This window comes from Camelus bactrianus, chromosome 21, assembly GCF_048773025.1.
Source record: "Camelus bactrianus isolate YW-2024 breed Bactrian camel chromosome 21, ASM4877302v1, whole genome shotgun sequence".
NCBI classification, from domain to species: Eukaryota; Metazoa; Chordata; class Mammalia; order Artiodactyla; family Camelidae; genus Camelus; species Camelus bactrianus.
Window position 1 is genome coordinate 6426100 of NC_133559.1, and position 71017 is coordinate 6497116.

The window sequence follows — 71017 nt, forward strand, 5'->3', positions numbered from 1 at the left end:
ATACAAAGAAGAGGACTGAGGCAAATAAATTATAATTCAGAGAACACACTCCAAGCGTTTACGGGTCAAAAGGAATTCAGGATAGGGCCTTAAAAACTCTCCCATAAGTGAAAGAAAAGGCCAAAGTTTCTTCAAGCTAACTAAATGTGTAATTAGGGGACAGTCTCTGCGAGCATCATATATCCAACACACACATCCACTGCCAATATTTTATCAAATCACAGCCCCTGTTATTTCTCCAGCTTGTGATTCTCCTGGGCTATTTTTCCTCTCACTGCCCTCCTGCTTCCAGTTCCCTAAATCCCTGGGATGTCAAGGTAACCAGATAAGTCAGACCCATAACGAATCCAGACTTCTTGTTACTATTGCTTCCACTACCCCAGCCCTTTCTACCGAACACTTCCCTTACAAAATAGTCCACAGACTGAGGTATCAGAACCTCCTCTCCTACACCTGCCCCCCCTTTCGTGCCTCTGGGCTACAGAGGAGCCACTGAGAACCAGCAGAAGTACCTAAAAGAAGCCATAGGAAAACATAAGCTAAACATCTGGATTACCCCCAGCCTGTGCCACAGCCCCCGCCGAATGCAGAATCCGTTCCAGACTGAAGCTTTAGCAGAGCTTCCCCGCTTGGCTCATCTCTTCTTCCTCCATCCTACCTCTTTCATGCCTTTCAGCTATGCTCCATCCATCTGTTTATCCGTCACCAATCCATCTATTGCATCCATCAGTCCATCAGGGCATCGTTTGTTAGCACCTCCCCCGCCCATTTGCTTAGAATGCGTTGGATGCTGTGAAAACACAGACGCACACATGGGGCTCTGGGCCTCTTGGTTGAACAATCCCCACAAGAAGACCGAGCTGAGAGCCCCCAAGATAACAAAGAACAATTAGTGAGATGGCGTCTAATTAAAGGATGACTTGGGAACCATGGGTACCTCCTTCATGCTCTCAGAATTCAGAGGAGACAGACAGAGAGAGAACCATGAGGGCTGCTGAGGTGCTGGAGGAGAACTTGGCCACCTTTGTCATCACGGCAGCTGCTCTGGGGCTCCCCAAAAATGTCTGCTCCATGAGGAACACCTGGAGAAGATGGATTCCAAATAGAAGGACAGTGGGATTCGGGTAGGCAGGGATGACGACGTTCCAGGACTGGGTGCAGCCTGAGCCAGGGCTGTTCATGCCCGGCGGACCCAGGAGGGCCAGCCCTCCCGCGTCCCAGCCCCGGTCTGTAGTGGGGACAGTGAGGCCTCTGCAGCCACCCTCACCCACTGAAAACCGCAGAAAGCTGGAGGGTGGCTCCAGTCTTGTGATCTGTGTCTCATAAACACCTCCCCTGGAGTGTTGCATTCAACAGAAGCTCAGGTATGACATACAAGAAGCGTTGAGAAGCTGTATCAACCTTAACTGAACCCCCTGAAAACGAAGAGACCACGCCGAGCTTCCCGCACACTCAGAGGTCTCCTTCAGCCAAGTCTCTGAATGTCTCCTCTCTTGACTCCCATACGCTCTCTCCCCTCAGATCTCTCATTTGGGTTCTTACCCTCCCTCACTTAACCGCTTGACATGAGGTTTAATCCTACCTCTCTGGGCTTCATTTAATTTTCTCCTCCACTGATTATCATAATTAGCACGTATGCACATATGCTTGTGTGCAGACCAGCTTGCTGATTTTTCTTTTATTCCCGTCGCACTGGGTTTGGATCCTGGAACCACCCTGATGCTGCGGCGAATCACAAAACTTCCCCAGGTCTCACTTTTCTCATCTGTGGAGTGGGGAGAGTAATAGCTGGCTGCTGGGGCTGAAGGAGAGGGGTGCTCAACGAGACTGTAAATAAATAGAAGGCATCGCGTCACCCGTAGTAAGCGCTGAATGCTAGCTGCTGCTTTTACTCCGATTCTCCACTTTCTGCCAGAGCAGCAAGCTTAGAGGCAGGACCCACCGCTTATTCCTGCCAACTAGAGGACCTGAGCTTTAGGCCTTTAGTGAGACAAGGGCGTGAAGGACAGGACACACCTTGGGGACAAGAGCAAAGACCGACTGCGTAGAGTGAAGGGTCTGAGAGGGGTTCACGGGGGAAACGAGATCTTGTCTAGGGCATAATCACCCCATTTGGTGGTTGCCCTTTTCTTCCAGAATCTTCCCTTTTTTTAAACTGAAGTAGTTTACAATGTTGTGTCAATTTCTGGTGCACAGCATCGTATTTCAGTCTTACATATACACACACATATTCCTTTTCATATTCTTTTTCATTATAGGTTATAGTACAAGACATTAAATAAGGTTCCCTGTGCTGCACAGTAGAAAATTGTTGTTTATCTATTTTATGTACAGTAGTCAGTATCTGCAAATCTCCAGCTCCCAATTTAGCCCTTCCCACCTCCTTCCCCACCTAAGGTTATTTCTGTCTGTGAGTCTGTTTCTGTTTTATAAATAAGTTCATTTGTATTTTTTTTTTTTTAGATTCAACATATGAGTGATAGCATACAGTATTTTTCTTTCTCTTTCTGACTTACTTCACTTAGAATGATGATCTCTAGGTCCATCCATGTTGCTGCAAATAGCATCATTTTATTATTTTTTATAATTGAGTAGTATTCTATTGTGTAAATATACCACAGCTTCTTTATCCAGTCATCTGTCGATAGACATTTAGGTTGTTTCTATGTCTTGGCTGTTGTAAATAGTGCTGCTGTGAACATTACAAAAGATATAAATCTTTTTGAATTGGAGTTCCCTTCGGATTTATACTCAGGAGTGGGATTGATGGATCATATGGTAAGTCTATTTTCAGTCTTTTGAGGCATCTCCATACTGTTTTCCATAACGGCTGCACCAAACTACATTGCCACCAACACTGCAGGAGGGCTCCCTTTTCTCCACAGCCTCTCCAGCATTTATTGTTCATGGACTTTTTAGTGATGGCCTTTCTGCCCAGTGTGAGGGGATACCTCGTCGTAGTCTGACGGATCCTGCTCTGGCCCACAGTGACTTTTCCCTGTCAGGTTACACAGCCACCTGTGCCTCCCTCCGGGAGGAGTACGGGTATATATTCCAGTAAATTCCCTGGGAAGTGGTACGGTGCAGAAAAGGACACACTCACCCTGGGGCCTGACAGACCTGGACTCGAACCCTCTCTTCCCTTCTTTTTTATTGAGTAACCTTGGCCAGCCTCACCTTTCTAAGCTGTAAAATGAGACTAACTCAGACTTCCAGGCCTGCACTAGAAACTCAAAGGGAGTTGCTCACAGGTGGTAGTGGCCTGTCCTTCCCTCTGCCCTCCTCTACATGGCCCCTGGGAAAGTGAGGGCATCTCAGTTACCAGCTGCTGGGCACACACCCTGTGGGGCCCCAGGGGATCCCTGGCTGGCACTGGATTTCAGCAGAGAGGCTGCAGCTCTAGCCACCGGGCATCCTTTGTCGGGAGCCCTGTCTGTGGGTGCAGCCAGATGGGGTCCGCCCTGCCTTCCCCTGCATGGTCCCCGGCTGCCTGGTGCCCCTAGGAATTGCAGACTCCCGGCACTGAAGATGTAGCGGGCTTGGCCTGTCCCCAGGTCTGCTGAGACCTCCTGGGTCTCTGTGGTGCCTTTTGAATTCTGTGTGTGTGTGTGTGTGTGTGTGTGTGTGAGTTGTTGTCTCTTGTTGTCGGGGTGGTCCAGGGGCAGAGAATAGCCATTGTTGGCTCCTAGGATTCAGTCCTCTGCCTTCTGGAATTTGTACGCCAGTTATCAGATTTCAGATGACTGCTGCTTCCAGCTCACTCTCCAACAACATCAAAAGGAAGCCATTCCCCCTCTCTGTCCTCAGCTCTCCAGATGGTCAGCCCTCAGGCTTGAGTCTCCTCTGTCCCCAGGGTCTGATGGGACAGAGGTTCACTTCCACGGGAGCTGAGGAGGCACTAAATACAGCTCCCAATAAAGAGCACTGGACAGAGAGTCAGGAGACCTGAGCTGTCGCCGTGGCCCTGCCCCGGCAGCCTGTGTGATCCTGACGGCTCATCATCTCCTTTCCCCGCCTGGTTTCCTTGCCTGCACATGACGACGGCAGGCTCACCGGAGTCTTTCTCAGCTCCCTTCCCAAGCTGACTAAATGGACGGTGACTCCCTCTAATCTTTATTTAATCTCTTCTTCTCCTAAGTAGTCACAGTCACAGAAAACCCTTAAAGAAGTAAAGATGGGGTGGGGCCACCCAAGTGACACGGCATTCTGTATGGCTTCCTCCCAGAGGCCCAGAACAGGCTTAGCTAAAACCTGCATCCATCTTGGAAGATTCCTCAGCCTTGGGACTAACTTGCCTCCCTTCAGAGAACCAGCGCACACACAGTCTGGGGCCAGTTCCCGATTTATACACACATACATAAAAGCACCAAGTTACTGCTATAAGCAGGGCACTATACTAGGGTTTGAACACTCTTATCCTATATAATATTCATTACTACCATAAAGGATAAAATTTCTTATTTTGCAAATGAGGAAAATCAGACCCAAGGAGGTAACAAACTTTGCCCAGGACCACACAGCTAGCAGCTGAAGAACTGAGATTCAGACCTAAGTCTGTCCATAGAGAACAAACATGTGGTTACCAGGAGGTAAAGGGGCTGGGAGGGGATAAACTGGGAATCTGAACCCTGCACCTGTTGGGGAGTGATGGAAATGTTAGCTACCCTGATCGTGGTGGTGGTTCCATGGGTGGACACATCTATCAAAAGTCATCAAATTGTACCTCTGAAATATGTGCAGTTTACTGTGCAGGGATCACACCACAATGAAGGTATTTTTTTAAAAATCTAAGTCTTTCTTTCACGCAAGCTCATCCTTTAGACTAATTCTACTCTCTCCTGACGGGCAGGCTGAACTTTCCCAGTGGAAGTGTGGGCTGAGCTGTCCCCATTTTCATTTCACACAGTTCTTGGGAGAGAGAACGCTCTGGTTGATGGCTTAGACCTTCCTTTCTGGCCTCCATGGACCTGGCCAGGAGCCCTGTTTCTTGTTCATAAAGGCCTTAGGGAAACAGAGTGAATGGGAAGACAAATAAGCACCCGGCATTGCTGTTGGAACAGGTGACAGATTACCTTGTGGTTTCTGTTCAGGTCTTCACTGACTGTCCCTACTGCATTCTCTGCGCGCGAGTGGGTCAGCGTGGTGGCCTGTGCCTTGGCTCCCTGCAGACAAAGTGTGTGAGTGCGTGTGTGCACGTGTGTGTACATGCATGCGTGCTATTCTCTTTATGGATGCTCAGGAAAGTGCCACTAGCTACCATAGTGCCATAACTTTAGTAAAATTTTCAGCCGGTTTCCCATCATACCTGGTATTACAACTGGGCCCCTGTGGGGACAGTTGTAAATTCCGAATCCCAGTTCTAAAGAGGCTCACTTTGCTGCTTCTTAGAACAGACTTGGGGAAGTTAATAAAATGATGTTGGCTGCGCTACCCCAGGCAGCAGGTGACCTGGGGCTGCAGGGTGGATGCCGTGAAAAGAGGGAAAGCAGCAGAGCCAGGATAGACAGCGGGGACTGGCAACCCGGGAAAGAGGTGAGCGAGGCCAGGCGTGGGCTCCGGCTGCCCGCAGGTGCCAACAAAGGACCACACACAGCTCAAGCTGGGGCTGATCACAAGCTCCTTCTGCTCTATACTTGGCCAAGAGGGGCTGTCTGCCCCAGAGCTGGGAGCCAGAAGAAGTTTTTTTGCGGGAAGAAGAGTGGGAGCTGAGCAGTAATTAAAGCAGCCACTGTGAGAAATCTCATCACCTGAAATTAGAGCCGGTCCCTCTGAGACCACCCATGGGGACAACCCCTGAGACGGGATGTCTGGACCTTCAGCCCAATTCTCCCTCCTCAAGATTCACCTCCTAATTGGAGATCTCTTGCTAAATATGGCTTCCTCTTTTTAAGCCCTTGAATCAGAATTAAAATGAAGCCAGAGCAGCCTTTAAACAACAGTGTGCTAAAGGCCCAGTGACAACCAAGAGGGAGGGACACAAGTAACCAGACCATCTGGTCGATAAAGCTGCCTCACTCATCCCAGCGCGGCTCCGAGGCCAGGGTCCTTCCCAGCCCGCTCCCGTCCTGCCGTCATACGCAGAGGCCCCACGTCCTCCCGGTCCAGGGGCACGCCCAGCGCTTGGAGCTGGACCTGGGCTTCATAACGCCTTTCCTGCTCTCTCGGCAGCAGTGGTTTGTGAGAACAGTGATTCTTAAAGGGGAAAGATGGCAGGGTGATATCTACGCTCCGATATCACCTTGTCCAGAAGCCTTCCGTGACCCCCCAGGGGAGGTTTCAATGTCCCACGGCTTCCCTCATGTGTGCCCTTCGCTGGCCTGGAGATGATCACGCTGTCTTGTAATCACTCGGTCACTTGTCTTCCTAGTCCTCTCACTGCCTGTCCGTTCACCAAACACAAGACTTGGCACAGACAGCTCCTCCTCGGTAAACGGTAAACCCATGGCTGGATCGCGGAAGGTCCTGCTGGGGGATATGAGGCAGTGCTTTCATGCTCTGCTGGGCCCCCTCTAGTCGAGGCTTGCTCCCTGCACACACCACGTGTCTGCTCAGCAAGCCCTCACCTTGCAGTCGACTGACTCCCTGAAAGAACCACACCAAGTGACCTGGGCATCCTGAGCCCTGCCTGTCCACACGCCCTGTGGGGGAAGGCTGCCGTCAAGAGGCAGAGAGAGTGTAGTCTGGGGGTGAAGCAGCGTCATGCAGGGCAGGGTTCAGTCTTAGAACCAAACTGACATGGGCTTGAATTCTGGTCCAACCGTTTACCAACTGCATGACTCTGGACAAGTTACTTAACCTCTCCAGGTTTCAATTGCCTCGTTTGCTAAAAGGAGGTAGTGCTTCTCCTGCAGGGACCGAGAGCAACTGTGTAGAGAGACTAGAAGTCACTGCTCGGTAAGTGGAAGCCATTGCAAGGAAGCTGCTCTCACCTTCCGTCCACGTCGGCTTTCCTGAATTCCACCAAGTCCCTCCTCATTCCCCACCCTTGCCCTGACCCAAGCCAGCCTCCCTGCTTGGAACCCCACTGCCGTCTTTAACCAGCAAGGGGAACTTGGGAGGCACTGGCTCCAGTGGAGAAGTAGCTAGCCCTCCGTGTCAGGGCAGAGTGGCCCAGCTTGAGAGGCCATTGGAGAGGAGAGCACCGGCTGAGGTCCTCAGTTTCTCTGCCTGTAAAGTGAGGTGAAGTGATCACCAGAGTCTCCTCCCATCCGAGGCCTCTACCCTGTGGGTCTGAACCAGCCCCCTGAGGGAGGAGGCGCTCTGCTGAAATTGCGAAACAGTTGCACTGGCTTAGCAGGCCCAGCAGGTGGCACTCTGCCCTAACGGCCCAGGGCTGACAGAGGCTGTAGCTTGGCACAAGGTCCTGTGGCCAGAGTAGGAAGAAACAGATTTATTTAGCTTCGCAACTGCAGACAGAAAGTCATTTGTAGGAAGATATCTGTTTCCCGCAAGCTGGTTGTCCTCGCCGTGTACCGTGTAAGCCCAGGCCAGCTCCTCCATTCCCCTTCCCCCACCCCTACATCCCACCTCTGCGTGCAGTCACATATTCACACGCGTGTGCACACATATCCACACACACCACACACATGGCACGTGCACACACACCTGAGTATGCGCTGTACTTAAGAATGCACTTTCCCTTCAGGCAGAGTCCAGCAGAACTAGGAGAGCAATCTCCTCGGAAGGAAGGAGTTAACTCCGGCGTGTCTCAGTGTATCAGTCAGGATCGGCTAAGGCAAGCTGCGGTAACCAGTGAGCCCCGCATTCAGCGCCTTAAAACAACAAAGGCTTATTTCTTGCTCACCTTACGCATCCGCTGAGGGTCAGCTGCGGGCTTTCTACACAGTGACTTGACTTTGGGATGCAGGCTTACAGGGCAGCCTCAGTCTGGAACATGGTCAGTCCTCATGGCAGAGAGAAAAGAGGCTCTTTCTGAACCATGGCTCTTAAGGTTTACATTTTACGGCCAGCGCAGATCCCGTGGCCAGGGCTGCCACCTTCCGCGGGGCAGGGAAGGATACTCCCCCGGAGGAGGGATACAAGGAGCAAAACACTTATAAACACAGCACAGTCTACCTCGCCCATGTCAAGAGATTCCGGGATATCTGCCCTTTGGAATTATTGATACCATTGTTATCTTCTTTTGAACAGTGAGTATTGTCCTAGAAAACCCACCCAACATTTATTAAGGGTAGGGGGAGGCAGAGTGCATGCTTAGCCTGCACAGGGTCCTGGGTTCAAACCCCAATAGTGCCATTAAGATAAATAAATAAATAAATAAATAAATAAATAAATAAATAAATAAATAAATAAGCAAGCCTAATTACCTCCTCCCCCCAAAAAAATTTTTTTTAAATAAAATAAAATAATACTGTTAAAAAAAACATTTATTACATTCTCCTGGATGTAAAAGTCTGCTAAGGCCCTGAATAGGAAGCAGGGCCAAGCTCAAGAAAGATAGGTCCCTGCTCTTCACAGGCTCAAAATATCCAGCCAGGAAGGAAAGCACGGGCTGAACACGAAGGACGTGGATAGCATGCTTGACATGGGCCAGCCTAGAAAGACAAAAAGCACCAGGAAGGGAGAGCCCCAGGGATGGGGAGGACACGGGGCCCCGCTGCATCAGGCAGTGGACATACGTGTCCTCTTGCAGCCACACACTCTGGAATGACCGCACATCTGGTTTGTTTGGACACATGTTCATTGTGTGTCTATTCTGGATGAAGTACCACATAGGAGTCAAAGGAGAGCAGGGGATGTTTCTGTCCTCCAGGAGCTCACAGATAACAAAGGGACAGACCGGAACACAGTCTCTCCCAAAACAGCAGACTGGGCACTAGGACGGGTGCTTCCTGAGCGAACACAGGAATCAAATGTTGCCAGAGCAGCACGGAATGAGGGGAGTGAGGGAAGAGATGGACAAGTCCCTGGAGTTCTAAGGTGAGTCTGGCACAGACGAGGGACAGGTACTCCAGGCAAATGGACTGGCTTCCTGGCAGAAGGAGAATGAAAAAGACAGAAATTTATTTTTTAAAAACATCTGTAAATAAAACAGTAGAGTATTTGTGCAGAGAGAAAGAGGAAGGCGGGATGACTGGGGAGAGAGATTAGAAGCCTTCTCAGAGAGGGGTCAGAGCATGAAGGGACTTCTAACCCGTGTTGGCAACCGTAGACTTTATCCCGAGACCTGCAGGCAATGATGGAGGGTTTGGGCACCGAGGGGCGTGGTTACTATAGATACAAGGTATTGTCCTGCCCCTTCCCTTCTCATCCAGGTCAGGAGGGGTGGCTGTGGAAGGCTGGTGTATCTGCATGTCAGTCAGCTGAATGCCTGCAGGGCCGATCACAGCCCAGCACTGAGAGCCCTGAGCAGACCTGGGGCTTTCAGGCATCACCGGCGCTGTCTGAGGCTGAGTCTGGCCGCCCCTTTGCTCACTGCCTTCTGCAGTCACTTCCCAAGGAAAGTCTCCGTGGTCAGAGAGCAGGGCACTGACCGGACAGACTGGCCCATCTTGTGGTATCTGCTATTTTATCTGTTTGATTGGGTCCCTTATCTCAACCACCATCACACAGGCCCCTCTCTCTGACCTGAGGGACAATCTCAGCCCCAGGGCCCAAGGCTCAGGAACAGTCAGGCTCCCCAGTGGGCAAATGTCCTCTTGCCCCAAACATCTTCTTACAGGAAGAGAGCCACTGACCCACCATGGCTGCCTCTGGCTGGTCTTTGCTTAAAGTTACATCCACTAGCTCAGTTGACCAGGAACGGAAATCACATAGTACCAACAAGAAAAAGAAATAAAATTAAGAAATAGTTGTCCAGCTCACAAGATACACTCCTTAGGTGGGGGCTCCTGTAAAAGCATCCTCTTTTGTTTTGTGCTATTAGTCCCATGTTCCCAAAGGGGCTTCCTTTGCTCTGCTCTAACAGGATTTGTTTTTCAAATTTAGCCATCAACTTACAAACCAGCCAGCCAGTCAGCAAATCATTTGGTTGACCACTCAATCAGTCAGCTGATCAGTTGTTCAGTGAGCTAGGCAGTCAGCTAGTTTGTCAGCTCATTTCTTGTTTATACACTTACTTACTCACTTCCTCCCTCCGTCTTTCACTCACTCACTGACTCACTCACTCAACAGCATCCTTTAGTCATCGGGCCACCCACTCACCAACTAGCTAGTCTATCCAGGTACCAATTTTTACCGAGTGTAAGTTCTGTCCTAAACATCTTTCCTGCTTTTAGGAAGCTTGCAATTTGGTTGGATATAAAGAAACACACACACAAACATAAACATCCTGGCCTCTTATGGTGATGGATGATTTGAACATCGATCTTCAAGTCTGGGGGATATAAAGACAATGTGCGTGGCTGAGATAAACAGGGAGAGCAACTTAGAGAGGGCAAGCATCAACCAGAACCTGAAAAGCTGGATTAGTCCACAGAGCATCTTGGCACTTCACTGGTTCTGCCAACGAGTATGTCTAATGTTGTGTTTGCCATTCAGTTCATTTACTTATAAATCATTCACCTCTTCATTTATGAATTCATAGTTTTGTTTATATTTGTGGAGTGAATATAATAGGTGTTTAGCTAGTAAGAGGGGTAGAAGATAAACACATGAATATACGGTAAGGATGGGACAGCTCCTACCATCAAGGAACTTGTATTTGATGCCAAGGTAAATACACAGTGTTATAATTTATATGTATATCAAGTCAAAAATTAGATGAAAAGAGCTTTAAATAGGTATACATTTTTTAAAAATGATACAAATGAACTTATTTACAAAACAAAAAGAGACTCACAGACATAGAAAATAAACTTATGATTACCAAAGGGGAAAGGGTGGGGAGGGAAAAATTAGGAGTTTGGGATTAGCAGATACACATTACTGTATATAAAATAGATAAGCAATAAGGTCCTGCTGTATAGCACAGGGAACTATATTCAATATCTTGTAATAACATATAATGAAAAAGAACATATATCCATATATATGTATGTATAACTGAATCACCATGCTGTATACCAGAAACGAACGCAACATTGTAAATCAACTACACTTCAATTTTTTAAAAAGCTGTGGGAGTTGAGCAGAAGAGGAAAACACTTCTTTTGGGAGAGAATAAGGAAAGAGGTCACGGAGAAAGCGATGTTGCCGGCCAGAGCCAGAGCCGAACTCAAGATCAGCTGTTGATCGCTCGAAAGCAATGAGCTTTTTCATTGAGAGACAATGTTTGAGAGACAAGAGTTGGTGAAAAGAGAAAGATGCTTTCTTCAGGGAGCCCGAAACCTGAGAAGGTGATGGAGCAGCATCCCAAAGCCCATCTCTGAGTTGTTGATCAGAGCGCAAGAGGTTTTAAAGGAAAGCTTCACGGATGCACAGGGACGCGATGTGCAGAACAGCGCAGTCAGCTCCAACAGTCTTCTTGAAACTAGTCTGGTCAGCGTCATCTTGATCTTTTTAAGCACAGCTAATCTTCAACTCCAGAGTCAGTTTGTTCCCATTTTCTTGAGGCCAGCTCCTGGAGTTATTGTCCAGGTCATGGATTCAGTGCTGCTCAAGATGGAGCAGCTTGTGTCCTGGCTACAGTCTGGTTGCCATGCGGTGAGCCTTCTCCCTCTGGTGGTGATTTTAGTAGCTGCACAACAAATCAGGAATGTGTCTCAGACAGTTATGTCCTTCAGGAAGGAACTAGGGATTCTGTGACTACAATACGGCTGATTTACTGTTTCAACTGCTACCAGTTCTCCAGGCCTAACTACTTTTTGTGTCACTGCATGTCTACATCCTTTCAATCATTAATTCTTAAGCCAGGCATTTGTGACTCACGGGAGGCCTCTGGGAGAATAAAGCCTTTTTCTGCAAACAAGAAATGGTCGACATTGAAGGGCTTTGGTCCCTCAGAGGACCCCATAGGGTCCTGCTCGGTTTCAGCAATATTTTAAATGGTAATTAAAGGTGACCTTGAATCTCACTGGGAAATTTGGTAGTAGAGTGCCGTCACAGAGCAAATGGTTTGAGGCAAGAAAGCATGAGGAGAGTTTTGGAAACAGCAATCACGCTAACAGCTGTGTTAAGGAAAGGTGGGAGCTCAGATGGGAATTCTAGGTGGGATCAGCTTGTGCAGGATTTTTAAACAATGTGTATCTTCTCTCCTCCTTCAAGTCCCTCAATAATTCTCACTCATAAATCCTAGCAGATCACTCCCTGCTTTAGGCTAAGCCAGGGATGCCTCCGTCTGCCTCTCAGGGCAGACATCTCTAATCGATATCAGCACTCTTGCCGGTGGAGCCTGAACTCAGTCCTCTCAATTCACTACCGATTTCACTGGGATGAAACACAGTTGCCCTCCCAGACTTAACCATACGTTTACAGAATGTTAGCCCTCAGTGGGATCTCAGAGGAAATTTTATCCCATCTCCTCATCTTGGAGAACAGAAAAATTGAGGCCCAGAAAAGTTAAAGGGTGTGCCCGAGATCTCACAGGCAGTGAGGGGTGAGTGTCAGTAGGGCTATTTCTCTGCTCCCTTGGCTCCTTCCCTCTGTCTCTAAGGACAGTGTCATGTCCAAGGAGAGGGTGATTAGTGTGTCAGCACCACCTGACTTCCAAGAGGCCGACCTTGGCACTCTACCCAGAGATGGATGCTTTGCTCACCCTCTCCCCTTCCACCGCCAGTCTTTGACTTCCACACGTGAGTCTATGGGTGTTCTGTTGGAATGAACCTCTCACCAGGTCCAGGACTTTATTTCCCTCTTTATGTAACTCCTAGGGCTGTGGAGGGTCTTCCAGAAAGGTATCCTAGGGGGATGAAGGGTGGAGGGAGGAGATAGATAAATTAATCACACATTTCTGGAGACTCACCCCCTCACTGTTTCCTCTCCATGGGACTTCTTTTAATACTACGATGCAGAATACCTAATATTAGTATCGGAGCATCTAATTTGCAAATAGATAAATCAGAGGGTGAAATGAGTCATGTTTAAAATGGATTTCCCAGATGAAAAAAAGTTCTCTTTAAGTGGCATCTTCTAGAACATTTGTTGACAGATTGTTAAGTAATCAGTGGAGGTTAAGTCGAAACCAAAATGTTCTAAGCCATGACCGCTGGTTAAGTATCAACCAGAAATTAAGATAAAGCAAATGTCACATGATTATAATTTTTCAAGTGAGATGATATTTGCAGTTTGCTCAGTTAGATTCCACATATAAGCAACATCATATGATGTTTGTCTTTCTCTCTCTGACTTTCTTCGCTTAATATGATTATCTCCAGGTCCATCCATGTTGCTACAAATGGCAGTATTTCATTCTTTTTTATGGCTGAATGATATTCCATTGTGTGTGTGAGGGTGTGTGTGTGTGTATCACATCTTCTTTATCCAGTCATCTGTTGGTGAACATTTAGGTTGTCTCCATATCTATTTTGCTGGATAAACAGCTTAAACATAGGAATGCTGGCAGCCCCAAACCTCCACTGTTCTCTCTACCAAGCACAGTCCTCCCCTCCTAAAAGCCTCTCATGAGTAATCCACAGCTCTCCTTTGTGTCTTACTTTGTTTCAGTCTTGGAAATAGCATGATAAATAGGTTCTATGCATCTCCAGATGGCGCCATCAACAACCCTTCTTTTCCCCCAAAGCCTAGAGACAAAGGTGCCTGGGTGAATATGAATCCAAAGGGAGAATTAGGTGATTAGCATTGTCCCTGGCAGAGTCCCCTCCCAGTGTCAGGTCTCTGCTGCCTGGTCACCCCATTGTTTGTCTGCAGGGTGGGGCTGGGATTTCTCAAGCTTTGACTCACCTTTGGAAATGAGTCTTGCCTGTGCCCTCCCCTCCCTGATGGAGTCATGGGCACACACCTGCTCTCAGGTGTCTTCTCCCTAGAGAGGCAAGATGCACAGCCTGGCTTCCTGATTTCAATAAAGTATGGTCCTCTGGGATGGGAGAGCAGTTGCAGGACTCACAAAGGGCCAGATGACAGTCTGGTGTCCGGCCAGGCTGGGGCAGTGGGGGTGCGAGCGGGCACTACAGAGCCATCATTCTGCATAGCTTCTTGGACCCACCTCGCCTGGAGGAGTTGTCTACATGGGGTGGTTTGAGGGGCGCCAGGAAGTCTCCTCTCCTCCTTTGAAAGAATCCACTCCCCTAGCCAGTCAGGTTGTCTGGAAAGGAGCCATTACAGATTTAAGAGGCTTGGGTGGGCTCTCATTTCTGGATTCCAGATCCAGCCGCCATCAAAGCCACAATTTTTCCATCTATAAAATTTATAATACAATTAGCTTTTGTCATAGAGGGTTGTGAAAATGTTATATAGAGGTGCTTTCTAAGGTTTAATGACTAATAAAAATGCACCTTGCCTGGACCATAGGGGAGAGGGATCAGTTAGGGTCTTTAAGAGAAAGGAGGGTGACAGGCTTGGTGGGAAAGATAGTGCCTGCATGCCAGAGAGGAAAGAGAATGGGGGACTGGTGCAAGAGGTGGAGACCACCAGAACAAGCTTCCTAACTTTGCCAGGAAGTGGCCCAGTGCTGTGAGCACTACAACAGACTAAAAATTGCTGTGAAGTCAGGAAACCTGTGATCCAACCCCAGCTTTGACATTAATCTTGTGTGACCTTGGGTCAAGCATGTCTTCATTCCAAGTCTCAGCTTCTCCCTCTATAAAGCAGGGATAATGCGGCCACCAGGGAAGTTGAGTGCCAGGGTTTAGAAAAGTCTAACATGTTAGATGCATCTAAGTTTGATTGACTCTTGGATATTAATGACCCAGAGGATACGGCCATCTCGAGGCCAGTCTTGTTTAGGTATCCATAACCCACACCCCACCTCGAAGCATCCTGTGAGGTGATAGTTGTGTTATAAGCTGAGGTTTATCACTAGATAGAATCCTCAGAACTGAGCAGGAGTTGTTGACAAACAAAGTAAGAGGCCAATGAGCAGACCAGGAAAATAAGAAGTAAGGTTTATTGTAGAGAAGATACATGGGTGATCGAGACAGTAGGGCGGGCTCAATCCACCCCTTCCTGAGCAGTCACACATACACTGACGCCTTCTAGGTGATTGTGAGAACATCTTGACCTGTGTCCACATCCAGTCCGTCCTGCTGCAGGTTTCCCTTTTAGAAGGTTTGCATCAGAATGGAGATAATGGTGTGGAAACAGGGAAGAGGTGGGTGTAGGCAGCGGTGGTGTTCATCTCGAAGGTGGAATGCAAATCCTGGAATCTGGAACCCAGAATGTTTCATTCTTAAAGTTGTTAAGCTTGGGAGAGGGTGGAGAAGGAGGTCTGGCCTGGACAGGAAATTCAAGAAAGAGTTAATTTTTAAGCAAGGCTGACCCCCTAAAATAATCAATGTTCGGCCTATATATGACAGGAAACTCAGAAAAGATCATTAGTCATGGCCCCCACCCAGCGACAGTCACTTGTCCACAGCGGAGACGCCAGCCACTGTAATGCAGGAGAAACGAGCCCTGGGCCAGGGCCCCCACCCAGCTCCACCCCTACTCGCTGCGTGCTGTTGAGCAAGTCAGTTAACTTCTTTAGATCTACTTGTTTAAACTATAAAATCAGATTTGCCCTACCCAACAGAATTGCCATGACGCTTAAATAAGGCAAGGGGTCTGAAAAATGCTTTTGAAGGGACTTTTAGATATTTCCATCACTTTTCAGGCAGCCTTATGCTTTGCTCTGGTAATGACAGAAATAAACACATCAATGGACTTTAGTTGACAGGATCCTGAGGTTTGAGGCAGTGGCCCCCAAATCCTGTGTTTCCCCATCCCAGGGGCTAGGAGGCCGAGTGCAGGACCAGGGCTCCTCCCTCCCAACTGAATAAGTCCTGGAGTCAAGTTGCCAGATTTAGTAAATAAATTCAGCCTACCTAGTTATATTTAAATTTCAGATAAGCAACAAGGAATTTTGTAGTATGTCTCATGCGATACTGGGGACATACTTAATACTGAAAAAATTCTGTTTATCTTAAATTCAAATTTAACTGGGTGTCTTTTATTATCTGGAAACTCTACCCCAGAGGCCAAATTCTACCCAACCCTCTTTCACCACCACTAATACCCACGGCAGTCTGACTCCCGGTGGGCAGGTGGGACACAACACCCCCGCGGAGATTGAGCCTGGGGGCGCCATTCCCATCCTTCTACTTGTAACCATGGCATCACCTTATAGGAGCTACAATGGGAAACTGAAACAATGGGCTCGAGGCTGACCTCAGGGCACCGTGATCGCTCAGGAAACCGCAGCAGTAGCAGAAAAGGTGATGTTCCTGCTTTTGTTGGAAGTGCCCCAAGCCCACATTCCCCCTCCTCTTCTTCCTTCCTCAATGTCTCTGATAACTCCAAGTCTGCAAACAGAGCTTCAGATTTGTTCTGTTTTGAAAAGCTTTCAAGCTCTTGAGCAAACGCCTTAGGTGGATGGAGTCAGCTCCGGAAGACTGGGACCTGCAATGCTGGGATAGCTGGTGGGTGGTTTTCTTCAAAACAGGCCAGTGAGGCGAGTCTCCGGAGGAAGAGCAGGTGGGAGACGTGGGTGAGGAGTCCCCTGGGAGGTGGTGATCAGGGCTGTGCCAAGCGCCTGGGGCAGGTTAGGAGCCCTGATAAGGTGGCCAGGAGTAGCTGACATGGACCTATGTTCAGCCTCCTCTTCTAGGGTCTGGTTTGCGCCTCCGGTAAGTGGTAATTCATTTGTCCTCCTGGGATCTGCTGGGCCCTTTCCTGCTCTTTGATCTGCCTTGAGCCGCTAGGCCAAGATCCTCTCTGGGTGATCAGAGAAACGACATAAGCCTCGTGACAATTAAGGAAATGTCACACTAATTGTTACTCAGGAAACTCAGTCTCCATTCCGCACCAATGCTACGTGTGACTAATTTCCTGACTCTGGGTTTGAGGGGTTTTCTCACTGAGGGGAGACATTTAGAGCTGTAGCATTTTATAGCAATCCTGTGCCTCCTCCGAAGCCTTTTGCACCCTTCCTGCCTTGTCAGCCCTGCCAGCGAGCTTTCTCAACCTCTGCTTTTAGCTTTACAGAAACGGGTACAATGAATATTGTGTTTTACACTGTGCAGCCTCACTGTCAGAACTGCCAGCTGGGGCCTGTACTTGCCATTTATAAGTACAAGCTTAGAAGACCAGGAATGATGCCTACAAAGAAAACCAGAGACACACGTCAGAGCCGGGAAGGCCTCAGAGACTTTCCAGATCAACATCCTCCAAATAAAGGCATGGAGGTCCAGAGACGTCAGGTGGCCCAGGGGTGTGCCTGGCAGGTGGGCGGCAGGTTTGGCTCTGGAACCCACACCTGTGCCTCCCTGGCCAGTGCTCTTTCCTCTGAACCAAGCTGCCTCTTGGTAAACCATCCTCCTGCCATCCCTGGCCTCCAGTGATCTAGTTGGCCTTCAGTTCCCCAGTTCTCCTTGGAGGGTTAGAACCACTATCCCACAGCTACAGTAAATAACCTGCCTTACCATTTAAAAAAAGGAAAAAAAGGAGTTGCCCTAGCACCCCAAGGTTAAGTCAGGGATAGCACCAGGATTAGAACTCAGGCCTCTGGGGTCCCAGGACCAGCTCTCCCCAGCCCCATCACTTCTACACCACGATGCTTCTCTCTAATACAGACTGCTCCTTCCCCCTTCCTCGTGCCTTTCCACCTTTTCCCACGCCCATTGTGTGCCCTTCCCAAGGTAGACAGTTGGCATTGCCAACCCATCAGCCAAGATCTCATGCCTTGATCTGGTAAAATATCTGGGTCACCTTGACTCAGAACCTCATCTTATTTCCTGTTAAGACTAAGATAAAAAAAAATGATGCATTCAGTTGGGTCAGGAGTCCGTGCGAGGGTGAAGGAAGCTAGGAAATCAGAGCAGCCGAGGTAAAGGAGGAAAGAGAAAGAAAGATCCCAGTAAGTGCATGTGAATCCACCCATTAATCAGCTCAGGGCTGCTAACCACTTAGCACATCCTTGGCTGCTGGAGAAAACACTCTTTAGGAGTCAGGAGGGAGAGGAGACGGAGAAAACCCTGTGCCCAGGCTTCTTCTAGGCTCAGCTGTCCTGCCGCCACGTCTTCCCAGTGGCAAGAGCAGCGCCGGCGCCCGCCCTGGACGGCCCAGCAGCAGCAGGTGAAGCAGCCCTGTCAGCCACCCCCTGTCAAATGTCAGGAGACATGTGCACCCCAAACCAAGAACCCGTGTGCTCCCAAGGCCAAGAAGCAATGCCCACCCAAGGGCGCAGCCATCCCAGCCCAGCCGAAGTGTCCCTCAGCCCAGCAGGCCCCCAAGAGTAAACAGAAGTAAGGATGGACTGAGATACCACAGGCCCACCATCCGGGCTACCAGATGTAGCTCCTCCTCCTCCTGCTTCTCCTCCCCCAGCCCCAGGATTTGCCCTCCTCTCCTGCCTCCTCCTGCCCAACGAAGCACTGTCAGGATTTCATCCCACTGAGCCCCTCATCACATGCACCCCCTTGTGCCCTGTCTTCTTCTCTGTCCCACTCTGATGCTCTCCTGGGTGGACATGAGCGAGGCCTCATCCTCACCAGCCTCCCCTTTGGTCACAGCTAGGATTCCCTCCCCGAGCTTCTTTCCTGTGTCCTCCCCTAATGAATCTGTGCTTCGCATCATTGTCTGTGTCCTGGCCCCAGTCTGGGATGCATTCATTGGTTCTGAGGGGATGTTTGGGGGAACGAGTTTGCGAGTACACACATGCCCAGGAGTCATCCCCAGGGACTTCACTGGTCTCCAGCAATTAATGATGGGGGTTGTCAGACCCTGACATCTTGGGTAAAGGAGGGGAGAGAAAGCCTGACTAGCTGACAAGAGTGTGGAAGCCTCCTGCCAGCTAACTGTGTCTAAGGAAGGATGAAGTGTGGAAAAGTTGAGCTCCTACCACTAGAAATCCCCAGCCTACTTGCTGGATGCGATTTTGCCTATTGGAAGTTGTCATACTGAAAAAGCAGACAAAACATACATAAATGACGTGCTAGTGCTACAAAGCACTTCTGCAAACATGTACAAATGGAATTTTCATGTATTTATTATTTATTCATTAACTCACACTCACTCACTCACTTATCACTCACCCATAATATTTAGCAAATAAATGGTGATGGGTCAAACGGACATTCTCACAGAACCAGTACATGTTAACCCACGTTATGCATTCACAAAAATAGTCCCTGATAAATTGTAGATCTGAATTTGAAAGTTAGAAAATACATGATTTTAGAAGAAAACACCAAACCTTGGAGTAAGCAAAGATTTCCTAAACAGCACAAAAGTGTCACCTATAAAAAAAAGTTAATAAATTGGGTTACATTAAAACTAAGGACTTCAATTCACCCAAGGAGACTATTAAAAGACACAGACTGGGAAAATTTTATACACATATATACACATACATACACATATATTTAATAGATAAAGCATTATATTCAGAATATATAAAGGACTCCTCAAACCAGTAAAAACTACAGACAACCTACTAGAAAAATGGGCAAAGACTCAAGCAGGTACTTCATGAACGAGAATGTTCAAATGACCAATAAACATTTAAAAAGGCACTGAACACTAGTTATCAGGGAAATTCAAATTAGAATGAAAATGCGATGCCACTACACAGTGCAACACACTGGCTAAAATCAAAGACACGGACAATACCAGGTTCTGGTGAGGACGTGGATAAGCAGGAACCCTCCTTCCCTGCTGACGGGAGAATAAACTGGGCAGCCACTTTGGGAAACTGCCGGACGGTATTTTCTAAAGCTGAGCATTCGCATCGCCATCCCAGCAGGCTCACCCTTTGGCGTGTGCACAACAGAAACGTGTGCATGTGCTGCTGAGACACACATACGAAAAGGTTCATGGCAGCAGGATTTGTATTAAGTCCGTGTCGACAATATCCTAAATCCCATTAACAGCAGAACGGAGAAATTAACTGTGGTACATTCATACAATGAGATACCCCACAACCATGAGATTAGACACGCTGCATTACATGGCTTGGGCAAATCTCATACACACAGTCTTAAGGGGAAGAAAGGAGACGTTAAAAGCATGTACTGAATGGTACCATTTATACAGAGTCAGAGTGCCTGGACGTGAGATGAAGGCTGCAGCAGGGGGCTTGTCGGGTTCTGTGTCTTTGTCTGGGTCCTATGGAAACGGATGCTGCCACTTTGTGAAAATTCATTGAGCTGCCTGAACTTTCCAGTAAAATACACTTCCAAATTCTTTAAGTTATGTTTCCTCCCTAATCGACTTGACAAATGATTTTTCTGATCCTTCCTAGACTTCACAGATTTCCTACCCTATCATGTCTTCAAACTCTGTCCACAATGTTACCGAGAAATCGGCCTCTGCACCCCGAAAAGCAAATTCAAACTCGGAGGCAGAGTCTTGGGAACAAAGGACAAAGCAGCCTTACTGCTTTGCCCGGCAAAGGGAGTCCCAGCCAGCTCATGCCTTAAAGACTGTGAGCCTGTCTTGGGGTTTGGTATCTTAAGGTTTTATAAAAAAAAATTGGATGGAACAGAAAAGGTGATAATCAGGGCATTTTACAGGGGCTACGTCCTCTTAACCTCCATGAATCTTAAGGAGGAACTCGGAGGTCTGTCCACTCTTCTGAGATTATCAGCCTATTACCTCCTTCCTGGAGCACAGCCTCTGTGTTAAAGTTATTCTCAGTAAAGAATGAATCAGCGAGTAGTTTCGCATCAGGGAAGACAGTTTGCTATGTACACCTTTCACAGCAAGTCACTAAGATCCAAATCATATTTCTGTTCTTCTGAGGACAAGAAAGTATACTTACAAGGACTCTAAATGCTGCAGGAGGGGAGGGAGGGCTCACTGCCATCTCTCATCTCTGTCCCTTCTCACTGTTGTGGGACAGAAGGGGGGCGGGTCGGTGGCATGGTGACATGCGGATTGGTAAAAGAATTCCCCAGAGACAAAGTATGACAGTAGAAAAGGAGTTTATTAGGGGTGCACTGCCATAGCCCACAGCGGGCCACACAGACAAGAGGTGCCCGCATGAGCCCCAAGGGCCAGCTGTTGGGGGCTTTTATAAGGTCGGGTCACAGGGTGAAGGAAGAAGGAATCCAACCCAACTTCTCATTTTATGGACAAAGGACTGAGGTGAAGGGACTTGCTCAAAGTCACAGGTTTATTTTGCTGTGGAGCCAGAAGTGGAACCCACGTCTCTGCTTTCCCAGTCCAGAGAGCTCACCAGGCTGGGAAAGAGGCAGTTTACAATTAGCATAGATTTCTGAGGCAGTAAAAAGACTTCCATCTGGCCCCTCTCTAGGCAGAGGAGGGTCCTGAGACGAATGTTTTGGCAGTTAACCCCCCAGTGGTAAACGATGATGACAAGACCAAGCATTTATTGAGCATATAATATACACAGACACTTGTGGACATTGTCACCAATTCTCAAAGAAATTCTGCAGATGATTGTTATTAAGCCATCACAGCATTTCACATATGAGAAAACCAAGGCTTGGGACCTAATTGACTGGATGCAGTCATACAGCCAGGACATGGAGATGCTGAGGTTCAGTGTGGTCCAGTCTGACTACAGAAGCCCTGTGCCTTTCTCCAAAGGAACTGAGTGTCAGAACAGCTCCCATGCAGACACCCAGGACTGGGCACTTCGCTTCCAAGGGGCTCCTGGCCTGAAGAGGAGGTGGCAGGGGAAAGAGCTGCCCCAGTTTGTGACCACACTGTTCTGCCTCTGGGGCGGAGAGAGTGTTCTGGGCAAGTGGAGTGGGGAGTGTGGGGCCAGCCGACGTCCTTCACAGTCCAGCGGCCCCATTCCTGGGCTCTCAGACGTCTGCCTCTGATCCTTAAAACACAAAGTACTTTTTCTACTGGGCATGTTTCCCCAACAAACAAACAGCCCTAGGTAATGCCAAATCTCACAACAGCTCAGGCTGGCTTGCTTCAACCCACCTTACCAGAGTCATAAACCCCACCACCCCTCACAGACCCTAAACCTCTTACCTCACCTACAGCCAGTCAGAGCCTTGTACACAAGCCGGTCAGGCGCCCTGCCACCTGACTTTACAAACGCCTAGGAACCGGCCCTCTGGGCTCAGCAGGCACCTCTCGTCTGTGTGGCCCTCTGTGGTCCATGGCAGTGCACCCCTAATAAACTCCTTTCTACTCCCATACTTTATCTCTGGTAAATTCTTTTACCAACCTGCATGTCACCATGTCACAGCCCCCCCCCCACACACACACTGTCCCACAACATTAGTAAGCGGAGTCCATGTGATCCGGGCGGCAGAGATGCCCAGAAAATGACAGAATGGATAAATGAAAGAACAAACAAATGAAAGGTCAGATTTCATAAACCATTTCAGACTGTGGTAATCAGAGAATGTAAAAAGAAGTGACAACTGTGCATTTTAGGTGATTTTGAAAAATAAAGGTTTATTTCTAGTGAGCAGGAGAGGGAGGACAGAAACCCATCATCTTTAGCACTTTGGGACTCCAAAGGTCATAATTTGGCCCTGCCAGAGGCTCCTTGGAGGTAGCAAGCATGGACCTCTAATCCACTGAAGGAAATCAGAATATGTCACCCCAAAATATGCTTCTTTGACATAAAAATTATTTTGAGCTGAAGGCGATTAAGAAACAGCAAACAGGAAAAAAAAATCCCCCCTTTCTGCCTAAAAGCAGGATATAAATTCCTCTGCTAGAGCTAGAATCTTATCAGACTGGGATGGCACCAGAGGCATCTGCAAACCAAGCTTCCTCCATCAGTTCCCACCCACATATTTACCTTCCCACAGTTTGCTGCCCTTGGAAGCCTAAAGCTGCTTTCCTCTGTCCTGTCATTTCTCTACAAATGTCTTGTTCCTTGTGGAAGATGCTGTGTAAACCGCAGTCCTGCTTTGAGCTCTTTTTTTAGGTTTCTCTCCTCTGATGTGTGCTACGGGCATTAATAAAGGTTTGATTTCCTTTTGTTCATCTGTCTTTTTTTTTTTTTTTTTTTTTTTTGAGTCCCAGCTAAAAACATGAGTGGTGGCAGAGTTTTGCTTTTCTTACACCACCAAAAAGTCTCTATACCATGCAGGTGGCGGTGTCCAGGCAGGTGACACAGGACCAGCTCCTGGCTTGAGGCCGCTGGCTCCAGGATCAGCCCAGATAAGCCCGCCTGGGTCTGTCTTCTGATGATTCCCTGGAGGTAGGGTGGGAATTCAAGGGTATGTGGAAGTAGTTAGCCTTCCTGGGATGGGACTTAATTGCTTCCCAAGGTTCCCAGTATCCTCAGGCCAAACACTCACCTCCATGGGCATCCAGCTGCATCAACATGAACACGTGCCCAGGCAAATCAGCGCCCACCTGAACCTCCTTCCACCCGGAGGGGTCATGGGACTGAGGCTCCTTGTCTGGATTCAGGTTCTAGTTGAGATAACCTGCTGGAGCAGTGACTTTCAAACCTGGTGGTATCTGAGGACTTTTTAAAAAATCAAAAATCAACTGATTAAATAAATCTCGAGTGGAGCCCACTTGGGGATTTTTTTTTTTAAGATACCAGATTCTGTCTGTAAGTTGCAATCAAGGTAGAAAAGCCACTGGGTTTACAATCTAGTGTTTCCCAACTTACCTGATCATAAAAAGCACTTGGTGAACACTTTAGAGACACAGAGCCTCAGGCCTCCCCTATCTGTTTCTATTATAGTAGGATGAAGAAGTTGTCACTGTATCTTTAACAAGCATCCCAAGTGATTCTTTTTTACCCACTGTCTTAATTTACTTATTTATTTTTAATTGAAGTATAGTCAGTTACAATGTGTCAATTGCTGGTGTACAGCACAATTTCCCAGTCACGCACACACATACATATATTCGTTTTCCTATTCATACATGTATTTCATTTCATATACATACATATATTCATATTCTTTTTCATTAAAAGTTATCACAAGACATTGAATATAGTTCCCTGTGCTCTACAGGAGAAATTTGTTTTTTATCTATTTTTATATATAGTGGTTAACACTTGCAAATCTCAGACTCCCAAATTTATCCCTTCCCACCCTCTTTCCCCCGGTAACCATAAGACTGTTTACTATGTCTGAAAGTCTGTTTCTGTTTTGCAGATGAGTTCATTAGTGTCTTCTTTTTTCTTTTTTTAAATTCCACATATGAGTGATATCCTATGGTACTTTTCTTTCTCTTTCTGGCTTACTTCACTTAGAATGATGATCTCTAGGTCCATCCATGTTGCTGCAAATGGCATTATTTTATTCTTTTTTATGGCAGAGAAATATTCCATTGTATATATATACCACAACTTCTTTACCCAGTCATCTGTCAATGAACGTTTAGGTTTCTTCCGTGTCTTATGCTCAAGTCAGCCTCCATCAGGGGAGCACTCCTCATTGATGGGTATTGAGTCCCAGAAGCTCACAGAACAATGCCTGTTTCTCCACCAGACTTTGGCAAGGCTAGGACTTCATGCTTGACATGTGGTTGTCATTCAGCAAATATGTGTTAAATAAATGACTGACTGACTACTTCACAAATCAAGAAAATTATGGAATGTTCTGAGTCACTGGAGATGAGTCTAATAATAGATGTGCTTCAGACCCTCAGGAGAAGCACGGTCCTGGATATCTCGCATCCATCTGCCGTGCCCTCGTCACTACAGTAGTTGTTTTGCATAGGTAATCACGTTTAATAGCAGCCCTGGCAGCCCATCTTATCATTCCTAACTCACAGGTAAGATAAACAGATTCTTAAGGTCTCGGAGTCAAATGCTGGATTTGCCTCTTTGCCCCACCACCTATTTGCCACATAAACTTGGTCAGATGACAGTCTTTGTGCTTCAGCTTCCATGTCTGTAGAATGGATTTAAGGACCCGTTCCTTGCAGTGATAGTGTGCAGATTAGCGTCAAGTGCATAGAACAAAGTCTAACACTTTGTGGTGCTAATCAAATGGAAGCAATTATTATTAAGAAACTTTCTCAATATCACACACACACACACACACACACACACACACACACACACACACACAGCCGGTAAGGAGCAGAGCTAGAATGTGAACCTGGGACTTCATGTTTCCAAAATCTATAAAGGTCACCCTGCACTCTGGAGGCACTTGCTTTAAGAAGTGGGTCAGTGATGAAGCAGGCACAGCTGAATAAACAAGAGGGGACCAACAACTACAAATAGCAGCCACCCGCGATGGGGTTTTGGACTCTCTGTCCAAGTATGTTTAGTCATGTGGTTATCGCTCTGCCCCTTCAACAGCCCGAGGGGCAATGAGCGATCAGTGAGGGAGCATTTATCTAGGACAGTAGTCTGAACCATCCGAGATTCCATTTTGAAATTCAATACCCTCAATTAAAAAATATATGTGTGTGTGTGTGTGTCTTTGATCATCCATACCCAGAAGAACTCTATCTCCAATTGATCAGTTCAGCTGTGTGAGAATGTCAGGACCCAGCTGGGACTCCTTCACCTCCCTCTCCTCCTCCTCTTCCTTCTCCTCTCCTCCTCCTCTCTCCCCTCCTCCTCTTCCTTCTCTTCCTCCTCCTCCCTCTCCTCCTTCTAAGAGTAGACCAGCATATGGAACCCCCCACTAGTATTGACAAGCAATATGGCAAAGTTGTTAAGGGACTGTATCCCAGCACATCCTAACTTTATGACCTCTTGAGAGAGTTACTTAACATTTTTCTGCTTCAGTTTCCTTATCTAGGGCATGCCCTGGTCATTGCCTGATCACCAGCAACTTTAGTCACCCGCTGCCATCCGACTCATATAAAGCATGGACCATGAAGTCATTGCTAATGCCCAGTAACTCGAGGTATTATCTGACAAACATGAACATCTGACAGTGTAGAGGAAAAAATGAGGAGGGATAAAGCAATCGTAAAACCCAAGCACATTGCTCCCTCGAGAAGGGCACCCTGCCCTTGGGTCCACACACACGCAGGCAAACAGACACACACACACGCACACACATGCACACACACACGCTGTGAGCAGCAAAAGGGAAACACACAGACAATACAAAAAAGATTCATCAGACTCAAAGGGGGAGGAAAGAATGAGACAAATTAGTAAGACTGATTATGAATAATATTTTTAGCCCATTCATTCTAAAAGTGTTTGAAGAATATTTTCATCTCATCTTTACAACAATCTTGTGACATACAACTTAAAGTTCCTATTTTAAAGAATAGGACATTTAATGAAATTATGCCATTTATAACAACATGGATGGACCTAGACGGTCATACTAAGTGAAGTAAGTCAGACAGAGAAAGACAAATATCATATGACATCACTTATATGTGGAATCTAAAAAAAATGACACAAATGAACTTACTTACAAAACAGAAAGTAACTCAGACATAGGAAACAAATTTATGGATACCAAAGGGGAAAGCAGGGGAAGGATAAATTAGGAGTTTGTGATTAGCAGATACACACTGCTACATATAAAGTAGATAAACTACAAGGTCCTACTGTACAGCACAGGGAGCTATATTCAATAACTTGCAATAACATATAATGAAAAAGAATGTATATATACATATATATAACTGAGTCACTATGCTGTACACCAGAAACTAACACAACATTGTAAATCAACTATACTTAAATTTAAAAAAAATAGGACATTAAAGTGCAGAAAGTTTAGGTAACTCGCTCAAGGTCATCCAACTAATATGGGTGAAAAGGCTTTACAACTGTGCGGGACTCTAAGCCTAGGTCCTTTCTTTTCTACATGATCCAAGTAAGAGAAGCCAGATTTAAATTTTCGTCCATCCCATCAGGGACTGGGAAAAGAAAAGAGGGAGGCCAAGGGATATGCTTTCTTCTTAGGAAGAAAGGCTTCTGTCTGATTCTGCTGCTAACGAGGCTGTGAAGACTGGACTGAGTCCCTTCCCCATCCTGAGGTGGGAAGCCCCATGAAAAAAGACAGCAGGACCCCCAGGCAGGGCCACTACCCTCCTGCCAGCACCATTTGGTTCCCTGGCCCTGCAGCATTATTTCACTTTTTAAATTCTGAAATGGCTTACTTCTAGGAAAGCGAAACTTACCCCTAAGATTCTATTTGTTCCCTGAGCTAATTCCTCATTGATCCATTTGTAGTGCTTCATTTGCATGGAGCTCACTCCTGATTGGTCCATTTCTAGCAAGCTTGTTCCTAATTAGTCATCTTTGTTATATCTTATTTGCATATGATGTTACAAAATGTTGCAAAGTCTAGACTGGCAGCCTATAAAAGCCTGTGTAAACCTACAGACAGGGTCCAGAGCTTGGAGTGTTAACTCCTCTGGGCTTGCTGGCGTAATAAACTTGAGTTTTCTAACCCTGCAAGTGCTGCTTGGTCTCTCGCCTGGATCCAGGTTGCTGTCACAACTGAGCTGTCACAAATGAGCTGTAACACACTTTGCTGCAACAACCCCATCTGTCTTTTGCCTTCAGCGGGACAGGGTTGGGTAGAGGTTCTCCAGCGCTAGGACGTTTGTGCTCTCTCCACCTCTGCATCCCTGCGTGTAACCATCTCTTCTCCTGCCTACTGGACCAAAATGTTCGGGAGGCTTCTAAACCCTGGGATCTGGTCCTTCTCGTCTTCTTTTTCAGATAGGGGACACTGTGTTATAGAGATTTTGTTTTTCTTTAACCATTGTGACCTGAAATGGGCAGCAGCCAAAATTCTGGTCTCTGAGGATCCTCGTGGTGATTGGGGGATGGCGACAGCAAAACTTAATACTGCTTGTTTTCACATGTTACCATATTTTATATATTGGTTCCTATGGCAAAATGACTGGAATTTGAATTCGGCATGACAGTCTCTGCAAGCTCTGGGCCTTGGGGAAGTAAAGGGGGAGGGAGTGACCTCAGTCAGGAAGTAGGCTCAGCGCTGCCCTCTTCCCCGTTCTGCACGTGAGGGATGCACAGAGGCCCGCTCAGAGCGAGTGGAGGATCCACAGTCGGTCCAGAGGGAGCCAGGCCTTGACTTGGGAAAAGCAGCAGCCGCTTGTGTTTTAAGGAGGGGCTACTATGACAGACTAAGAAATTCTGGGAAATGTACCTACCGTCAGAAGCCACCTGGCTTCCCCTTTCTTTGTGTGGGGAGTTTGTGGGGCCAGACTCACGGGCTAACCCAACCCTGACGGTGAAGAAACAGAGCTTCTCTGAAGCAAAGAACAGACTTAACACCAACCGCTGAGTGAGCTTCAGAGAAACAAACCAGGAGAAGGATGTGGATGTCAGGGATCGAGGGAAAGTTCTGGAGTCAGGAACCAGAGCGGGGTTGGGTGGAGTCAGGAGGTACAGGTGAAGGCAGGCAGGTGAGTCCAGCCAGGGTGGGGTACTGGGTGCCAGGACATAAAATTCCTTTACATGCAGGGCCAAGGCCCATGGATGGCACAAGTACCCCAGCTTCAGAGCTGGGCTCAGATTCTCCAGGGCTAGGGACAGGCTGGGTGACACCCCACGGCAGGGAGCAGGAAGCAGTTTCTTCGGGGCTGAGAATCCTGCCAGATGCAGCCTCAGGTTCTGCCTGGAGCTCCCTCTGTCCGGGGCTCTCAGGAGTGAGTTTGGGTGAAGAAAGGGTCCTGGTCCCAAGCCTAGAGGGGAGCTAACGTGAGGCGGGAAGCTTGGAGCTCGGCTGTGGTGACGGCGCGGCCAGCAGCCCAGAGGGAGGCAGGTCATTAAACTGGCCGACCGTGAAGCAGAGGGATGGGGAAGACATCTGTCCTTTGCTGAACCCTCACTCCTCCTCTCAACTTATCCCGAAAGACAACACTTCCCAGAAATCCCTGGGCTTCTCTTTACAAATAATGCCATTCATTCATTCATTCACCCATGCATTCATTCATTCATTCTATAATTAGCAACTCAACGAGCAGCTATTACATATCAGGCACCGTGTAAGGATGGATGTGGACCAATGGCTCTGGTGACACGGTGGGAGGTTCATCCAGGACTCAAGGTCATACGAGGTGACCACCTGTGGCGCCAGCAAGTGCTCTGCAAACATTTAGGTGTGTGCTGAGGGGCCAGGGAAAGAGGAATTCTCCACACACCTGGGCGCAAGGGTGATTGAGATCTTCCAAAGGCCACACCTAGTAGCACATTGTGTTTGGAGGGCAGCTCTGAAACAGTGACTTCAGGTTCATGTTATGTTGATTAGAGGAAATTGCTGGTGTTAAGGACTCAGGGAATCCCTGTTCTTCTGTCCCCAGGAAAGGGAAGCCCATGGCAAGGAGACTCTCACGGTTCCGACCATGATGGAGGAAAGGCGTACCTGGGCAGATGCTCAGAGGATGCTCACCTTCTGCCATCCATAATGCCATCACGGCTCAGGGGACCCAGGCTTGTCACCATGCCACCCTGGGACCTCCTCCAAAGAGAAAGCAACTCTGGTTCAAAACAGGCATCTTAGCACATCAGCCTTTCCCTTCCTCTCTCAGAGCCTGGTCCAGGGAGTGACCCTAAACTGAATGAGTCCCTTACTTCACCTACACTAACCCAAGCCCCCTCCTATTTTTAGCGGTGCTGGAGATACCTTCTGTCTACCCCCAGAGCCATCTGAAACATTCAGCAGCTTTATTCCTACTTAAGAGGAGTTATCTTAGCAAATATTAAGGTTTTACCCAAAAGGCAAGGCTTTCTCTGGCTTCTCGCATCACCACTCACGGAAAGCTTCCCCAAGACTGTGAGTGCCCCGAGCCCTCACCCAGGGAGGCTGAGCTCCGCTCTCCACCTTTAATCTCTCTCCTGCCGGGGCTCAATTTCCTCTGTAGGCCTCAGGAGGAGGGGGAGGTTCAGACAAAGGTGAACGGAGGATTTCTGTGTGGAATTCCTCTTCACGCTGGTGGGTGCGTTGCTGTTGGATCCTGGGTCCGTTATTTCACCTCTTGTGGCCTCAAACTCCTCAGTTGTTTCTTGAAGACCCTGGACTGAGTGAGGGTTTCTGAGCCATTAAACTAGTGTCTCTGAGTTAGGCTGTGTTCCTCACCCTGGGGAGTTCCGGCTCTGTTGAGTGGAAGTGGTCTTCATATTGGGATGGCTCCTAGCATGAGACATGACTGGCATGTATTAAGGACGTCATGAATGTTTGTTGAATGAATGAGGATACAAATATTACCACAGGAGCACAGTAAGTCCCCACAGTAAGTGTTGTTTTGAACAGGTGCAGCTCTGATGCTCAGAAAGCCCCCAAAAGACAGGGAGCCAGAGAGAGGAAGAAAACCCTCAGGAGCTGGGTCTGGAGCTGGAAGTGGGCAAGAGGTTGGGGACGATTCATCCCTGAGGGCCCCACGGGGTGGGCCTGGGGTGATGGTGGTTAGAAAAGCTCCCAGGTTTTCAGGTGCGGGTGGTACACAGTCGGGTTAGGAAAGGAGGAAGGGCCACAGCCAGGAGGCTGGGTGGAGTGGAGGGAAAAGGTTATCCCAGAAATGGAATTAGCTTTTGAAAAGTCTCTGAAGTAGGAGAGGGGTGAAGGTGTGGTTGGTGAAAGGAAAGCAGGTTTACCCAGATTAACAAGCAGTCGGGGAAGGGTGGGGTTGGGGGGTGATAATTAAGTAATTCCGAATGTACGTCGCTCTGCGGAGTTAGGAGAAAGATGGGGGACTTGGGTGTAAGGGGCTAGGATGTCGCACACCAGGAGTCTATAATCAGTCAGTTCTGTTATCCCATAGCATCTACCTGACAACTCATGCCCAGCTCGGCTCCTCTGCATCCCTTCCCTTCCCACTAGCTCACATGCCCAAACGTATTCTATCCCACAGGACACAAAGAATGACCATCTCAAGGAAAAAGAGCAGAAAGGTAGCAAGACCACCGAAGGACTCAGCTCTCCCTCCGGGGTGAACCCTTTAAACCCCCCAGGAAGCAAGCCTGTGGCTCACCCCTCCCCCAAAGCAAGCTCTACACCTGCGTCTAAGGGGAAGGGTGGCAGTGGGAACTGGGCCCAGATGACATCATTGTCAGACAGCCGGTGCCAAAAAATATCAAGTGGGTGGTTTTCATCACAAAAGCTGAGCCAACGGGTAATTGAGGGGAGTGGGGTGAATCATGTCTGACAGGTAAGGAATGAAAACAGAGGGGCCCAGGGTGATTGCATTTCCTTGAGGCAGGGCTCATTCATTGTATAAAAAGCCAGCTGGCCGTGGACTTCACATCAGACCGGAGCAGCTAGACAACCCGTTCTCTGTGTACCAGGTGAGTCTCTGATTGGAATCAATTTGAAATTCTTCGTGTTTTCAGTTTTGGGAAAATGGACAAATACGCGTAAGAGGGCTGAAGCAGGGTATTAATTGGAGGGAGAGGATACAGGGGTAGCCTTATTTTAAATTTAACATGGTTCGGGTTTGAAAGGAGCTTAGAGCTGGTGAAGTTGGTGACCTCAGTGGACAGCTGTGGAACTGGGGGTCGGGGAAGGGGACAGACCTGTGCGAGTTCCCACAGTAAGTGAGTAGCAGAGTTGCAACTAGACCCCGGGCCCAGGGCACACTCAGCAACACCACTGTTCTCTCGGCTTATGATGCTTATAAAATTTTTAATTCATAAGATGGACTTTTCTGAATATTTATTATATTTAAAGCTCTCTGCTAGGCATGGTAGGCACCTTAGATGGTTACAGAACTTACTGAATAAACTTACAACCTAGCAGGCAAGCTAATGCATGAACACACACAGATGAAATGCAAGGTGGACAGTGACTGGTGAGAGAGAGGGGGGCAGGGAAGGGCGGGGGTAGTTTGGGGAGCTCCCAGGGACCGCGCACATTGCGAGCTATGGTGGAAGGCTATTTGGACAAGCAGAGGTGGGAAGGAAAGCATTTTGGAGAGGACTGTGTGAACAAAGGCCAGAGTGAAGTCGTAGGAGCTTAGATTCAAACAGAGGCATCCTGTAAGGGTGTGTACAAGGCAGTTGTCTCTACAATATCACTTTCCAAAAGACTTAATATGTGTTCTTGGGTCCTTGTCAGTGAGGGATGTGACAGGTCTGGGGATAGGAGAGAGCCAAGGAACCAACCCCACTGAAATGGAGCAGAACGAATTGCCTTTAAGTTCCTCCTCTTGAAAGACCCAGAAATATCAAGGCATATTTTACTCTCATGTAGTGGGAAACAGCTAGGGGAGAGGAGAGACCATCTTATCTAAATGGGCCTGAAATGAAATCTATCTGGCATTTAACTTGGTTTCTTCTCTGTTGGATCAAATCACTGAGTCAGCTTTTCTGTCTCCAGGTCCAGCCTCCTTGGAAGCATGAGTTCCCACCAGCAGAAGCAGCCCTGCATCCCACCCCCCCAGCTTCAGCAGCAGCAGGTGAAGCAGCCCTGCCAGCCTCCACCCCAGGAACCATGTGTCCCCAAAACCAAGGAGCCATGCCACCCCACGGTTCCGGAGCCCTGCCATCCCAAGGTTCCGGAGCCCTGCCAACCCATAGCTCCGGGGCCCTGCCACCCCATAACTCCAGAGCCGTGTCCCCCAATGGTCATTCCGGGGCCAGCTCAGCAGAAGACCAAGCAGAAGTAACGTGGTCCACAGCCAAGCCCTTGAGGAGCCGACCACCTGACACATCGTCCCTCCTCCCATCCTGCTTATGCGTCCCATTCGCAATTAGCCTGCTGTCACCCTGAGTCATAACCTTTCCCTCTTTGTGCCCTTTAACTCAGTCTGGAGGGCTCCTGAGCCTCTGGATAAGGCTGCAAGTCTCACTGGCTGAGCTAGCGTTGTGGCTGCTCAGGGCTCATCTAAGGAGGGATGTTGGGGTTGGGGGAGTCAAGTGAATCTTCCCTGCTCCGCCCTCATTAAATCACTTTTAACTCATACCTGGCTGTGTGTGTCATTGGCCAACTCAGCTTTCTTTGTGGTTCTTTCACGTGAAGCAGGAACTGCGCACAGCGAGGGCTGTAGTCAGAAAGCGCCTGACCTGGGCACTGGGAACGTGTGTGTGTGTGTGTGTGTGCGTGCGTGTGCAAGCTGTGCTCACGGGCATCGCTGGGCTGGCAATGGGACAGCAGGCAAGGCCACCAGGGCCTGTTACCTCGGGCAGCCTGAGCCAGAGCGGGGCTTTCTTTTTGCCCTTGAGTAAATTATTCTTATCTGGGTATAGATGGTGTCTGCTTCATGCCACCTCTGACTCTGAGCCTTTGCCCCCAAATCACCTTTATTCTGTTCAGTTTATTTCTTTATTATTATTACAAAGAAATAGAGCTTGAACATGTTCCAATATGATTATCTGTTCTTCTCTCATCCTTCCTGATGCCCCAGCCAAGGACTTAAACACTCACACACACACATCCACGTCTACACATACCCACCTACCCCCTCCTACACACACACACACACAGATCTCCAAATCACACAACACATAGACACACACACACTGTCTTAATCAACCAAGTCTTTTTTTTTTTTTTTTCCTCTCTCTCTTTCTTTCTTTCTTTCTTTCACTGAATCCCCAATGTGAAGACTCCAACGCGGTAGCAGGAATGGAATAGCATCTACAGTGTCTGCCCTAGAAGGAGCCTGAGAGAAGCGATCTTCACCCTCTTTCCCATATAAACATACATTCACACAAATACACAGACACAAAAGCACACACGCACTTATTCTCTCTCTCTCCCTCCGTTTCTCTCCGCACACACATACGGGGTACCTCTTGGAGCAGAACATAAAAGCAAATGTAACAAACAAAAAAGAAAACTTTAGGTAGATAACAGAAGGAAAAGAGATTAATATTGATGAGACCAAAAAAAATCAGCATGAAGCTGAGGGAGAGCAGGTCATTAAGATATAAAATGCAACCTAAATGTCCATCGACAGATGAAAAGATAGAGAAGATGTATGTATACAATGGAATGTTACTCAGCCATACTAAGAATGAAATCTTGCCATTTGCAACAACATGGATGGACATAGAGGGCATTATGCAAAGTGAGATACGTCAGACAGAGAAAGACAAATACCATGTGGTTTCACTTATATGTGGAATCTGAAAGAAAAAAAAAAGCAGAAACAAAACAAACAGAAGAAAACAGAACCAGATTCCTAAATACAGAGAACAAGCTGGTGGTCACCAGAGGGGAGGGTTTGGGGGATGGGCAAAATAGGTGAAGGGAATTAAAAGATACAAACTGCCAGGTATAAAATAAATAAATCACAGGGATGGAATGAACAGCAGGGCGAATCTAGCCGGTAATATTGCAACAACTCCTCATGGTGACGGTGGTGACTAGACTGACTGTAGTGATCAATTTGTAACATACACACAAAAGCTGAATCGCTGTACACCTGAAGCTAACACTGCATGTCAACTGTACTTCAATCAAAAAAAGTCAACCGAGTCCCCCGAAAATTTTTAAACATTTTCTAAACCATAAATTGAAGTTATATTTATTTTTAACACTTATTTTACATGTTTAGAAAAACTGAAGCACACGAAGATATTGATGAGCTAGAGGAAACATTTTTCTCCAGAACCTTCCTAAAACCCTGCAGCAGTTTCTGGGCCAGCAGCCCAAAAACAGGGGAAAGAAGGTGTAGTTAAACATCTTTTTTCTTTAATGATCTCACACATAAACCCCCACAGAATTCGAAATCTTTGGGGGAACCCCCGCCCCCCCAGAGCACCACTCCATCCACGCCGCTGACAACCAACGATTCCAGTCTTGTCCACTGACTTTGAACCTACGACCACCGAGGGTTAAATAGGTTACCTGGCGGAGAAGGAGTTCTCCCAGTCTCAGTGCCTCCTCTTCCTCCTGCCCCTTTCCTCTTTGTAGGCACGACGCCACCCACCCAGCCCAAGGACGCCAGACGGCACTAGAAGGCAGGCTGTGCTTTTGCGTGAGGAACTTGGGGCACAGACTAGACCCAGGTCGGTTAACTGCAGGTTCACAGCCCGGGTGCAGCTCTCACCTGTGCAGATAAAGAAATGCACATCTGGCTCTCTTCCTGGGTGTATCTTGGTTTCCTGACGTTCCCCTGTACTAGCAGCTCCACGAGTGCTGAAGGAAAAAGAGGGCTGGTTTAGATGAGGGCTGTGTGATAAGGGAGTTCCCACTGGAGTGCCGGCTGTTTCCTCCCATTTTTGACTCAGAAGAGCCTCTTTCCTGAAAGTCTATGGCAGCCACTTTGCCAGCAGCTCCCGGCGGCTCCCTACATAATGCACTGGATTCTCTGCATTGTTGCCCTTCCCAGTCTCGTTTCACCTTTTGTCTCTTTTCTGCTGTATGTTCAACACTCTTCCGTTCTGGTCACGCCCACACCTCTGCAGAGACAAGTGCCTGCCAAATGGGAGGAGCTTATTTGATGTCTGCTGAGATGCTGAGCGGGCTCTACCCTCATCAGGGGATGATGCTGTGGATTTGAAGGGAATATTCTGAACCTCACTCTGTGGACACTCAGTTGCCACTGTCATTCTAACTGCCAGGTGCAGCAGGGCCCCCAGTTCTGAGCCTCTGCCCCACGTAGCAGCGTGGCTGCCCAGTCCTTTTGGGAATTTCAGACGGCTTGTGTGTTAGTTGGGAAATAACAGCCCAGCCGTCCCACTTCCCTATGACTGGGGCTGCCCGACCCTATAAAAGGCTATTCTTCATAACTGCCACCCTTTTGAAATTTTAAACTCAATCTGTGTTGGATGATCGGGTGAGTTGGAATTCTTGATATTCAAGTCTTTTTCTTTTCCACCAAGAAAACCCACGACAGATGTCAGGTTATGTTCTCCCAGCACAGTATCGGATCACTTTCTAAAGCACTTTAGTTTCACTGTGTGCCATAGTGATACATCCTTCTGAACACAACTTAGAATTTGAATCCTGGGGTTATTTATTGCATTCAATCGACATTTGCTGTTCCACAGTCCGGAGCCCAAATGCCTACATATAAATTTAAACAGCCACATCTGGTTAGTGGCTCCTCTACTGAGCAGCCTAGTTTCAGAGTTACTTCCAGAGCCTTCAAAAATGGGCCTTAGATCAATTCTGAGTTTCCTATGCTGACCTATCACATGATTTCTCTGACCTAAGCACTGGTTTCCATCACTGGGCAGTTGTGTTTCTCTTTCTGCAACTCAGATAGAGTATATGTTTCATGGCACGTCCCAGCCTGGATCCCCCTAGAACAGAGTCTACAGCAAAGTCACATGCAACTAATTCCTTCTTTGCAAATGTAATCCTAGGGAGAAAGAAGAAAGGATCAAGGAGGGATGAAAGCAGGCAAAAGGAACGACAATCTGTTACAATGAATATGTTACAGAGTAGACAACCACCAAGGGCATTTTTGTGAATAGTAATTTTTTGATTTGCATTTGCCTGATAATTAATGATGTTGAGTGTCTTTTCACAGACCTGTTGGCCATTTGTATGTCTTCTTCAGAGAAATGTCTGTTCAAGCCCTTTGCTTACTTTTTAATTGGGTTATTTTTTGGCTGTTGAATTGTAGGAGCTCCTTATATGTTTAGGAAATTAACCCATTATCAGATATATGGTTTCTATTCTGTAGGCTGCCTTTTCACTCTGTTGATTGCTTTCTTTGCTGTGCAGAAGCTTTTTAGTTTGGTGTAGCCTTGCATGATGACTTTTGCTTTTGTTGCCTGTGCTTTTGGTTTCATATCCATGAAATCATTGTCAATACCAGTGTCACAAATGTTTCCTTCTATGTTTTTTATAGGAGTTTTATAGTTTCAGGTCTCATGTAAGTCTTTAATCAATTTTGAGTTGATTTTTATAAATGGTAAAAGGTAGATGTCCAATTTTATTTTATTTTTTTTTGCATGTGGATAACCAGTTTTCCCAAAGCTGTTTGTTGATGAGACTATTTTTTCTACGTATGTGTTCTTAGCATGCTGGTCAAAGATCAGTTGACTGTATATGTATGGATTTATTTCTGGGCTCTCTATTTTGTTCCATTGGTTTGTACATCTGTCTTTATGCCAGTGCCATACTGTTTTCATTATTGTTGCTTTGTAACATAGTTTGGAATCAGGAGGTGTGATGCCTTCACCTTTGTTCTTCTTTCTCAAGATCATTTTGGCAATCCTGGCTCCTTTGTGGTTCTATATGCTTATTATTAAAAGAACAAAGGATATATATTGATAAGGTTATGGAGAAATTGGAACCCTCGTACACTGTTGGGGGGGAAATGAGCAGCTGTTTAAAAGTATGGAGATTCCTCAAAAAAATAAATACAACTACCATATGATCCAGCCTTCCCGTTTGTGGGTATTTATCCCAAAGACTTTAGATCCGCATCTCTAGGAGACAGTGGCACTCCCATGTCCATTGCAGCACTATTCATAGTAGCAAGATATGGAAACAACACAAGTGTCCGTTAGCAGATTAATGGACAAAGAAAATACAGAATCTAAACAAAATGGCATACTATTTGGCCTTTAAAATGAAGGAAATCTTGCCATTTGCAACAATATGGGTGAAACTGGAGAACATTATGCTAAGTGAAATAAGCCAGTCACATGAGGACAAATACTGTATGACTCCATTTATAGAAGGCATATAAAAGAGTCAAACTCATAGAAGCAGACAACGCAATGGTGGTTTTCATGGGTGTGGGTGGGGGAAATGGAAAGTCGTTAGTCAATGGATATAAAGTTACAGTTATGCTAGAGCAATAAATTCTACAAATTAGCTGTGCAACATTATGCCTATAGTTAACAATATGGTTAGTGTATTTAAAATTTAGGAGAACAGGTAAGTGTTCTCACCACGAGAGGGAGAGAGAGAGAGAAGGAGATGCTGGGAGCTATTGGGTATGTTTATCTTTTTATTATGGAGATGATGTCATGGGTGTTTGCATATGTCCAAGCTCACCTAATTATACATATTAAATATGAAAAAAATGGATTTCAGAAAGATTTCCTCTGCAGATGAATGAGGGAAGCATTATCTGTCAACTCACATACTCCAGTGGTGAGGCGTGGCTGTCAAGCATTAACTATCCGAGTCTGCATATCTACAAATAAACTCAAAATTTCCACAGACACCCTCATGCTGTTGCATCCTGGAACCGAGGATCAAGGAAGGAAAGGCAGAGTCCAAGGGATTGTGTGGGAATTCCATATAATCGTGGCTGGCAAAAGAGCAAGACCAGGAGACTTGGAGAGGGTTTAGAGCACCAACAACCACCCATAGACAGGCCCCAAGCAAGGTCCAGGCCATTGATGTGGGAAGAGTAGCAGCCTCCTGCCACCTGGAAAGGGGTCCAGCAGAAAAGATCAAGATACCTCTGGAGGTGGGCGTCTCCATCAGAAGCGATGTGACTCACGTCCTGTCTAAGAGTCAGTTTCCACAGTGCACACAGCGCTGGTGAAGAAACCAAGCTTCTCCGAAGGACAGAAAGAGGCTCAGCACCCAGCCAGTGCGTGTGCTCGTCCAGACTGGAGCAGCGGCGCTGGGGTAAACCAGAAGTTCTGGTGGCTGAAGAGAGTATTTTGTTAGGGTGAATAAACAAAGGTTAAGACAGAGCAAAGGAGAGCCCACCAAAGAAGGGAGACAGGCAGTGAGAAAGAGATTTCTTCTGGAACACAGGTCCATAGTCAGTTTAGGACACAAGAAAGACACGGATTCATACAGAGGAGCAGGAAGCAGGTTTCTCTGGAGATTAGAATCCCCGGAGGAGCAGCAGGACCGGGGGTCGAACATCCCTGTGTCAGGGGCCTTGAGAGGTAGTTTCAAGAAAGGGAGGGACCCTGACCAACCTGAGAGGACAGCCAATGTGATGCTGGAAGCTAGAGCTTAGGTGTGACAGTGGCACTGGCCCCACCCCAGAGGGATGTGGCTGGTCAAACAGTAGCAGGGAGGGAAGAAGATGGGTGGGGAAGGGAGCAGGGGAAGAGCATGACGAACCTTCACCTTCTCAGCTCAGACTGTGAAGCCTGTCATGAGATAGTGAATCATTTCCAAGAAGTCACTTTATGGTTGTCAAAGCCGTTTATGGACATCTTTCTAAAATAATGCTATTCTTCTCTCTCTCTCCCCACTTCCTTCCTTCCTTATTTCCTTCCTTCATTTCTTCCTTCTTTCCCTCCCTTCCTCTTTCCCTCCTTCCTTCATCCTTTCCTTTCGCCCTCCCCTGTCTGCATCTATACATCTAGCAGGGAAAATGATCATTGCTCATTACCTGAGCATCTAATAGACATTGCGTGAGGTTACAGGGCAACCAGGGCTTTGGAGAACTGGTGCAAGGGGATCCTGGTGGTGACTGTGCCTGGGATTCGGGTTCATGGGAGGAAACAGAGGTAGAGCAGTGGGAAGGGAGGAGCTGTTCACATTCCTGAGTTCTAAGGGTGTTTAGATTTCCCAGGGGCCACACCTAATAAGAGACTGTGCATTGAGGTCAGTTTTGGGTCGGTGACCTGTGTTTCATCTTATCCTAATCAGAGGATGTGACTGGAGTGTGAACTCAGAGGAGAGCTTTCTTGTTCTTTGTCACTCACAGAGAAGAGAGATTCCATGAGAGGCAGGATCATCAGGGCTGTGCCATCATGTTGGACAGATGCAGCCAATCCTGCCTGTCCTCCCCAGTAGCATCTGCTCGCTGTGGCGAACATCGCACATCAAGGGTCTCTCCAGAGTGATGCGCTTCCAAAGGAGGCAGCTGGTCCTCTCCTTTCCTCTTCCAGGCCTGAGTCCACTGAGAGATGGGGTATCAGCGACTCACATATTGCCTCCATCCCCGGGGCCTCCAGTAGGACCAGTAATACCTAGTGTTCATCTCCTCACCCACTGAGGAAACAAAAATGCTCAACACACTTACTTGGAGCTAAACATTAGGGTCCTGTCCAAGAAGCATGGTTATTTCTGGTCCCAGAAGCCTGGAACTTCTCCCTGAGTTAACTCATTGCCACCCAAGAATCCTGTTGCCCGTAGCAACCACACCACAAAGGGTAGACAGTGAGGACAGACCCAAATGACATCATTGTCAAACAATAAATAGCAAAAAAAAAAACAAAAACCAGTTAAGCCAGAGGTTTTCATTACAAAAGCTGGAATGAAGATAGATTAGCCGCCCCCAAATCCCGCTTCCTCTTATTCTGCATAAAACGCCAGCTGGCCAGAGACGCCTAACCAGACCCGAGAGGCCAGACAGCTCGAACTGCTCTGCATACCAGGTGAGACTCCCCACTGGGATTTTCTTAATATTTGCCCAAGGGCGTTTTATTTTGGTTGGGATCTCTTTGCCATGCTGCGGTATATTTATTTCAAATGCGAAGTAATTTGCGTTTAAGGTGACGACAGCTCTTTCTGACTTCTCACTTTAGATTACAGCTGTGGGACTTGGGGTCAGAAAAGGGGAGTGGTTTCTGTTGATCATCTTTTCAGTTAGCAGGAGGATACAGACTACAGCCCATGTCCAGGGCACTTTCGGTGACACTTTAATACCCTCTCTAATTAATATTGAGAATATGCAATGTTGAAGGCACTGCATTGGCAATGCAGATTCAAAAGATATGTTTTTCTTTACTCCAGGAACCTACAATCCATCAGAGAACATGATACATAGGTGAAATGTGCAAACATGCTACATGTAAAGTAATTAGTGGAGAGGGCGAGGCAGGTACTGTGCTGTGACAAGATGAGAAAATGACTTAGAATCTGGCAGAGAGCCTCTGGGAGGAGAGCCATGAGGGGTGAGCATGTGTGGACAAGCAGTAACAAAATGGAAAGCCTTCCAGAAAGTGTGCACAGAGAAGACGATGTGAACAGAGGCTCTTAGGTGGAAGCACATGGGCTCAGGGGTTTTCCTGCGGGAGCTGAGGCACTCTGCATGGTGGACATCAGAGGGTAGACTCCAGGATTTGAACCTGATCCCCCTTTCAAATGATTGAAAACCTGGGACTTGGACCAATCCTAGCAGCCTGGTGTGATGTTGCTAATGTAGGTCTTCAGAGTCACCAGGAGGAGAGGAAGCACAGGGAGAGAGGCTCCCCGCCCCTGGAGCAGAATAAGGCAGCGTGCCGCTCCTCCTCTTGAAAGTGGACAGGAACCCCCCAAGTTTCCTTTGATCTCAAATTCAGGGAAACAAAAATAAAGAGAAGAGAAGCTCTTATTTCTGAAGGTGCATGAAACAAGACATTTGTCATTAGACTTGGCTTCCTCCTTGTTTTACCAAAACACTGAGTCAGCTTTTCTGTCTCCAGGTCCAGCCTCCTTGGAAGCATGAGTTCCTACCAGCAGAAGCAGCCCTGCAACCCACCCCCTCAGCCTCAGGAGCAGCAGGTGAAGCAGCCCTGCCAGCCGCCTCCTCCTCAAGAACCATTTGTCCCCATAACCGAGGAGCCATGCCGCCCCAAAGCTCCACAGCCGGGCAGCACCAAGGTTCCAGAGCCAAGCCATCTCACCATAGTTGAGCCATATGACACCAAAAATCCTAAGCCAGTCTACCCCACGGTTCCTCAGCCTGGAAAACCCGATGTAGCAGAGCCATGCCCCCCACCAGTCATTCCAGACACAACCCAGAAGAAGACCGGCCAGAAGTAACGTGGTCCACATCCTTGCTCTTCAGGAGCCCCCGCCAGATGCCGAATACCTTCTTCCCTTCTGATTCTGTGTCTTCATTGTGTAGACCTTGTCTTCAGTATTTTCTCACCCTCAGTCACAGCCTCTCTCTTACCTGCATCCTAAAGATATGTGCTATAAGGTTTTCCTTACACACTCTGAAGAGACCTCTGAGCTCTGAATTATGCAGAAGACCTTAGCAGCTTTGCTGGTCCTCAGTTGCTCAGGGTTCATCTGAAGGGGGAACCTGGATGGAAAGAAATGTATGTCTCCTTTTCTGCCACTATTAAAACACTGTTAAGCACACTCCTGGCTGTTTGTGTCATTGGGTGACTGTGCCCCATCCCCTGCTATCCCTTCATGAGTGGGACCTGGAGACAGAGAGGAGTTGGTATAGATGTCCTCTGTCTCCTGCTGGTACCCTGTGCTTCCATCAGCGTGTGATTGCATCTAGGGCCTCCCCTGGAACGCCAGCAGCTGTTGTGCAGTAGAGGCCAGAGCCTGTCACTTTGGGCAGCCATGCCTGGAGCAGGGCTCTTCTCTGGCCCTGGACTCAGTTATGCCTGCTCCAAGCCACCTCTCATCCTGAGAACCCTGTCCCCAAGGCTCCTGTTATTCAACAACAACATCAAAAAAAAAAAAAAAAAAAAAAAAAAACGCGAAAACATCACTCCTACATACTTGAACCCGTTATTCTGGTTTTATTCTCTCATTTTTACCTTACAGATACCCAACACATAGAGACACCCGCACACAAGGAGACATATCCATTGTAAACAGGCACACACTCATGATTTGACCCATGGGCCTCATATAATTAACACTTCTACTCAAGTCCTTCCTAGCCTTCCCACTTCTAACCACAAAGAGCAGTGATCATCAGAGGGGTCCTAGTGTCCTGAAGTGACGCTTCTATTTTGACGCACTTAGTCAAGGCTCCCTGACCCGCGTTCTTGATACATACACACGCCCGAGGCTATAAGTTAGGGCCCAGTTGTCTCCTTTGTGTTTCTTTCTCCTGGTGCTTCCAAAGCTTTAGGAAGGGTGCTGATTGTGGCATGCTACCTTGTCTGCTGAGCCATTTCTCCAGCCTTTCATAAAGTTCCTCCTTGGGCATTCTACCCGAACACTGGCCATTTGGATGTCACTTTCCATTAGGGCTGAAGCTTCACAAATGAGTTCCAGGAATTAAGGGACATTTCATTTGTAATGTTATCCAAGGCCAAATTCAGAGTTGTACAGGGTTCTGTAACAGTTGCCGGAAGCAGCAGCATCCTTCTGGCCTGACTACTCACAGCTATTGTTTGTCGCAGGAGAGATATTTTGTCCAGTGTCTTAGATGGATTGTGCCTCTACCCATCTGGCAAAACTGGGGTTGACAGTGAGTGCAGCTGCATTGTCTGCTGTTTGAACTAGTTCTCTCGTCCTGTACCTAGGTAACCTTGCCCTGAGTGAATGAGAATGGGCTGAGGGGAAGGCACTTGCCAGACTGGTATTGCTCTTGGCAATCTGGACCAGCACAGCAGCTGAACTTAATATCCCTTTCCAAAGGCGAAAAAGTTTAGGTTCAAATCAGTGGCAGAAGGACAGAAGGAGAAATAGTAGCAGAGGACAGAAGACTGAATAAATATATTATGCAAAGAGGAAAATCCAACATTACCTTGCTTCCTTGAGAGAGGCTCAGACCAAAAAAAAACAGGTGATTTTCTCTTAGCAATTATACCAGATGCTCGAGAGGGTGCGACCATGTGTTAGCTGAGACTACCCCTGCTTTTGGAACTTTATAAAATTAAACAGAATTTTTAAAACCTGAGTGGCATCATCTGGAAGATATTTTGACTACACAGTATGATGGTGAGCTGTACCAATTATTAACGACCGAGCAGAACTGTAGTAATGTGCCAGTGTTTTCTGACGCTTGTTTTCCAGGATACACGTACTGCCAAAGATATTATTGGGGGTGGAATTACCAGGAACTACTCCTATGGGGCCATCTAACAATGTAGCATATAATTCCCTGCAGACTGATCACTACATAACTATAAATCTTGATGACTGAATGCTTAGAGATTTCAATTATGTTGGACTATTATGTTCAGTTGTAATGGACAACATGTAGCAGTATAAATATCATCTTTTTTGTTATGGATGCAAAGCAAATAAACAGAATAGGAAAAGATGATGGGTTTGATGGGATTAAAGACATAGGCATATCATGGTGGATCTAAATTACGCTGAGGAGTGGTCCCGCCTTGAGAGGAGAGCGCCTATGCAAGTCCTCATGGAATACTCAGGAGATACCACGTCTAGGTGTGACTGCTACTTGTCTAACCCCATAACTACCATATGGGTCCTCACGTACTGGGTACAAAACACGTGTTCTAACCGTACTCAAATAATTAGTACACAATGGCAACTGAAATAGTCTATAGGGGCCATTTGTGATGACACTGCTTTAGACACCTGGTCTGAGGTGCTGTAGTGATGGCTGTTCCGGGATGGTCAAGGCAAGTGGTAATCCTGGTCTAAAGCCCTTCCTTACTGACAGCGGCAATGACAGTGCTGGGAACCCCGCTTGTCTAACTGGCAGAATGTGATGCTAGGTTGACACTGTAATCCTTCCATCTCTGGAGCAGAGCTGGTGACTGTTCCAGAGGTTTTGAGTGTCCCCTCTTCCTCTTCCTCGTCTCATTTTCCTCTTCCTCTTCCTTTCCCATTTATGAAACCACAATCTTGAAAGCTTCCTGATTATTGGGCCAAGACAAGGGAGGAGGCTTTAATAACATCACTTTAAAGGTTTAATTTATAACAGTTAATCAGCCCTACTGGCTGCACGAAGACTTTGACAAGATATGAAAGGCTTAGTCACTCAATGTATTGGCATCATGTCAATGAATCAAACTGCACAGTTAAGAGATATAGACTGGGGAGTGAGAGGACGACATGGCAGATTGTGGGAGCTGAAGGAGAAGATGGAGAATAAACATGAAAATAAATTTTAAAAATTACTGTCTTTTAAAGACCGAAGCATGTTTGGAAAGAGTAGAAGATAGTAAATATATAAGATCAGCCCTAACTTCATCTTTCACCGAGATTCCAAAACTTCAGTGCTCTGATCCTCTCTCCCCTCCCCCAAACTACTCACAATCACTTATGTGTGATGCTGTGAGTCTTAAATGATATCTTACATTTATTTTTGGTTTCATGCAATTTAAACCTGGTTTTTACTTATGAATAAAAAGGATTTACTTCCTGATAAAGGAATTTCAAGCACATAACTGCAGTTTAGGGGAGTGTTGGGGTCAGATGAGATGCAACATCCAGATTCCATTAAAAGTGTGTCCCCACGTTCCACAGTCACATAAAGCCAGCATTTTAGCTTTATTCCTAAACCAGACAGGGCCCATGAAGAAAAGCTTCAGTGCCCAAGGGGACAGTAGAGAAAAGAGGATAGGTCAGGTCAAGGGCTGAATGGAGGAACTGTAGAAGAAATTTTGCAAGGTGAATCTCTGAAAAGGCAGAAATAAAATCTTTCTCCAGGGTTGGAGAACATACTAGGGCATTGTTTCCTGAACTTTAGTTATTGCAAAAAGGCCCATTATATTTGTCATAATTGCTCATCACCTGTATCATGTAATCTTAATATTTTTTACTTTAAATTCACTTGATACTAACTTTTGCCATTTTTAATTTAATTGCCCATAAGCAATCATGGGCATGAAATGGTAGATGAAATGTTTAAATTATATATACATAGAGAGAGACAGAAACAGAGACAGAGAGAGACAGAGACAGAGAGAATGTGAATGCTGGCAAGTCCAAAATCTGCAGAGCTAAAATCCTGCTGGGAAGCCATCATGCAGGGCAATTATTTCTTCCAAGGGGAAGGCCAGCCTTTTGTTCTACCCAGGCCTTCAACTGATAGGATGATGTGTATCCACCTTACAGAAAGCAACCTCCTTTACTCAGTCTACTGATTTCAATATTAACCTCATCCAAAACATCCTTAGATAAATCCCGAGAATAATGTTTGACCAAATATCTGGGCAACATGTGCCGGTCAAGTTGACCCACATGTTAACCATCAAAACTTCCTGCCAGCACACCCACAAACTTTATGAAGAAAGTGAAATAAGAAAGAGGTTTATTTGACTTATATTCCTCTGTGACCATTACGGAAAATCCTGAATATAAATTAAAATTATTAAAAATTATTATTAATGTTTAAGATGTTGTAAATGAATGGTAATTAACTCCAAAGACTGAATTAATAATTAAGTACTTTTAGCTTTCTCTTGAATTTACCATTAGATTTTATGTCAAAATGTTTTTAAGTAATTTATGAATATTAAATACCTAGAAAATTGTTTGAATGGTATTGCTATTTAGACTGGATTTCTCAATAATTTGAAAAGTGCAGGAAGACAGAAAATTTGAACAATCTTAACTTGACATTTCTTAAAAGGTGAAGGAATAGAAAGAAGTCAGTTGGGAGAAATTATGCAGGAGCAGGGAGTTTGTCATGTTGGGGAGTTGTGAACAAGAAGCTTACTTTCCGTTACAGGTCTATGTTTGAGCTCCCAGAACGCTGGAATTACACTAGGTGAGGCTGTGCTCCTATGGAGCCCCTTGGCCTGAGGTGGAGCAGATTTATAAAGGCCACAAGGATCTACTTTACTTGAAGGAGCAAAGCAGTGAAAGGACGGCCCTAGAGGTCACCGTTTTACAGAATGTTTCTAAGTATCATGATGGAAAGGCAGGTGAGAAGACCTGAAACTTTCCCTCAGTCCATTTTAGAAGAAGAAAGCAGACTTGGGTTAGCAAGCCACCGATCAAGGGGAAATGCATTATAAGAAGGATCCGCGATAAAGAGAAAGGTGTCACCAGGTAGCCAGGCTCTTTTCAACCCATTCTGTACAACAAAATGGCAATCAGCTCACGTGGACCAGGGCAGGTAGGCAATTCAAGGAAGGTGAGAAAAGCAGTCATTGTCCTTAATCAAGAAAGAGAGACTTTGACCACCACTTATAACAGCCCCCACCACCCCAATTCTCCCACTGCCGTAAGTCACTGAAACTGAGGGCTAAGGTAGGACTCTGTGAGTCAGGAGAACTTAATCCAGTGGGGAGATCCTGGAGCAGGGCATTTCCTGTTTTCAGAATCCCAGTCAAGCCAGGTGTGGATGGATTTGCATTTTGGTTGGGAAATTACTGGACCAGGCCAGCTTTAGTCAGCTCCACTTCCCCCTGGGTGGGGCAGCAAGCCCCAATAAAAAGGTCCTCTGCGCCACAGCTGCCATCCTCCTGGTGCTCCAGTCCCCGTCGACTTTGGAGAAACTGGTGAGTCTGACTCTTAAGTTCAGCTGTGTTCTTGTGCTCCTAAATGTTGAGTTCGATCTGAAGACAGCAAATTTGGTGGGTCCAAGGTCATGATCATGGGTTTGCTGCTACTTGGTTGATGGAAAACTGGAATCTGGGCACAGTGCTATGACTGGGATTCTGGTACAGAGTTCAACTTCCTTTATGGAAAAAAGAAGTTAGTAGGAAATCTTTGACATGATGAAGAGGTGAGAAAAAAACCCAAAGTATTTTTCTTCTATTTAATACCCCTCTGCTGTGATTTCAAAGGCTTATGCTGTAGAAGGTGTGAGGCCCGTGTATTCGTCCTGCTGGCCCTTTGCTCTGTGTGTGAGTCAGTCTGGTGGGACCTCAGGAGAGACAAGGATGACAGGAACTGCCTGTGGCTTGCCCAGGATTTCAGAACTTGTGATGGCCTTTCTTGAAGATTTTGTTTCATACAAATAATATTGCTTAACATTCTTTCACACAGAGGTATTTTCTTTGGAAAAATTGTGTGAGAAAAGAGAATGTTTTCTCTGGGCAGGTGAAACAATTTGCTAAAGAGGGAAAAGCCAGAAATTCACTAAAAGGGATTGAAGAGATTCAAGGAGAGTCTTAGAGAGTCGAGAGGAACTACCTCGGGGTGCTGATGAGCCTTAGCTTTGCTCTCCGTAGCAGTTCCTTCTGGTGAACACTGTCGTATAATTTCTTTCAGATTGGAAGACTCCAGAAAGATGTCTTACCAACAGCAGCAGTGCAAGCAGCCCTGCCAGCCACCTCCTGTGTGCCCGCCACCTAAGTGCCCAGAGCCCTGCCCGCCACCTAAGTGCCCAGAGCCCTGCCCGCCACCTAAGTGCCCTGAGCCCCGCCCGCCCCAGCCCTGCCAGCAGAAGTGCCCCCCGGTGCCGCCGCCCCAGCCCTGCCAGCAGAAGTGCCCACCCAAGAGCAAGTAGCGGCTTCAGCACTCACGGGATCAGGAAAGGAGAAGGCCGACCGGCCCATCCGGGTCCTTCCGCAGCTCCACCTTCGTCTTCCCTTCAAGGCCCATCGTGGATACAGAAGCAGCTTCTCCACCCTTCCCCTGGAATATGCCCGTGGTGATGCCTGACGGACGGAGGCGTCCCTCCGGGGCCTGCTGTCCTGCCGCCCCCCGGGAGGCAGCCGAGAGGGCGTCACAGCGCTGCAGGAGCAAGAGCGGCGGCTCCCTCCCGGGCGCCGGCAGAGGGTCCCGGCTGCCTCCTGTGTCCCTGCGTCCCCTGGGCCGTTGTTCCTTATCCTCCACTTCCTGAATAAAGCACAGCTCTTTTCTGCGGTGGAATGAATGGTTCCTTCTTTTAAGACCTGCATTGAGCAATGTCATATCGTCATTTTGCTTTATTTCTATTTTTCTTTGATCCCAAGTTTCAGGCTCTCACGATCAGTGTTATCTGAATTTTGAATCATGTCAAAGATTATTTCTATGTAATTTTAAATCCATGTTGTTTTCCTTCATTACTGTCTGATTGATTAGAGGAAGAAATAATTTACCTCCTCAGGATTTCAGCCCTTCATGGCAATGGCGAAAACTGTATTACATTGAAAAATTGTCCTAGGAAAAAAAAATTAAATGAATGTGTGTAAGGTAGTTGGCACGATGCCGCACACAAAATTGGCACTTGGTGAGACAGCAGACCATCACTGTCTCCACCCTCACCCCCGTCACCGCTACCACCATGGCTGCTCCGGCAGGAACCTGGCTCACACATAACCGTATAGGAAAGAAGACGATTCTTAAACTCTATGACCTTTTCATATCTCTTTCTTCTTTTTCTTTTCTAATTAACCTAGTTCTTAATGTGACGTTTTAGATGAAGAGCTTTTGGGAATTAGTGGAATACGCTGCATAAAATTGCAGTTGTTCTTAAAACGTGGATAGTAAGAAGGGAAATAAAATGGGTCCTTACAAGGCAAAGTGCTGCCTCCTCTCCATGTGAACCACCTGCTCTTCTTAAATCAGTCTTATTTTATTTTTCCACCTCTGAAGTTACTCTCTCGTTTGTTTTGGCCTCATATGAAGAGCACTGGGGTTTACAGTGTTTATGCAGATTCGCAAACTTACTGTTGCTCTGCGGCTTGTTTTCTAAGTGCTTAACCTGCCAGTCAAGTAAGCTGCTTAAAGAGGGATGTGTCCTTTAGGTCTATCTTGTGGTCCCAGGTGTCCACAAACAAAATAGTTAATTCAGATTCTGCACATACACGCACATACATACATAGATAAATATAACATTATTTTTAAAAGCAAGAAAGTCTTCATGCTAAATTGTGCTACAGAAGATTAAGATCTTTCTCTCAACAGTCTTCGCTCACAAAGCTAGAAGTCAAGCTCTCCAAGATGATACAACTGCAGATGGAAAAATATTCCTTGATTACTGCTCAGCTTCTATCAGACTGTAACTCAAGTGAAAAATCATCTCTGATACTTGGGAGTTGCTTCTTAGTGTTATTCGAACTGATACAGAAATTAGTTCCTTGGGGCGGGGTGCTACTGTAACAAATCTTAAATACACAGGATTGGCTTAGGTGTCTGGAGGTGGTTGTCAAAAAAAAAAAAAAAAAAACAAAAAAACCAAAACCTGAAATTGGAAATTTTAAATGTGGAAATTCAATGGCAAAATTTTGCTATAACAGTAATTTGGGAGGCAGACCAAATGTTGGTTATTTGTTGTATTCAACAGGGTATTTCAATAGACATATGTTCAAGAAGTAACTGGTTTGCAGGCCAGAAGTGAAACAAAATTGAGAAAGAAAAATATAGCCCAGAAATTCAAAACCTCCCCAATTAGAAAACTCCCCACTTGTAAACCCCAAAGAGCAAGGCATGAGATTTGACATGGTTTTGAACGATATTGGCAGTGGAGCCATCCATGCCTTGGCCTTTCTCTGAGGGAAATTTTTGTATTATTAATGCTATCTCTTTATTTATGAGAGGTATGCAAATTTCCTACTTATTCATGAACCCATTCCCATAATTTCCGAATGGGGATTTATACATTTCATCTGTGTTATCTAATTCGTTACTGTACAGAGTTGATGTTCACAGTATTCACTTATAATCCTTTTCAGTTTCTGTAAAGAGAGCAGTGATATCTCCTCTTCTTTGCTGATTTCAATGATTCGAGTCTTCTTTCTTTTTGTCTCGGTCAGTCTAGCTATAGGGTTGTCAGTTTTGCTGAGCTTTTCCAAGAACCAACTCTTGTTATTTGTATTCCTTCATTTGTTTTTCTATTTTTCAATTTGTTTATTTCTGCTCTAATGTATAATATATCCATTTTTCTCCTTGCTTTTCTTTGTCTTAAACGTCAATAAGTTTACTGATTTTAAATCTTTGATTTTGGGTGGGGTGGAGCAAGGAATCATGTCTTTATTAGGAAAGTCAGCAGATTGAGAAGATGGGAGACTAATGTCCTGAAGACCCATCCTCTCATCTCTTTTGATATAGATGTTTCCAGCCATGACTTTCTTTCTATGCTCTGCATTGCCTGTATCTCATAAGTTTTTGTATGTTGTGTTTTCATTTTCATTCCTCCCACAGTGTTTTCTAATTTTACTCGTTATTGCTTCTTTGAGCGACTGGTTATTTAGGAATGTGCTGTCAAACTCACAGAAACAGAGAGTAGAATGGTGGTTAGTAGGGGCTGAGGGCTGGGGCAAAGATGGAGATGCTGGTCAAAAGGGTACAAGCCTTCGGTTACAAGATGAATAAGCCCTGGGGGCCTAACGTACAGCGCAGTGACTCTGGTGAATAACACTGTGTTGTGCGCTTGAAACACACTAAGAGAGCAAAACACAAGCATCATCACCACACACTACATGGTAACGATGTGAGGTGACTGATGCATTAATTAACCCGATTGTGGTCATCATTTCAAAAAGTATCCATATGTCAAACCATCACATTATACACCTTAAATATGCACAATTTTATTTGTCAGTTATACCTCAATAAAGCTGGAGGGGAAGAGATGAAAGAGAATAACCATCATACAAAAGAGTGACAGGGTTTGAGAATCTCTGTATGTCTTCTCCTCCTTGCATTTACTAGCTTCTGGTACTATAACTCTGAGACAGTCGCTTACCCGTTATTCTCTGTGTCCTTTGTATCCATCCCACAGAGGTTATTTCTTTTTAGTTACCTAGACTGACCACACTAAACTGATTAATGTGGAAAAGTGGGGAAATAAATCAGGAAAATTGTTTCTATTCTTGAAAACTCAGTAAGTCTTTTTAGTGTTGGTACATAGTTTATTGAGTCATCAACTTCCCCCAAACTTATGAGGTACCTGATATATTTCATTTATGTGCTAGTAACCACAGGTCCTTTCCCAGAAGTAATTTTCAGGACTGATTTATTTTGATGTCTTTCCCTCTTAACAAAATAGTGATACCTTCAGGACTCGGGCACCATAGGTGGAATGACTACAACTTCTGTCTCTTTTCTATGTTATTACAGTCAACTGAAAGTGGACTTAAAGTTCAAAACCACTCAAAATAACATCCCTTGCTCTTTGGGGTTTGCAAGTGGTGAGTTTTCTAACCCAGTAAGGTTTTGAATTTCTAGGCTATATATTTTCTTTTTTTTTTTTTTTAACATTTTTTATTGGTTTATAATCATTTTACAATGTTGTGTCAAATTCCAGTGTTCAGCACAATTTTTCAGTTATTCATGGACATATACACACTCATTGTCACATTTTTTCTCTGTGAGTTATCATAACATTTTGTGTATATTTCCCTGTGCTATACAGTGTAGTCTATTCTACAATTTTGAAATCCCAGTCTATCCCTTCCCACCCTCCACCCCCCTGGTAACCACAAGTCTGTATTCTCTGTCTGTGAGTCTATTTCTGTCCTGTATTTACGCTTTGTTTTTGTTTGTTTGTTTGTTTTTGTTTTTGTTTTTTAGATTCCACATATGAGTGATCTCATATGGTATTTTTCTTTCTCTTTCTGGCTTACTTCACTTAGAATGACATTCTCCAGGAGCATCCATGTTGCTGCAAATGGCATTATGTTGTTGGTTTTTATGGCTGAGTAGTATTCCATTGTATAAATATACCACATCTTCTTTATCCAGTCACCTGTTGATGGACATTTAGGCTGTTTCCATGTTTTGGCTATTATAAATAGTGCTGCTATGAACATTGGGGTGCAGGTGTCATCCTGAAGTAGATTTCCTTCTGGATACAAGCCCAGGAGTGGGATTCCTGGGTCATATGGTTAAGTCTATTCCTAGTCTTTTGAGGAATCTCCACACTGTTTTCCATAGTGGCTGCACCAAACTGCATTCCCACCAGCAGTGTAGGTGGGTTCCCCTTTCTCCACAGCCTCTCCAGCATTTGTCATTTGTGGATTTTTGAATGACGGCCATTCTGACTGTTGTGAGGTGATACCTCATTGTAGTTTTGATTTGCATTTCTCTGATAATTAGTGATATGGAGCATTTTTTCATGTGCTTTTTGATCATTTGTATGTCTTCCTTGGAGAATTGCTTGTTTAGGTCTTCTGCCCATTTTTGGATTGGGTTGTTTATTTTTTTCTTATTGAGTCGTATGTGCTGCTTATATATTCTGGAGATCAAGCCTTTGTCGGTTTCACTTGCAAAAATTTTCTCCCATTCCGTAGGTTTTCTTCTTGTTTTATTTCTGGTTTCCTTTGCTGTGCAGAAGCTTGTAAGTTTCATTAGGTCCCATTTGTTTATTCTTGCTTTTATTTCTTCTAGGAGAAAATTTTTTAAATGTATGCCAGATAATGTTTTGCCTATGTTTTCCTCTAGGAGGTTTATTGTATCTTGTCTTATGTTTAAGTCTTTAATCCATTTTGAGTTGATTTTTGTATATGGTATAAGGGAGTGTTCTAGCTTCATTGTTTTACATGCTGCTGTCCAGTTTTCCCAACACCATTTGCTGAAGAGACTGTCTTTATTCCAATGTATATTCTTGCCTCCTTTGTCAAAGATGAGTTGACCAAAAGTTTGTGGGTTCATTTCTGGGCTCTCTATTCTGTTCCATTGGTCTATATGTCTGTTTTGGTACCAATACCATGCTGTCTTGATGACTGTAGCTCTATAGTATTGTCTGAAGTCTGGGAGAGTTATTCCTCCAGCCTCTTTCTTTCTCTTCAGTAATGCTTTGGCAATTCTAGGTCTTTGATGGTTCCATATGAATTTTATTATGATTTTTTCTAGTTCTGTGAAATATGTCCTGGGTAATTGGATAGGGATTGCATTAAATCTGTAGATTGCCTTGGGCAGTGTGACCATTTTAACAATATTGATTCTTCCAATCCAAGAGCATGGAATATCTTTCCATTTTTTAAATTCTTCTTTAATTTCCTTCATCAATGGTTTATAGTTTTCTGTGTATAATTCTTTCACCTCCTTGGTTAGATTTATTCCCAGATATTTTATTACTTTGGGTGCTATTTTAAAGGGGATTGTTTCTTTACTTTCTTCTTCTGTTGATTTATCGTTAGTGTAAAGAAATGCAACTGATTTTTGAACGTTAATTTTGTAACCTGCTACCTTGCTGAATTCTTCAATCAGCTCTAGTAGCTTTTGTGTGGACCTTTTAAGGTTTTCTATATATAGTAACATGTCATCAGCATATAATGACACTTTTACCTCTTCTTTCCCAATTTGGATCCCTTTTATTTCTTTCTCTTGCCTGACTGCTGTGGCTAGGACTTCCAGGACTATGTTGAATAGGAGTGGTGATAGTGGGCATCCTTGTTTTGTCCCAGATTTTAGTGGGAAGCTTTTGAGTTTTTCACCATTGAGTACTATGCTGGCTGTAGGTTTGTCATATATAGCTTTTATTATGTTGAGATATGGTCCCTCTATACCCACTTTGGCGAGAGTTTTTATCATAAATGGGTGTTGAATAGGCTATATATTTTCTCCTCATTTTTTTTTCATTTATGGCCTGCAAATCAGAAAATTATTTCCAGAATATATGTCTATTGAAATACTCTGTTGAACACAACAAACAGCCAACATTTGGTCTTCCTCCCAAATTTCCATTAGAGCAAATGTTTTGTCATTGAAAAACATGTATTACCATGCTTACGATTTCCAGTATCAGTTTTTTCCAACCACTTCAAGACTCCTAAGCCAATGCTGCATATTTAAGATTTGTTCAGTAGCACCTCCCCTCGAGGAACTAATTTCTATATCCGGGCAAATAGCTCCAGCCACAGTAAAAGGCTCCCGAATACCAGTGCTTGTTTCCACACATGTCACAGTCTGATAAAAGCTGAGCAGTAATGGAGGAGTCATTTTCCACCTGCAGTTCTATCACTTTGGAATCCTTTACTCCTAGCTTTGTGAGTGAAGAATGCGGAAAGAAAAAGATCCTCTTAATTTTAAGTGGGTTAAGTGTAGTATGATTTAACATGAAGACTTTGTTGTTTTTTAAAATAATCTTATATTTTTGGGTGTGTGCGTTTGTGTGCTTGTGTGTGTGTATGTGTGTGTCTGTGCGGGATCTGAATTAACTATTTTGTTTGTGGACACCTGGGACCACAAGATAGACCTAAAGGACACATCCCTCTTTAAGCAGCTTACTTGACTGGCAGGTTAAGCACTTAGAAAACAAGCCGCAGAGCAACAGTAAGTTTGCGAATCTGCATAAACACTGTAAACCCCAGTGCTCTTCATATGAGGCCAAAACAAACGAGAGAGTAACTTCAGAGGTGGAAAAATAAAATAAGACTGATTTAAGAAGAGCAGGTGGTTCACATGGAGAGGAGGCAGCACTTTGCCTTGTAAGGACCCATTTTATTTCCCTTCTTACTATCCACGTTTTAAGAACAACTGCAATTTTATGCAGCGTATTCCACTAATTCCCAAAAGCTCTTCATCTAAAACGTCACATTAAGAACTAGGTTAATTAGAAAAGAAAAAGAAGAAAGAGATATGAAAAGGTCATAGAGTTTAAGAATCGTCTTCTTTCCTATACGGTTATGTGTGAGCCAGGTTCCTGCCGGAGCAGCCATGGTGGTAGCGGTGACGGGGGTGAGGGTGGAGACAGTGATGGTCTGCTGTCTCACCAAGTGCCAATTTTGTGTGCGGCATCGTGCCAACTACCTTACACACATTCATTTAATTTTTTTTTCCTAGGACAATTTTTCAATGTAATACAGTTTTCGCCATTGCCATGAAGGGCTGAAATCCTGAGGAGGTAAATTATTTCTTCCTCTAATCAATCAGACAGTAATGAAGGAAAACAACATGGATTTAAAATTACATAGAAATAATCTTTGACATGATTCAAAATTCAGATAACACTGATCGTGAGAGCCTGAAACTTGGGATCAAAGAAAAATAGAAATAAAGCAAAATGACGATATGACATTGCTCAATGCAGGTCTTAAAAGAAGGAACCATTCATTCCACCGCAGAAAAGAGCTGTGCTTTATTCAGGAAGTGGAGGATAAGGAACAACGGCCCAGGGGACGCAGGGACACAGGAGGCAGCCGGGACCCTCTGCCGGCGCCCGGGAGGGAGCCGCCGCTCTTGCTCCTGCAGCGCTGTGACGCCCTCTCGGCTGCCTCCCGGGGGGCGGCAGGACAGCAGGCCCCGGAGGGACGCCTCCGTCCGTCAGGCATCACCACGGGCATATTCCAGGGGAAGGGTGGAGAAGCTGCTTCTGTATCCACGATGGGCCTTGAAGGGAAGACGAAGGTGGAGCTGCGGAAGGACCCGGATGGGCCGGTCGGCCTTCTCCTTTCCTGATCCCGTGAGTGCTGAAGCCGCTACTTGCTCTTGGGTGGGCACTTCTGCTGGCAGGGCTGGGGCGGCGGCACCGGGGGGCACTTCTGCTGGCAGGGCTGGGGCGGGCGGGGCTCAGGGCACTTAGGTGGCGGGCAGGGCTCTGGGCACTTAGGTGGCGGGCAGGGCTCTGGGCACTTAGGTGGCGGGCACACAGGAGGTGGCTGGCAGGGCTGCTTGCACTGCTGCTGTTGGTAAGACATCTTTCTGGAGTCTTCCAATCTGAAAGAAATTATACGACAGTGTTCACCAGAAGGAACTGCTACGGAGAGCAAAGCTAAGGCTCATCAGCACCCCGAGGTAGTTCCTCTCGACTCTCTAAGACTCTCCTTGAATCTCTTCAATCCCTTTTAGTGAATTTCTGGCTTTTCCCTCTTTAGCAAATTGTTTCACCTGCCCAGAGAAAACATTCTCTTTTCTCACACAATTTTTCCAAAGAAAATACCTCTGTGTGAAAGAATGTTAAGCAATATTATTTGTATGAAACAAAATCTTCAAGAAAGGCCATCACAAGTTCTGAAATCCTGGGCAAGCCACAGGCAGTTCCTGTCATCCTTGTCTCTCCTGAGGTCCCACCAGACTGACTCACACACAGAGCAAAGGGCCAGCAGGACGAATACACGGGCCTCACACCTTCTACAGCATAAGCCTTTGAAATCACAGCAGAGGGGTATTAAATAGAAGAAAAATACTTTGGGTTTTTTTCTCACCTCTTCATCATGTCAAAGATTTCCTACTAACTTCTTTTTTCCATAAAGGAAGTTGAACTCTGTACCAGAATCCCAGTCATAGCACTGTGCCCAGATTCCAGTTTTCCATCAACCAAGTAGCAGCAAACCCATGATCATGACCTTGGACCCACCAAATTTGCTGTCTTCAGATCGAACTCAACATTTAGGAGCACAAGAACACAGCTGAACTTAAGAGTCAGACTCACCAGTTTCTCCAAAGTCGACGGGGACTGGAGCACCAGGAGGATGGCAGCTGTGGCGCAGAGGACCTTTTTATTGGGGCTTGCTGCCCCACCCAGGGGGAAGTGGAGCTGACTAAAGCTGGCCTGGTCCAGTAATTTCCCAACCAAAATGCAAATCCATCCACACCTGGCTTGACTGGGATTCTGAAAACAGGAAATGCCCTGCTCCAGGATCTCCCCACTGGATTAAGTTCTCCTGACTCACAGAGTCCTACCTTAGCCCTCAGTTTCAGTGACTTACGGCAGTGGGAGAATTGGGGTGGTGGGGGCTGTTATAAGTGGTGGTCAAAGTCTCTCTTTCTTGATTAAGGACAATGACTGCTTTTCTCACCTTCCTTGAATTGCCTACCTGCCCTGGTCCACGTGAGCTGATTGCCATTTTGTTGTACAGAATGGGTTGAAAAGAGCCTGGCTACCTGGTGACACCTTTCTCTTTATCGCGGATCCTTCTTATAATGCATTTCCCCTTGATCGGTGGCTTGCTAACCCAAGTCTGCTTTCTTCTTCTAAAATGGACTGAGGGAAAGTTTCAGGTCTTCTCACCTGCCTTTCCATCATGCTACTTAGAAGCATTGTGTAAAGTTTCAATAAACAATCAATACCATGGAAATGCAAACAATTATAAGAGAATACTGTGAACAGGTATATGCCAACAAATTGGACAATCTAGAATAAATGAATAAATCCCTAGAAGCATACAATATTCCAAGACTGAATCACTAAGAAATGAATAATCTTTACAGACCACTTACTAGTATTTAAATTGAACCAGTAATCAAAAAATCTCCCAAAACAAAACATGATCAGACAGCTTCACAGGGGAGTTCTACCAAATATATAAAGAAGAGTTAATACCTATTCTTCTCAAACTATTCCAAGATTTGAAGAGGAGGGAATATTTCCGAACTCATTTTATGAGGCCACCATTACCCTGATCCTAAAACCAGACAAAGACACTACAGAAAAGGAAAATTACAGGCCAATATCACTAAAGAACATAGATGTAAAAATCCTCAACAAAATATTACCAAAGTGAAATAAAAGTATATAAAAAGGATCATACTACATTGTCAAGTGAGATTTATTTCAAGTATGCAAAGATGGTTCAATATTCACAAATCAATCAATATGATACACTACATTAACAAAAGGAAGGATAAAATCACATGATCATCTCAATAGATGCAGAAAGAGGATTTGACAAAATTCAACACACATTCATGAAAAAAAATTCTCAACAAAGGTGGTATAGAGGGAATACATCTCAACATAATAAAGGCCATTTATGACAAAACCACAGCTAACATCACAGTCAATGGTGAAAAACTGAAAACTTTTCTTCTAAAATCAGGAACAAGACAAGACTCTCACCATTTATATTTAGCATAGCATTGGAATTGTAGCCACTGCAATCAGACATAAATGAATGAATAAGTAAACAGACAAACAAACAAACAAACAAACAAATAACATCCAAATTGGAAGGGAAGAAGTAAAACTGTTCTATTTGCAGATGATGGGATACTATACATAGAAAACCCTAAAATCTCCACTATAAAACTATTAGAACTAATAAATGAGTTCAGTAAAAGAATATACAGAAATCTTGCTTTTCTATAGACAAATAATGGACTATCAGAAAGAGAAACAATCAATAATGCTGTTTAAAACTGCATCAAAAAGAGTAAAATGCCTAGGAATAAACTTAACCAAGGTAGTGAAAGACCTGTACTCTGAAAATTGTAACACATTGATGAAGGAAATTGAAGACAATACAAAGAAATGGAAAGATATCCCATGTTCATGGATTAGGAGAATTAGTATTCTTTAAATGCCCACACTACTTATAGTGATCTTCAGATTTAATGCTATCCCTATCAAAATACTCTTGGCAGCTTTCACTGAACTGGAACAAATAACCCAAATTTGTATTAAATCACAAGAGACACCAAATAGACAAAGCAATCTTGAGAAAAAAACAAAGCTGGAGGCATCATGCTCCCTGGCTATTAAGGTCATACTACAAAACTACAGTGTGGTACTGGCACAACAAGAGACACATAGATCAGTGGAACAGAATAGAGACCCCAAAAATAAACCCATGCACATATGGTCAATTAATCTATGGCAAAGGAGGCAAAAATATGCAGTGGGTAAAAGACAGTCTCTTCAATAAGTGGTGTTGGGGAAACTGGACAGCTACATTCAAAAGAATGAAATTAGAACATTTCCTCACACCATATGCAAAAATTGACTCAAAATGGATGAGAGACCTAAATGTAAGACTGGAAACCATAAAACTCCTAGAAGACAATATAGTTTTAGCAACATTTTTTGGATCTGTCTCCTCAGGCAAGTGAAACAAAAGCAAAAATAAACAAATGGGACCTAATCACACTTAAAAGCTTTTGCAGGAATAAATTTGGGAGTTTGAGATTTGTAAATGTTAGCTACTATATATATAAATTGATTTTTAAAAGTTTCTTTTCTATAGCACAGGGAGCTATGTTCAATATCTTATAATAATCTTTATTGGAAAAAAATTTGAAAACGAATATATGTATGTATATGCATGACTGGGTCATTGTGCTGTACACCAGAGATTGACACATTGTAGTTGACTGTACTTCAATACAAAAAAAAAAAAAAAAAAAGCTTTTGCACAATGAAGGAAATCATCAACAAAATGAAAAGACAACGTACTGAATGGAAGAAGATATTTGCAAAGGATATGTCTGATAAGGGGTTAATGTCCAAAATACATAAAAAGCTCATAGAACTCAATATCAAAAAGAAACACAATGAATAAAGTTTTTTTAAACTGAGTAGAGAGGGAAAAAAAGAGATCTAGAACATTAAGAATTTTTCATTAATGATTTTTGTTCCAGAAGCTTACTCAGGTTTTACAGATTTTACTTAAGCCATAATTTTTAAATAAAATCAAAATTTGTTGTAAAAAAAACTTTTTCTAGAGGCAACAAAAATCTTGATTACCTTTATAACTTTTAAAGTAATCAAAACAGCAGTTTAAAATATTTCAACGGGAGTCACAATGGATGTAGAACGTGAATCTAAAGCAATGAAAATTTATTCTTCTTATCCATTATATCAGATCTAATTTAAACAAAATTCATGTAACATTTATTGTAAAAGCCTAAAACTCTGGGTCAAATGGGGAGAGATAAAAGGTTCACACACACACATACACACCCTACTATCTCCCCCACAACAAAAACACTGACCAACTTCAGTTACCAAAAGCAAGTTTTTTTAAACGACAAAAAAGAAAGAAACTGAATTTACATTTGACCATGAAATACAGCCTTTATTCATGATGCACACAGCTTAGGGAGTGGAAATCCCGCCTATGTCATAGACAGAAGGCGCACAGTAGGGTTTGATCTTGCTCCTCTTTCTGAGGCATTCGGAAGCTTGGAATCGAAGGTCATTCTTGGCCAGAGAGACCCAGCACACCCACTTCAGAAAAGCCACTTTTTTGTCACATATTATTCCAGGCAGAGCAGGGGTAAAGATTAGTAAGAATATAAAAAAGACACAATGGAAGGATTCAGAACCCATAGAGTGTGACACGTTTGTTCTTGTTTCATGGTCTTGAAAGTCTGGAGGACAGAATGTGATCCTGGTGGGCCTTTATTCCGGCAGGACGAGGGTCACTGCACAGAAGGGCCCTTCTGCTGGCACCGCACAGCTGGGCACTGGGAGGTTGGCATGGTTCAGGACTCTCGAGGAGAAGGCAGGCGGTGGTTCTCAGGACTGCCGTGTCTCAGGGGGAGGGTGTGGAATCCGGACAGCCATAAAGAAGGTGTTAAGAAATCAAAACAGATCCTTGGAAATCAGAAGGGTAATTACACAGTTTGTCACAAGGGCTTTGGCTTCTCTGTGCGTAGGAGCGTCCCTCTACAGTCATCTTATTGTCTGGGGTTGTTGCCTCTTCCACTGCAACTGATGCAATCAGTCCTTCTGTACACGTTGCCATCAAGCATACGTGGGAGAAAAAGGCCTACTGACACGAGAGAAGCTGTCCTAAGAGAAGACAATGTCAGCTTCCTGTGTCTCCTTAAGTGAAGGAAACACCCCAACTTGTTTTTAAAATCATATCATGGGAAAGGGGAGAGTCTTTTGTCTCTCATTCATTTTCCTTTTCCTTTCATTTCTTTTCTCCTGTGAACTTTAATACGATTCTCCCAAAAAAGGAAGTAAAAGGAAAAACATTATCATCCGCTGCAACTTCCAGTGACCAAAGGAATGACCTCAGACACAGTTGGGCCTCCTGATTAAATCAAAACACTCTGGAGCACCTGAAGCACAACAGGACCCCCCCACCACCACCACATCCCACCAATCAGATTCTGGCTTCCCCAAAGCTGACGGGGAACTGAGATGGACGCTGCATTGCAGAGAAGTCTAATGAAAAATAGAACAGCCCAAGTCGGGGCAGCTCCAAGTACCACACAACTCAAATCAATTCACCTGAAACTCTGAAAAGGACTTGACATGTACGCTGTTACCGGAATCACCCCGCACCAAGAGCCCCTCCCCCGGGGCACAAGCTTAGTGAGAAATTCGCCTTAACTGGGGCCCTTACCCAACCTGGCCCTCTCAGGACCTTGTCCTAGTTTGAGGATAGAGAAGTTCTCTAACTGGCAACTAATGGGGTGCTTGACTAAATGGGGCTGTTACCCTCCTCACATCATCTCAGACTGTCCACATCATAAGCCTCCTTTTAGCTCTCCTGGCCCGTATATCTTGACGTCTGGCCCCATCCTAAACACTTCTCCAGGCCACACCTGTGGTACATTCCTCTTTGGTCTACTCCTCTTTAGTCTCAATGCTCATTTTAATATCACTAAAGAGTTTCTGTGACATTGAAAATTTTCTCCTTAATTTGTTTTTACTAATTGTAATTGAGACATGAATATTCCTCCAACAGAGACTCCTGGGGCCCTATTTTCACTCTGCATTCCTTCAACTAGACCACAGACAAGCTAAAAGCTTGGTGCAAGCCTGCACCCCTGTGGCTATTTGGAATTTACCAGGAACTCCAAGACCTTCTGCCTTTCAGGTCTGTAAGCCACAGCCTCCGGGCCGGCACCAGGAGTAAACTGTCCCCGTATTTCTCCCATCATGTTGTGCTGCTCCCGCCCACAAGAGTTACTCCCAAATGACTTCCTTCTGCTTCTTCAACTTTTGAAGAGCAAACATACATTTTGAACCCCTGTCCCACTTCTGAAAATATCCAATCTCCAAAGAACCACTCAAAGGACTAATATATCTGTTATTTTAATTAATCTCTGTAGCTAAGTGACAATGTGTCAGGGAAACAGACATAAGTTCAGGAAAATGTTTATGTCAAGTTACTCATAATTTGGTCATTATTATAAACTACCATTCTATTTGAGAACATTTTTGCCATGAATTATTGCTAAATTAATGTTATGAATTATTATGGCTTTCAACACTGTTCCTAGTGATCATATTTCTCAAAGAGACTTATCATCACCTGTTTCTAGTTCCACTTTTTCTTATACTCTGGCAGTGTGGCTCAGGGGACAGGTGCCTTTAGAACCCACTCACCTCCCCGTGACAGCTCAGGCTGACACTGGGGAACTTGGGGTGCACTGACTTTAGCGATCACACCAAGCACCTGCTCAGTCCCTGAAACTCCACCACACATGCTAACATTCATCCCACCTGCCACTCCCACTCTACTGAGCCTACCACCACTCTGGACACTTCTTTAGTGGGTAATCGCTCACTTTTTCCACTGGCTAGGGCTCAAGTACCATGCACCAAAATGCTGGACATTAACTGGAAATCCTTTTGTATTGATTTCTGCTAAATAGCAACTTCTCAACTTCACAGTTACCGACAGGTGGGCGTCCCATCTCCCTGGCACACAGAGTGAAGTAGTAATTTCCTTCAACTCATTTATGGTCTTTAAGTGCAGTTTTCCCTACCAGACAATGCAACAAGGCAAACATGTCACCCAGCGCACAGTGGTGGTCTGAGAAATACCCAGGGACCACCACTCCCCTCTCTATGTCTGCCCAGTGCCATCTCCTCTCCCTTCCCAGGTCCCCCGACTTTCCAGCCCTGTGTTCTAGCTCTCAGTATTTAAGTCTGTCCCGTGACTATGTGCTACAGCTTCAGGTAACAGACTAGACACCAACATCGTCCTGAACTCTCCTGAATCCCGAATCCCTGAAAAACTGACATACACAAATGGGGCAGGAAAGATTCACTCAGTAATTCAGATTGTGTATGATTTTCATTTTGCTATATTTCGATTTTTAGTTGATGGGTTCAGAAATTCACCTATGTGATGGCCCTGTGAAATAGTTTCTTTGGACTATTATAGAGACATACATTTTTCTTATTTGTTGATAAATGTTTGTCATAACCCTATGCAAGCTAAAAATAAACAGAATCTTTGATCAGCCCTGTTTTTCCTGTTCAGCTATACTTCTGAGAACCTCGATTCCATGATGTCATTTCAGGGAAATTTAAAAGAGGCTTTACATTATGTAATTAATAACTTCTAGGTTTATATCAGCTGAGGATATTAATTAGAAGCAACAGAAGCTCACTCTGGTGAACTAAGCAGAAAAAGAGCTTACCAAAAAAGCCTATTGGGTGGACTGCAGAACTGCTGGGAGGGCTAAAGAACCAGGTTTGAAGCTAAGTATCAAGGAACAGTGTCCAAAACCACACCACAGAACCGGCCTGGTGAGGAAGCTGCTGCCACCACCGCCACGGCTCCACCAATGCAACATTTATGCCAGGAACACACCCTTGCATCTTCAGCCAAAGGCAAGAAAGCCACCACCCTTGCCAGCAAAATGTATTCTACAAGGAGACTCTCTTCCCACTGCTTCTTTCTGGAGCAAGTTCTGATTGGTAGAGCCCAGGTCACATGACTGCATCTTGGCTGTCAAGGAGACCGTGAGACTTATTTTCTGGGTTCCACTTCGGGGAGAAGGAATGCATAAATTCATAAAATAGCCCATACATAGTAAAGGTATTTAGAGGGTATTGGAAAGCAAGGGGGGAAATTGCATATATTTGCCACAAGCCCACATTAGTATTGGATTTATATCCAGGCAAGTTGAAAGGACATCTGGCAACATCAGTGACATGTTTGAAACATCTATCAGGAGGCTCAGTTTTGCTAGCTGGAAATTACCTGGATGCTTATTTAAAAACAAAAATGAAACACTAAATATTTCAGGAGGCTACATCCAAGAAAGGCAGACCTAACTGTATTTATCAGCTGTGGTATAATTTTGACTGCTGAGACATTATTATGGGTACCAGATGCAGGGAATTATTAGAATGATGGGAGCTAATACTGTGAGCCTAACAATTCCACCTGTAACTGTAAGAGCGTCTCAGCTGGTCTTCAACTCCCGGTGCCCTAGAAGCCACTCACAGCACTGCAGCCAGAACGGTCTTTCAAAACTACAAACGGGACTGTACTGTTTGTTTGATCTCCTTCAGTGGCTTCCTGTTGCACTTAAAAATACCTGACCTTGTGCCCACTGGCCTGTAAGGCTTTGATTGCCTGGCTGCTCCCACATATCTGGTCCCACGAAGCATGGCCTGCAGCGTGCTCCCATGGCTTGGCTTCCTAGCTCCGGTCACACTGGCCTGTCTGCTCCTCGTATGCCAGGTTCCTTCCCTCCGACCCACCACACGTGCTGGTCTCTCCGCCAGGGGCTGCCTTTCCCTGGCTAACTTTCACACACTGTATCGGGTTCAGGCTAACTCGGGTTTATTATTTTAGATGAGGTTGGCGCCTCCTTTTCTGTGCTCTTACGATCCTGAACCATTCTTTCATAACACATATAATCATTGAAATTAAAGAACTATTCATGTAACTGTTTGCTTCAGGTCTATTCCCCTTGATGGATTTAAGCTTCACGTATTGCTCACTGCTGTATGCTCGGCACCTAACCGTCCTCAGGACATATGAGGCCCTCAATAAATATTTGTGGAATGACTCTTCTCCACGTCTCTTCCCCCCTGGAAACTTACACTTGGCCATGCAATGAGATGAGAGTTGACAGTGTCACAGAAAGGCTAGGGCACTATCAACCAGATTACTGGGTTCCAGCATCCACTGTGCGACCCCAAGGCACAGTGTTTTATATTTCTAGACCTCAGTTCAGCAGTTGGAACAAAGAATACACAAACTTAAAATTCTTGCTTGAATGTCCTCTGTACTCTGTTAGTTTATCACCCACACATACATTTATCTATCCATCCATGTCTGCTTATCAGTCTTAACTATCGCCCATCTCCACATCTGGCCACACAGAATCACTCCATCCATCTTTCTGTCCAAGCTGCTCTTGTCCCCAGAAGATCCCAATGGCATGACGAGGACTGACCTGAGACCTCTCAGCCTCAGAGGCAGCGGGTCTGGAGCAAATATCAAGTCTTTTCCCAGCAATTCTGATTCCTATCAATTCCCGAAAACTAACTCCTGACTTTCAAAGAAAACTCCACATTGGCGGCTATCCAGATACTAACTTTTTTCTCCTCACCTGGAAGAACAACCGTGAAGGAGAAAGAACATACCCTTGTCTGTATGAGTATAAGGAGACTGCTTTTTCCAGCACCGCCGGAGTCTTCTGAGAAAGCACTTACTGATGGTCAAGGATGCCAACTCAGATTTTATACAGCCAGTTCTTATGGCCACTGCGAGGAAAAGTGAAAAAGTAAAGCAATCACACATCTTTTCACTATGGCCAATGTGGATGACAAAATTCAAGTATGCAGACATCTAGGAGAACAATTTCAGAACTCAGGCAATGAGTTAAGCAGACAGATACCATGAGCCTATCATAACCGATAGCCCTTGTAGCATCCAAGCACAAAGAGGATACAGAACACTTCCAGTGCCCCTTCCTATTTAATCCCCTGTCAAAGGCATCCACCGTCCAGATTTCTGTCGCCGCGGGTTAGCTCTGCTTATTCTGGACCTTCATGCAAACAGAATCGTGCAGATTACACTCTTCTGTGCTTGGCTTCTTTTGCTAAACGTGATGTTTTGATATTCATCATGCTATTGCTTTTATTGGTAGTTTCTTTAGGGTTTTTCTTTTTTCAATTGCTAGGCAGTATTCCACGGTGTGAATTATCTACAATTTGCCCATCCATTTGTATGTTGAACATTTTGGGTTGTTTCAATTTGGCTCTACTTCAACAAAGCAACTATGAATATTTATGTACAGGCCTTTTGTGGACACATGTTTTTAGCTCTCTTAAATGTTTAGAAATGAAGCTTCTTGGTGATAGCACAGATGGATGTGTAATACTTCAAGAAACTGCTAGATTGATTTCTGAGTTGGCTGTGCCATTTTGCACTCCCACCAATGTCTGGCTGCCCACACATATCCAGTCCCATGAAACGTTTTCCTCTGTGTAATGTTCTTGTCGAATTTCAGTGTCAGAGCTATGCTACCACCAAAAAGACGTGGTGACTGTTTGCTCCTTCTTTCTCTGTCTTCTGAAAATATGATGTATGATTAACATTTCTCTCCTTTAAGTGTTTGGTATGATTCACTAGTTAACCAAATTCAACCTGCCATTTTCTAAATGGGGAGGTTTTAAACTATGAGTTAAATTTCTCTAATGATTATAAGGATTGTATTAATCAGGGTTCAACCAGAGGAACAGATTCAGTAGGAGATATACATTAAGAGATATATTGCAAGGACTTGGTTTATATGATGACTGTGGGGCCCAGCTAGGCAAGTCCAAAATCCATAGAGCTGGCTGCCGGGAATGGCAGGCTGGAACTGTCTGTCACGGGCCAAAGCTACTGTACACACGTAGAGTTTCTTCAGAGATGCTCCAGCTTTACTCTTCAGGTCTTCCTGCTGTTGAATCAGACCAACCAGATTATCTAGGGTGTTCTCCCTTACTCAAAGTCAATTAATTATGAACATTAATCACATCCACCTTCACAGCAACACCTGGATTAGAGTTTGAATAACTAGGGATGGTAGCCTAGCCAAGGTGACACATCGAAAGATCATTTGCAGGATATTCAAAATTTTTTTATGTGTCAGTTTCTGTTACTTGTATTTTCAAGGAATTTATGCTTTTCCTATAAGTTGTAGACTTTATTGTTGTGAAGTTATTTACAATATCTGCCTACCCTGCTGTCCTCATCATCTCTCTCTTTCCTCATTGACCACCTTGCAGGGATCTTGGCATTTCCATTGCTCTCCTTTTCTTTAAAGTAACCTTTCACTTGAACTAAATTTGAAGGATGAATTCACAAAATACCACAAAGTTTAAGTATACAACTCAATAAACTTTCACTAGCTGGACCACCATGTAGCCAGTATACAGGTGAAGACATAGCACGTCACCAGCAGCCCGGCAGCCCATCTTGCTGTGTCCCCTCCCGGTCACTACCCACCCCCAAATACCACCGCTGTCCTGACATCTAACGCCACAGATTTGATTTTCTTGTTTTGAAATTATTAAAAAGGAAATCACACTGTAGAAATTCTTTATTGCCTGAATTTCTCCCCTCAGAACTGTATTTGTGAGATTCATTTCACTTCCCAGGGCGTAACCGCAGATTGTGGTTGTAATTCATGTCATTGCTGTCTAGTCTTTCTTGGCCGGGATACACCACTATTTATGTAGCCACTTGATTGTTGGCTGGCATTTTAGAAGTTTCCAATTTAAACCTGTTTCATCTTTCCAATTTTAGTATATGTGCTGCTGAAACAAGAACCAAGTTTTTTTAAATGATGCTACTGTGAACATCCGTGTTCATGTATTGTTACTATCTGTATATACTTCCGTTGGGCACACACCTAGGAGCATAATGACTGGATCGGAGGATAGAATGTCCAGCTCTAGTGGATACTAGTAGTTTTTCCAAAAACTCTATACAACGTTTACTCCAACCAACGGTATATGAAAGTTTTCATAGTTCCACACTCTAAGCAATCTTGTCGATGTCCTTTACACAGTAGCCTTTTCAGTGGTGATGTGTAGGTAATACATTGTGATTTCAATTTTTATCTCTTTTGCGACTGATTAGGTTGAGCACTTTATTACATGTGTATTGGAAATTTGGAAATACTCTTCCATCAACTGCCTGTTCAAGTTGCTTGGACATTTTTCTATTTTTGTTTCTTGTTTGCCTGTTGATCTATACGAGAAAGAGAAACAGTGTGTGTGTGTGTCTGTGTGTCTATGTGTCTGTGTCTATCTGTGTGTGTGTGTGTTCTGGATACAAGTCCTTTGTGAGATATATGTATCACAAATAGCTTCTCCACCTCTGTGGCTTGCCTTTTTGCCATCACAGTGGTGGCTTTTAACAACCAGAAATTCTTAATCTTAATGAAATCTAATTGGTCATTTTCCTCCTTATAATTATGCTGTTTAGCCCTTGTTTGAGGAATTTTTGCTGTTGACAAGATTATGAAGATATGCTCTCCCTTTTTTTAAAGTTCTGTCATTTTACCATTCAAATGTAGATAATCCACCCAGAACTAATTTTTGTTTGGAGTCAAGATATATTTTTTTAGACCCATAGGAATAGCAAAGTGATCTGAGTACCACTTGTTGAAAGGACCACCCTTTCCCCACTGCACTGAAGAGCACCCTCTGTCATAAGCCAAGTGGCTGTGTATCTGTGAGTCTGTTTCTGGAGTCTCCATCCTGTTCCGTTGGTCCATGTGTCTGTCCTTACAGTAATACCACACTGTCTTAATTACTGTGGTATTGATATCTGGTAGCTAAATTTGTTATATTTTAAGAACTTCTAGAATAGTCTTAGTCATTTGTCTTTCTATATGAATTTTAAAGTAACCTCATCAAGTGCCACCAACAAAAATGTGTTGAAATTCCTGAATGCATTCAATAGAACCAAATTTTAAAATTTCATTTTTAAGTAAGCTTGTCAAATTCTACCAAAAATAAGAGCACTAGGTTGCCTATGCTTTGGCTCTGTCTGCAAACTCGGGTACCAGTAAGTGGAAAACCTTCTATGTTCATGGGTTGGAATAATTAATACTGTTAAAATGTCCATACGGTTGCCAGAGAGTAGCTTCTTGTCTTGTCACAGAAATAAGTCAGAGGCAAGACATGGAGGTCAAGAAAGCAAAGCGAGGATTTATTCAGTGATGTATACTCTCAAGGGGAGAGCAGGCAAGCTTAGGTGAGTAGACAGTTTCTTTGGAAAGCTGGTTATTTGGGGTGAAAAAAATGACTGGGTATAGGAGGGATAAATTAAGAATTGGGGATTAATGGACACACACTATTACATATAAAACTGATAAACTAGGACCTACTATATAGCACAGGGAATTATATTAAATCTCTTGTAATAATACATAATGGAAAAGAATCTGAAAAGAAAAAATATATATGAATGTATGTGTGTAACTGAATCACTTTGCTGTACACCTGAAACTAACATTGTAAATCAACTAGACGTCAATTATAAAAGATTTTAAAGATAAATGATCCCCCAAAAATGCCTGGGTGGAATATTCATTGAGAAGGAAGGAGATTGGGATTATATTTCCTCATTTTCAACCCAGCTTCAACTTCCTGAGGAGAGGGGGAGTTTTTGTCCTTCCTTGGTCTTGACTGGAAGTGTCATGGCATTGGTATGTGGTGGGTACTTCTTATCTGCAAGGCTAATTTTATTGTAAGGAGGGCATAATGAGCAAAAGGTTATTTTCAGAAGCCAGAGATTCCCACCTTTCTTTGTCTACCTCTAAGACCCCTCTCGTTCACAAGATGTGTGGGTTCCTGTCAGCCCGAAGGCTCCTGCTTTTTTTGCTTGCCCCTAGGACTCCTGCTGTTCACAAGATGTATAGTTTCCTGCCACCTGACCCATGCCTTGTTCTAACAATACTTTCATTACATTTTCCATTAACAAGGGGGTCTTTGCTAAAATTTGGGGTGTAGAATAAGCTAAATTACTTAAGGATTTAGACTCTGTTTGAGGCACCCATTTTTCTGCCCACACTGTTGAGATTTTCTCATTACCACAAAAAAATCCTGAGCTACCAGGTGGGGAAAGATGGTGCCCAGGACTCTGAGGTCATTGGCTATTGCAGAGAAGGAGCCTCCTAGGACCAATAAGGAAGGTCAATGACCAACAAGAGGTTCGCATTTCATTCTTTGGAAATACGGGATATAACGGAGGGTCCTGATGAAGGGGAGAAGAGAGTGCAATATGAATTCATGGATGATCATTGGAGGCAGGATGATATGAAGCAGGTGAAGAAGGGATAAATCACGCTCCAGAGCTCAGGACAGTTCTAGAAGGGGAAAGAATCTCCTGTACAGGAGACTCCTCTTCCACAGAACCTCCCAGGGAGCAAATGTGTGGTGTGCTAATCCAACACCAGCCATCCTGCACTGCCCCTTCTCTCCGCGTGCTCACATCTGTCTCCCACTGGACTGAGTTCTTCCTGGGCCTGCACTGGGTCTTAGTCATTATTGTATCCTTCCCTACTCACAGACCTGGCCCCTGGTAGGTGCTCAGTGGTCTTTGGGTAAATGATCTTAACTTCATTTGACCACAAACATCAGTGATAGAGGTGATGTGTGTGGTGTGGATGTAACTTCATTTACTTTGTATGAAAGGTGGGGCAGAGACTCTAGGATGGATTATGACGTGCATTAGTGTCCAATCCTGGCGTCCTTAGGACTCTATCTCCGGGCGTTCCAGCCCAGAGTTTCCTTTCCTCTTGTCTCCTCATGTTCACCCAAACTCTACTGAAGTAGCACGTACATTTGAAGGAAACGCATTTATCCCTATATCCCTCTGCCCCACCCATCACACTCACATACTAAATCCTTTCCGAGAAAATAGAAATGCTCTTATTCACCCAAAAGCTGCCAAACTAGAGTTTTGAGTGCAAAGAGGGGATTTGGCAAGTGTTTTCAAGAACTGAGTGAGACACCAGGACATCAGGAAGTGGTGGGGAAACCCCTTTGTTTCCTGCTGCCAGCCGAGCCCAGGATAAAAGGACCCTGCTCCGAGCTTCACCACACCACTTGAATCCCAGAGGCCTCGAACAGCCCAACAGCCCGGAGAGGCAGGTGAGTGGGGAGGCTCTGCGCTGAGGGCGAGGAAGCCCTCAGGGAGGCCGTCGATAGGTTCCCATTGGAGGGAATGAGAAGATTGTGGAGAGCTATGGGGCGAGGTGGGAAGGAAAAGACAGACGATCAGGAACAGCAATGGGAACAGATAAAACAGACCAGAAAAGAAAGACCTGGTGGGAGAGACCATGAGCAGAGAGAAGTGGGATGGAATACGAGGCAGAAAGTCAGGGTCTAAATCAGGTGTCAGCAAACTAGAGCCCGCAGGCAGAGCTCAGCCCAC

At 45.1% G+C, this 71017-nt stretch overlaps 2 protein-coding genes and 5 long non-coding RNA genes across 10 annotated transcripts in view; 4 read left to right on the forward strand and 3 right to left on the reverse strand.

The window, feature by feature from the left end:
• Positions 1-17231: 17231 nt before the first annotated feature.
• SPRR4 (small proline rich protein 4) lies at positions 17232-19306 on the forward strand. The gene is made up of 2 exons (XM_045515903.2): positions 17232-17276; positions 17962-19306. Exons 1-2 carry the CDS (start codon positions 17232-17234, stop codon positions 18298-18300), a joined length of 384 nt encoding a protein of 127 aa, XP_045371859.1. The 3' UTR covers positions 18301-19306.
• Positions 19307-22122: 2816 nt separating this feature from the next.
• On the reverse strand, positions 22123-30067 carry LOC141574359 (uncharacterized). 2 transcript variants are annotated; one of them, XR_012501310.1, is made up of 4 exons: positions 29742-30067; positions 29283-29378; positions 23292-23464; positions 22123-23185 (listed from the first exon to the last, which is right to left on the reverse strand). It is a non-coding gene; the product is annotated as an uncharacterized LOC141574359 (long non-coding RNA). The 2 variants fall into 2 exon arrangements; XR_012501309.1 differs by having other exon boundaries at positions 29715-30067.
• Positions 30068-31045: 978 nt separating this feature from the next.
• LOC105068227 (cornifin-B) lies at positions 31046-32814 on the forward strand. The gene is made up of 2 exons (XM_010954062.3): positions 31046-31201; positions 32232-32814. Exon 2 carries the CDS (start codon positions 32251-32253, stop codon positions 32518-32520), a length of 270 nt encoding a protein of 89 aa, XP_010952364.2. The 5' UTR covers positions 31046-31201; positions 32232-32250; the 3' UTR covers positions 32521-32814.
• A 1553-nt stretch (positions 32815-34367) lies between these two features.
• LOC123616594 (uncharacterized) lies at positions 34368-38776 on the reverse strand. Of its 2 annotated transcripts, none has more exons than XR_012501308.1 (4): positions 38705-38776; positions 38231-38423; positions 34909-34997; positions 34368-34677 (listed from the first exon to the last, which is right to left on the reverse strand). It is a non-coding gene; the product is annotated as an uncharacterized LOC123616594 (long non-coding RNA). The 2 variants fall into 2 exon arrangements; XR_006724598.2 differs by lacking the exon at positions 38705-38776 and adding an exon at positions 38578-38698.
• Positions 38777-46641: 7865 nt separating this feature from the next.
• LOC123616573 (uncharacterized) lies at positions 46642-48161 on the forward strand. Its single transcript, XR_006724574.2, has 2 exons — positions 46642-46843; positions 47559-48161. It is a non-coding gene; the product is annotated as an uncharacterized LOC123616573 (long non-coding RNA).
• A 7107-nt stretch (positions 48162-55268) lies between these two features.
• Positions 55269-56788, reverse strand: LOC123616593 (uncharacterized). Its single transcript, XR_006724596.2, has 2 exons — positions 56587-56788; positions 55269-55871 (listed from the first exon to the last, which is right to left on the reverse strand). It is a non-coding gene; the product is annotated as an uncharacterized LOC123616593 (long non-coding RNA).
• Positions 56789-70356: 13568 nt separating this feature from the next.
• The window catches only part of LOC123616592 (uncharacterized), a 4003-nt gene continuing 3342 nt past the window's right edge, over positions 70357-71017 (forward strand). Inside the window, exon 1 of one of the 2 annotated variants that reach the window (XR_012501311.1) lies at positions 70357-70734. This is a non-coding gene — a long non-coding RNA (uncharacterized LOC123616592). The remainder of the gene's footprint in view (positions 70735-71017) is intronic. The other variant, XR_006724595.2, reaches the window with a different exon arrangement.

Excerpts from the sequence above, each read along its gene's own strand:
- SPRR4 (XM_045515903.2), top strand. The coding sequence starts at position 17,232 with ATGGAGGTCCAGAGACGTCAGGTGGCCCAGGGGTGTGCCTGGCAG. Across the intron at positions 17,277-17,961 it reads CCCAGGGGTGTGCCTGGCAG|CACATCCTTGGCTGCTGGAG; the intron begins GTGGGCGGCAGG and ends CTAACCACTTAG.
- LOC105068227 (XM_010954062.3), top strand. The coding sequence starts at position 32,251 with ATGAGTTCCCACCAGCAGAAGCAGCCCTGCATCCCACCCCCCCAGCTT.